Source organism: Lepus europaeus, chromosome 19, assembly GCF_033115175.1.
Source record: "Lepus europaeus isolate LE1 chromosome 19, mLepTim1.pri, whole genome shotgun sequence".
Taxonomy (NCBI): Eukaryota; Metazoa; Chordata; class Mammalia; order Lagomorpha; family Leporidae; genus Lepus; species Lepus europaeus.
This window is the reverse complement of record NC_084845.1, coordinates 7,136,270-7,197,217: the sequence shown is the minus strand read 5'-3', so window position 1 is coordinate 7,197,217 and position 60,948 is coordinate 7,136,270. Positions and strand designations below refer to the sequence as shown.

At 64.1% G+C, this 60,948-nt stretch overlaps 5 protein-coding genes across 7 annotated transcripts in view; 4 read left to right on the top strand and 1 right to left on the bottom strand.

The window, feature by feature from the left end:
• Positions 1-504: 504 nt before the first annotated feature.
• On the top strand, positions 505-27,373 carry GRIN2D (glutamate ionotropic receptor NMDA type subunit 2D). The gene is made up of 12 exons (XM_062176717.1): positions 505-969; positions 3,485-4,104; positions 8,667-8,781; positions 8,924-9,135; positions 9,283-9,451; positions 9,993-10,146; positions 12,301-12,426; positions 12,625-12,854; positions 14,246-14,406; positions 25,376-25,563; positions 25,690-25,922; positions 26,048-27,373. The coding sequence occupies exons 1-12, from the start codon at positions 505-507 to the stop codon at positions 27,371-27,373; spliced, it is 3,999 nt and encodes a 1,332-aa protein (XP_062032701.1).
• A 1,426-nt stretch (positions 27,374-28,799) lies between these two features.
• On the top strand, positions 28,800-33,228 carry GRWD1 (glutamate rich WD repeat containing 1). Its single transcript, XM_062176750.1, has 7 exons — positions 28,800-29,202; positions 29,332-29,449; positions 29,596-29,758; positions 30,867-31,080; positions 31,172-31,314; positions 31,496-31,693; positions 32,497-33,228. Exons 1-7 carry the CDS (start codon positions 29,016-29,018, stop codon positions 32,812-32,814), a joined length of 1,341 nt encoding a protein of 446 aa, XP_062032734.1. The 5' UTR covers positions 28,800-29,015; the 3' UTR covers positions 32,815-33,228.
• A 95-nt stretch (positions 33,229-33,323) lies between these two features.
• On the top strand, positions 33,324-43,019 carry KCNJ14 (potassium inwardly rectifying channel subfamily J member 14). Of its 2 annotated transcripts, XM_062176752.1 has the most exons (4): positions 33,324-35,746; positions 39,121-39,139; positions 39,274-39,909; positions 41,179-43,019. In XM_062176752.1, the coding sequence occupies exons 1-4, from the start codon at positions 35,721-35,723 to the stop codon at positions 41,773-41,775; spliced, it is 1,278 nt and encodes a 425-aa protein (XP_062032736.1). In that variant the 5' UTR covers positions 33,324-35,720; the 3' UTR covers positions 41,776-43,019. The 2 variants fall into 2 exon arrangements, with proteins under 2 accessions (XP_062032736.1, XP_062032735.1); XM_062176751.1 differs by lacking the exons at positions 33,324-35,746; positions 39,121-39,139 and having other exon boundaries at positions 39,202-39,909.
• A 2,288-nt stretch (positions 43,020-45,307) lies between these two features.
• Positions 45,308-52,486, top strand: CYTH2 (cytohesin 2). 2 transcript variants are annotated; one of them, XM_062176653.1, is made up of 12 exons: positions 45,308-45,502; positions 46,231-46,378; positions 46,481-46,547; positions 47,438-47,556; positions 48,100-48,180; positions 48,796-48,908; positions 48,993-49,141; positions 49,558-49,669; positions 51,536-51,612; positions 51,800-51,871; positions 51,960-52,114; positions 52,201-52,486. In XM_062176653.1, the coding sequence occupies exons 1-12, from the start codon at positions 45,484-45,486 to the stop codon at positions 52,286-52,288; spliced, it is 1,200 nt and encodes a 399-aa protein (XP_062032637.1). In that variant the 5' UTR covers positions 45,308-45,483; the 3' UTR covers positions 52,289-52,486. The 2 variants fall into 2 exon arrangements, with proteins under 2 accessions (XP_062032637.1, XP_062032636.1); XM_062176652.1 differs by lacking the exon at positions 45,308-45,502 and adding an exon at positions 45,878-45,981.
• A 2,943-nt stretch (positions 52,487-55,429) lies between these two features.
• Positions 55,430-60,948, bottom strand: part of LMTK3 (lemur tyrosine kinase 3) — a 14,026-nt gene continuing 8,507 nt past the window's right edge. The window contains exons 11-15 of the mRNA XM_062176457.1: positions 60,499-60,948; positions 58,223-58,617; positions 57,739-57,874; positions 57,460-57,597; positions 55,430-55,593 (exon numbers count right to left, since the gene is read on the bottom strand). The exon at positions 60,499-60,948 is cut by the window's right edge and continues 2,054 nt beyond it. Of these exons, the coding sequence (XP_062032441.1) occupies positions 55,577-55,593; positions 57,460-57,597; positions 57,739-57,874; positions 58,223-58,617; positions 60,499-60,948 (1,136 nt within the window). The 3' untranslated portion in view covers positions 55,430-55,576. The remainder of the gene's footprint in view (positions 55,594-57,459; positions 57,598-57,738; positions 57,875-58,222; positions 58,618-60,498) is intronic.

The following is a 60,948-nucleotide window of genomic DNA, read 5'->3' as shown; positions in this document are numbered from 1 at the left end:
CCTGACCCCTTTTCCCTCTCTCATTTTTGTCCCTCACTTTTCCTCCCTTTTATTTTGTGCTGCCTTTCATGTCTGTGCCGCGCACCGCGCTGGCGGGGGTCTCGGGCTCCGGTTCGCCTCTATTTCTGTCTCCTGTCTTTCCTGGTCTGCCCGCACCTCGATTCCGTCTGTGCGCGGGTCTCGCGGCCGCGGCGGCTGCGGGGGTCTCTCTCTTCTTCTCTGCCCAACTTTCTGCGGGTTTCCTGCGCCTGTCTCGCCCCCCACGCCCCCACCCCGAGCCTCCCCTATCCCTGTCGCCCCTTTCCCTCCTTGCCTGCCACCCCAACACCCACCCTGCGCGCCTTTGTGGCTCCCCCCTTTCTCACACCCCAATTCCTCTGTGCTCCATCGCCCCCCCCCGCCACGGGGGTCTCTCCGTGTCCCCCTGACCCCGTCTCTCGCCCTCCTCCGTCCATCCCACCCCCGCCTCGTGTCTCAGAGGCCGCCCGGAGGGGCCCGCAGGCGATGCGCGGCGCCGGTGGCCCCCGCGGCCCTCGGGGCCCCGCTAGGATGTTGCTGCTGCTGGCGCTAGCCTGCGCCAGCCCGTTCCCGGAGGAGGCCCCGGGGCCGGGCGGCGCCGGCGGGCTCGGCGTGGGCCTCGGCGGGGCGCGGCCGCTCAACGTGGCGCTCGTGTTCTCCGGGCCGGCGTACGCGGCCGAGGCGGCGCGCCTGGGGCCGGCCGTGGCGGCGGCCGTGCGCAGCCCGGGCCTGGACGTGCGGCCCGTGGCGCTGGTGCTCAACGGCTCGGACCCGCGCAGCCTGGTGCTGCAGCTCTGCGACCTGCTGTCGGGGCTCCGCGTGCACGGCGTCGTCTTCGAGGACGACTCGCGCGCGCCCGCCGTGGCGCCCATCCTCGACTTCCTGTCGGCCCAGACCTCGCTGCCCATCGTGGCCGTGCACGGCGGCGCTGCGCTCGTGCTCACGCCCAAGGTGCGCGCGGCGCGGCGGGGCTCCGGGGTGGGGGTGGGGGTCTGAGTCACTGGGGGCAGTGTCCGAGAAGCAGGGTCAGAGGCCATGGAGGGTGTGGGGGGTGACCTGGGCCCGGTCCTGCAGGTGAGTGACCGCGAGAAAGGCGAGTAGGGGCGGGGTCTGGGATCAGTGAGGGTAGGGGTCTGCTGGAAAGGGGATGGGGTGCAGACAGGGCGGAGTGTACGGAGGAGGAGGCGAGGACTGGGATGGGGAGGAGAGGGGGCCGAGAGGGAGGTGGGGGACCTGCCGGGGAGGAGAGGGGGTGTCCAGCTATGGAAAGCGGATATAAAGACCTGCGGTAGAGGCGGCTCAGCCAGGGAGCGGGCCGCGGAGGGTAGAGGCCATAGCCGGCCGTGGCTGGGAGTGAGGCCTCAGGGGCCGTCCAGGTAGCCAGGAGAAGCCTGGACCGAGCCAGGCCTGCAGACTGACAAGGAGGCGGGGCCTGAGACGGGGGTGTGGCCTGTTCCGGGGCGGGGCCAGCGGAAGAGGGAGGTGGGGCTCCCTGCGGGACCGCCTGAGTGGGTGGAGCCTAAGTGGGCCGGTCCCCTGCTGTGAGGGCCCGTGGCTTTGTGACTGGGTCATCGTTGCATGCTGGGACTTGTAGTTCAGCCCAGAGCATTCTGGAAGGACCTCCGTCCCACTTGGCTGTTCTCCTTGGCATGGCATTGTCCAGAGATCTGTAAGCAGACTTGGAAGGTGAACTTGTTCTTTCCTGGATGTCAGCTCCGTGGTGGCTAAGGTGACCCAGCCCGTTGCATTGTGTATTGGGCGCTGTGGTCCGCCCAGTGTCCGCACTTTGCTTTCTGGGAAACGTAGTCTCTGGAAGTGTAGTCTGGCTGGAAGAACAAGTGGTCCTCAGGGCGCCATCTGTGTCCCGCGGAATGCTGGAACAGGGGCCCCCAGCCCACTTGCACCCACTCGCTCCACCCGCCACGGGCTCGCTGTTCTCATTGCAGCACAGGAGGGTTTATGGAGCCCTGATTCTGTGCCAGGTTCTGGGGAATACGGTGCGTGTGTGTGGAGGGAGCCGAGGCCTCTGCCTCATGGAGCCTGCATTCTAATGAGGCGACAGACGAGACCGGGAAGGGTAAAATGTGTCCTGGAGGACACGGGCAGGATGCTGGGATGACTGCGGCGGATCGTGGGCAGCGGAGGCCTCCCTGCTACACCTGAGGAGTGAGCCAAGGCGGGAGGCACCGGGGCGGTGACCCCAGGAGGGGCCAGCTGAGGGCAAAGCTTGAGACGTAAGGGCGAGGAGGGAGCATGGCTGGAGCCGGTGAGGGGCCTGGTGCAACCAGCGCTTTAACTTGATTCTGAAGTCACCGACTCACTGGAGGATGTTTTCCAACCAAGAGGGGATGAGATGCAATCGATATTTGCAAGCGGTCATGGTGGCCAGTGATCGGGAGCAGAATGAGAGCTGCAGGAGTGGAAGCGGAGGCGGGGCGGGGAAGTGGTGACCGCGAGGACTGGACAGCCGGGGAGATTTAGGACCTGAGACGGCCAGGGTGTGGGTGAGAGGCACAAGGACGGCATGGTCGAGGTTTGGGGAGGAACCAAGGAGAGAGGACGGGAAGCTGGTCTGAGGTGAGGGAAAGAGCTGGAAGTTTGCTTTTTTATAGATGTTTTACTTGAAAGGCAGTTACAGAGAGAGAGAGAGAGAGAGAGAGAGAGAGAGAGAGAGAGAGAGAGAGAATTTTCCACCCACTGGTTCACTCCCATAATGGCTGCAAAGGCCGTAACTGGACCAGGCTGAAACCAGGAGCCAAGAGCTCCGTCTGGGTCTCCCCCAGGGGTGCCAGGGGCCTAGGTTATGTGGCTCATCCTCCGCTGCCTTCCCAAACACCTTAACAGGGAGCTGGGTCGGAAATGGAGCAGCCGGGACTCGAACCGGCGCTCACATGGGACGCTGGTGTCCCAGGCAGCAGTTTAGTCTGCTCGGCCTCGACAGTTTAACCCCAGGCCCGACTGACATCGCCGGGGAGGGAGGAGAGAGAGCACTGAGGGGCACCCCTCATTTAAGGTTCGGGCTGAGGAAGAGTGGCGGGAAAGGACACGGGGAGTCCGAAGGAAAACCAGAGACAAGAAAGTGGGCGCCGCGGCGCCCTCGCGGCATGCTGGGAGATGTAGTCTCCCGAGTGCACGCCGGGAACTGGTGCATGCTGGGAGCTGTAGTTCCGCCGCTGGCTGCAGGTGTGCTCTGGACAGTGATGTTTGCTGTTGTAACAAAGGAGCCCCCAGACCGGCGCAGAAACAACCCAACAGCCGGGTTGTCCCTCATGCCCGTGTCCTCCTGCTCCGCGTGGGGACTCAGGCCTTGTGGCTCTGCAGCGGCCCTGAACAGGCCCGAGAAGAAGGGGAACAGGAGGGTGTGGGGTGAGCCGCAGTCAGCGAGCTGGGAGGCGAGGGCCCCCTAGCAGCGGCCAGGAGGGCCAGTGCTCGCGGGCGAGGCCTGACGTCCGGTCCCTCCCGACAGGAGAAGGGCTCCACCTTCCTGCAGCTGGGCTCCTCCACGGAGCAGCAGCTGCAGGTCATCTTCGAGGTGCTGGAGGAGTACGACTGGACGTCCTTTGTAGCGGTGACCACGCGTGCCCCCGGCCACCGGGCCTTCCTGTCCTACATCGAGGTGCTGACCGACGGCAGCCTGGTGGGCTGGGAGCACCGCGGGGCGCTCACGCTGGACCCCGGGGCCGGCGAGGCCGTGCTGGGCGCCCAGCTCCGCAGCGTCAGCGCCCAGATCCGCCTGCTCTTCTGTGCCCGCGAGGAGGCCGAGCCCGTGTTCCGGGCAGCCGAGGAGGCCGGCCTCACGGGGCCTGGCTACGTGTGGTTCATGGTGGGGCCGCAGCTGGCCGGAGGTGGGGGCTCGGGGGCCCCCGGGGAGCCCCCGCTTCTGCCCGGCGGCGTCCCGCTGCCCGCGGGGCTGTTTGCGGTGCGCTCTGCCGGCTGGCGGGATGACCTGGCCCGCCGCGTGGCAGCCGGCGTGGCCGTGGTGGCCAGAGGCGCCCAGGCTCTGCTGCGTGACTACGGCTTCCTGCCGGAGCTTGGCCACGACTGCCGGGCCCAGAACCGCACCCACCGCGGCGAGAGTCTGCACAGGTGAGTGGGGCCGGCGGGAGGGGCCTGAGCACCTGCGGCTCTCATGAGCAGGGTGGGCTCCGGTGCCAAACAGCCCTCGCTCAGCTTCCTTCCTGGCCCCCCTTAAATATTTATTTGAAAGGCAGAGTTACAGAGAGAATTTTCCATCTGCTGGTTCAACTCCCCAAATGGCCACAACAACCTGGGTTGGTCCAGGCCACAGGCTGGAACAGCATCTGGGTCTCCATCTGGGTGGCAGGGACCAAAGTACTCGGTCCATCTTCCGCTGTGTTCCCATGCACATTAGCAGGGAGCTAGAGCACCTGGGACTTGAACCGGTGCCCATACAGGGTGCAGGCGGCCCCTTTACTGGCTACGCTGACCCTGCCTTCTTCCTTCTTGGTGGTGCATAAATACGTATTTGATCAACAACCCTCATAGGATGTGAGCAGAACCTGATTAACAAACAGAGCTCACAGGGGCTGGCGCTGTGGCACAGCAGGTTAACGCCCTGGCCTGAAGCGCCAGCATCCCATATGGGCACTGGTTCAAGACCCAGCTGCTCCACTTCTGATCCAGCTCTCTGCTATGACCTCGGAAAGCAGTGGAAGATGGCCCAAGTCCTTGGGCCCCTGCACCCATGGAAGAAGCTCCTGGCTCCTGGCTTCGGATTGGCACAGCTCTGGCCATTGTGGCCAATTGGGGAGTGAACCATCAGATGGAAGACCCCCCCCTCCCCCGTAACGCTTTCAAATAAATTAATTAATTAAAAAAAAAAAAGAGCTCACAGTCCGGGGGCTCAAATGTGGGAGAAGTTTGTCTCTCCCCCCCCCCAACATGAGCAATCCACGCTCCGCCTGGTCACTCAGGGACCTGGGGTCCCCCCACCCCCCTGCTGGCTGCTCTGGTACCTGCACAGTTGAAGCTGGGCATGACGGAGTGGGCCTAGCTCAAGAGAAGGGGGAAGATGAATGGGAGAGAAAGCAATTCTGTTTGGAGTAAATGAGCTGGAAGAGACCGGTCTCCCATGCTCTCCGGGAGAACACACCAGGAGAACACAGGCAGGGGCCAGGGCTGACTTACTGGTTATTCACAACAACGTCCGCCCTGGCCGACCCAGCCCCTGGGCTGTGCTGATTACCAAGCTGTACTTTTTATTTTTATTTTTTTAAGATTTATTTTATTTATTTGAAAGACAGAGTAACAGAGAGGTAGAGTGAGAGAGAGAGAGAGAGGTCTTCCATCCACTGGTTCACTCCCCAAATGACCACAATGGCCAAAGCTGAGCCGATCTGAAGCCAGGAGCCAGGAGCTTCTTCTGGGTCTCCCACGTGGGTACAGGGGCCCAAGGACTTGGGCCATCTTCTACTGCTTTCCCAGACCATAGCAGAGAGCTGGATGGGAAGTGGAGCAGCCGGGTCTTGAACCAGTGCCCACATGGGATGTCAGAGCTGCAGGCTGGGGCTTTAATCTGCTTCTCCACAGCGCCAGCCCCCAAGCTGTACTTTTTAAATGTTTGTTTATTTTCATCTACTTGAAAGGCAAAATGACAGAGAGAGAGAGAGAGGTCTTTCCACCACCAATTCAGTCCCTAACTGGCCACAACAGCCGTTGCTGGGCCAGGCCGAAGCCGGGAGCCCAGAGCTCCACCTGGGTCTCCTACGTGGGTGCAGGAGCCCAAGCAGTTGAGCCCTATGTGCTGCCACCCAAGATGCAGTAGCAGGGAGCTGCATTGGAAATAAAGTAGCCTGGACTTGAACCAGCACCGATATGGGATGTGGCCGTCCCAACCTGCTGCGTCACCACGCCCACCCTGCTGGTCAGATGTTTTGAGTACCACCGGTGCAGTGCAGGTGGCCTGAGCTAGCTGCAGGCGAGGCTGGGGGCCTGGATCCTGGCTGATGGCACACGCTGTCACCTTAGAACAGAGCTGGACAGGAAACAGCATCTCCATCATCGGAAGATCTGGGAGTGGGCGGCTGGGGGGGTGGGGTGGGGCAGAATGGAGGATGGACAGACCTTCAATCTGGGAATGAAGAAACGGGTTGAGTTTGGGGCGAGGTGACAGGGATGGAGGAGAGGACCCAAGGGAGAACGGAGAACTGCCGAGTTGGGAGTCAGGATCCCGGGACAGGAGGCTGAGAAAAGCAGCCCTCGCTCCTGGGCACATGTTGAGCGCCTGCAGGGCCCAGGGCTCTCGCTGGACACTGAGCACACAGAGCTGTGTGCTCTGTGGGCCCCTCCTTCCAAGAGCGCAGGGCACTGTGGGGGTGGCAGGCAGCGCTGGGACAGTGGCTGCACGGAGCGATGGCGGCAGCTCGGGCGTCCCCGGAGCACCTGGGAGGGGGACTAGGAGGTGGCAGGAGACACCGGCTCTCGCTCAAGTTTCCTCGGGGGAAAAGGGCGATTACTGGAAAGATAAACAGGCACAGAAGAGCAGACGTCAGGAATTGAGGCCAAGCCCGGGGCCGGCTCCCCTTTCATGTCTGATCTTCTTAGTCACTCCCCGTCTCCCTGCCTCTCTCTCCCCCGTCCTGCCAGGCTTACCTCTCTGCACCCACAGTTCCCCATCCCTGGCAACTCCAGCCCTTCCCAGCCACCACACAGCTCTCTGGATATTTTTAAAACCTTAGTTAATTGACTTTGAGAGGTGGAGGGCCCTCCCGAGCCTTGGTTCACTTCCCAAATCTATCCCTCCCTCCTCTCTTCCCCCACTGAGAAGTCCTCCGGTGGGTCTGCTCTGTGACAGGCACTGCTCCGGGACAGGTCCCTGTTCTCGCAGTCCTGCAGCCTCGCGGTGAGCAAGCAAGGAAGCAGAGAGCAGGGCGAGCATCTCGCCCAGCAGTTACCCGCATCCAGGGTTCAATTCCCGCCTCCGGGTCCTGCTCATGCAGCCCCTGGAGGCAGCAGCGATGGCCCGGGAAGTTGGGTTCCTGCCACCCTGTGGGAGACCTGGATTCATCCCAGGCTCTCCCTGCTTCAGCCCAGCCCAGCCCCAGGCTCTGGGCCTTTGGGAAGTGAACCAGTGGATGGAAGTGTGCCTGCTCTGTCTCTCTCAAATAAATACATGATTTTTTCTTTTCTGAAAAGATGAGAACAAAGTGGTGAATGTGTCGGGAAGCTCTGGGGGAGGGGTGTGGGCTAGGTGGGATTGGTCAAGACAGGCCTTTTGGAGTAGGAGGAACTTGGGAATTTAAAATAAATGGACAGAGAGGAGGCACGCCTTGGAAGAGCAGAGTGAAGGGCAAAGGAGAACAGTGGCAAAAGTCCTGGCGTAGGGCTGTCTACCAGCAGGCCTGCAGTATGGCCAGCGGGGCCGGGACACAGCAAGCGGGAGGCAGAAAGGGCTAAGCAGGGGGCGGGGACACACAGGGCCAGGCCAGATGGGGCCCTGAGCCAGGCGCTGGGTCTGGACTGGATCGAAAGAGCAGTGGGGAGTTTGCCGGGGATGGAGTAGTCCAGGCAGGGGAAACAGCAGGTGCAAAGGCCCAGGGGAGACGAGCTGGGCAGGTTGGTGCAACCACAGGAGCTCTTGCAGGTGGAGGCGTTGGGAGGTGGATGGTGAAGGTCCTTGCCTGAAGCGCCAGCCCATGGGCGGGGCTGTGAGCAGGGGAGGGGTGGAGTCAGCTTGGGGGTACAGAGGACCTCTGAGAGGCCCTGAGGGTCCAGGCCCGCTGTGGAGATAGGAGGGAGGGGCTGGGGGCGGTGTCTGGGACACCTCCGTCCCATGGCTTCTTCCCAGAGAAGAGGACTGAGCTGAGTCTTTGTTTTAAAGATTTATTGTTTTGAAAGGCAGAGTGGGCCAGTGCCGTGGCTTAACAGGCTAATCCTCTGCCTTGCGGCGCCGGCACACCGGGTTCTAGTCCCGGTTGGGGCGCCGGATTCTGTCCCGGTTGCTCCTCTTCCAGGCCAGCTCTCTGCTATGGCCCGGGAAGGCAGTGGAGGATGGCTCAAGTCCTTGGGCCCTGCACCCGCATGGGAGACCAGGAGAAGCACCTGGCTCCTGGCTTCGGATCAGCGAGATGTGCCGGCCGCAGCGGCCATGGAGGGTGAACCAACGGCAAAAAGGAAGACCTTTCTCTCTGTCTCTCTCACTATCCACTCTGCCTGTAAAAAAAAAAAGAAAAGAAAAGCAGAGTGACAGAGATCTTCCATCTGCTGGTTCATTCCCCAGATGGCCACCAAGGCCCCGGGGCTGGACCGGGCTGCAGCCAGGAGCCAGGGACTGCGCCTGCCTCTCCCCCGTGGGTGGCAGGGCCCCTGAGCTGTCTTAGGACACACAGGAGCTGGTGAGGATGGGAGGGGGTGGGGTGCAGATTCCCCAGGGAGAGGACAGCGGCTGGAGAGGCCTGGAGATGGGACACCCCACAGTGGGCGTTGATCGCCGTGGGGAGGCTGTCACAGCGGGCAGAGACCCCAGCATTGCCCTGGGTCCCCCATCAGGGGAGGGTGAGACCCCGGAGGTGAAGGAGGTGACAGCCCAGCCAGAGCCCAGGGCAGATCTGTGCCGGGGGCTCTGTCCCCCTTCTGCTGCCTGGGTCTAGCCTGGGTCCCCACCTGCCCCCTCCCTTGCTCCTGGGCAGGTACTTCATGAACATTACCTGGGATAACCGGGATTACTCTTTCAATGAGGATGGCTTCCTGGTGAACCCCTCCCTGGTGGTCATCTCCCTCACCAGGGACCGGACGTGGGAGGTGGTGAGTCACAGCCCAGACCTCAGCCAGGCCGGGGCCGGGGCCGGGGGTGGGGTGGGGCCTGGACCCTGGCGGGGGGTCTGAGGGCGGTCAGGACACCCTGGGAAGCCCCCGCAGCGAGCCCGACTCCCGGTTCTTGGCCAAGGTGGGCAGCTGGGAGCAGCAGACCCTCCGCCTCAAGTACCCGCTGTGGTCCCGCTACGGCCGCTTCCTGCAGCCGGTGGACGACACGCAGCACTTGACGGTGGCCACGCTCGAGGAGAGGCCCTTCGTCATCGTGGAGCCCGCGGACCCCACCAGCGGCACCTGCATCCGCGACTCGGTGCCCTGCCGGAGCCAGCTCAACAGAACGCACAGGTGCCCACCCCTCACCCCCCAGGCCCCCAGGCCCCACGTGGACCCGAGCAAGGCGCTGAACTCCAACCCCTCGGGCCTCCGGCGGGCGGGGGGCGTGCGGTGCGAGGGAGGGTCCCCGACCTCCCCGAGCCCGGTCGCTCCCCGCAGCCCCCCGCCGGACGCCCCCCGCCCGGAAAAGCGGTGCTGCAAGGGCTTCTGCATCGACATCCTGAAGCGGCTGGCGCACACCATCGGCTTCAGCTACGACCTCTACCTGGTCACCAACGGCAAGCACGGCAAGAAGATCGACGGCGTGTGGAACGGCATGATCGGCGAGGTGAGGGGGCGGCGCCGTCGGGCGAGGGGCGGGGCCTGGGCGGGGCACGCCAGGGGCGGGGCCGGCGGGGTCGGGGCGGGGCACGCCAGGGGCGGGGCCGGCGGGTTTGGGGCGGGGCCACTCCAGGGACGGTGCCAGCGGGCTCGGGGGCGGGTTTGGGGCGGGGCCACGCCAGCCGTGTGCCTGGGGCGAGGGGCGGGGCCACGCCAGCAGCGTGCCTGGGGTGAGGGGGCGGGGACGGGACGTCTGGGGGCGTGGCCAGTTGAGGGGCCGGAAAAGGGATTGGGGAGAACGACAGGAGGTGGGGCTTGGAGGGCGGGACTCTTAGAAGGGGCGGGGCCTGGAGTGGAACCTCAGCTCTTAAGCAAGCTTGATGGAGCGTCGGAATGGGCTCACCTCCGCCTTTCCCTAGCCCACTCTGCGTCCCGCTGCCCTCCTGGCCGTCCCTCCCGGTGTCCTCCTGGGGTGGGGCTTGGCCCACCGTGGGTGTCCACTTTCGCAGGCAGAGCTCCCATGCCCGCTCCCCGCCCCACCCCCCCAGGTGTTCTACCAGCGGGCGGACATGGCCATCGGCTCCCTCACCATCAACGAAGAGCGGTCGGAGATAGTGGACTTCTCTGTCCCCTTCGTGGAGACCGGCATCAGCGTGATGGTGGCACGCAGCAATGGCACCGTGTCCCCCTCGGCCTTCCTCGGTGAGCCGGGGGCCCTGGGACCAGGAGCCAGACCTAGGCCAGCAGCTAGCTGGCCGCCACCACACATGGTTCCCACGCAGCACGGTGGGGACCGAGGTGGACACTCAGCCCTGCCCTCGGGCCCCCAGCCTCGCAGGGGCCGCAGCAAATAAACTCTAAAGGGGGCACGGGCAGGATGGTTTCCGATGGCCATAAAGCCCGTGAGAAATCAGGCCAGCGTGACGCGATGGGTGGGTGGATGGAAGCGGCCCCTTTGGGGGGGGGGACCCCGGCCTGCAGGGGCCTGGGGACCCCAGCCTGCAGGGGCCTGGCTGGAAAGGGGTGGGCAGTGCCTGGAGGGTCTCTGTGACTCTGGGGCCTTGGACAAGATGGGAGGCAGCGTTGTAAACATGAGCGGTGGAGTGGGGACAGGTGATCGGATTTGGGCTTTTCCCAGATCCCACTGTTGGCTCCGTGGGACCAAGAGGCCGGTGAAGGGGCAGTGGCCAGGGCCCCAATGGCTCCCTCTGGGAGAGACAGCCTCCAGGGACCATTAGGGGAGCATCCCACGAAGGGGAGCCAGCGACATGGACAGGAAGGGGTGGGTCAGGTCAAGTTGCCCTGTGCCAGGATGGCGGTGCAGGGAGACCAGGAGACGGATGCGGGCTGAGGCTTCCAGGCAGACTGGGAGGAGGGCCCCTCTCCTGCGCTGGAGCAGTGGACATGCGGCCGGCGGCGACGGTTCATGTCAGGTCTCGCAGGCCCCTTGATGTCTGAGCCAGGACGCTGGGAGAGCAGGGAGCTGGGAGCAGACGCGTCCCTTCCTTTGTGTTTTGTTTTCTGTCTGTTTCCCCCCAACAATGTCTCGGGCACTGAGGTCTCTGCGGGCGCACAGCTCAGTAGCACCGCATGAGGCCCTGGCTGCAAGCAGCGCATAGCAGGGAGTGACAAGGTCCTGTTTGTGCCCCCACGAAGCTGCCCGGCGGAGGCGACGGGCTCGCCCCCAGATGCCGCGGCAGCCGTGCAGGCCGGTGACCCTGCTGGTCGGGGGCGGATCCTGCAGCTAGTGCTGACCACTAATCCCAAGGAAGTGGTGACTTGGGTTTATTGTCGCTGCGGGTGACGCGCAGATGGAAGGCTGTGTGATGGACAGGCCGGGCTGGCTAAGGCCCTAGAGGAGAACAAGAGGAAGCTGTCCTGGGGGTAATGGGGAGCCACAGGAGGGCTGTGACCCCGGGGGTGGGCGTGGTGGAGGGCTGTGACCCCGGGGGTGGGTGTGGTGGGGAGGCAGGGGTGGGCCAGGATTGTGTCTGGGCCGAATGGAGAATGGGCTAGAGGAGGGAAACTGGAGCCTGGGAGGCTGAGAGGGAGGGGCGGGGGCGGGGCCTGAGCCTGGGAAGCTGAGGAGAGGGCTGGCGGGGGCGGGGCCTGAGCCTGGGAAGCTGAGGAGAGGGCGGGGTGGAGGTGGGGTGGGGGCGGGGCCTGAGCCTGGGAAGATGAGGAGAGGGCTGGCAGGGGCGGGGCCTGAGCCTGGGAAGCTGAGGAGAGGGTGGGGTGGGGGTGGGGCCTGAGCCTGGGAAGCTGAGGGGGCGGGGCTGGGGCGGGGCCTGAGCCTGGGAAGCTGAGGAGAGGGTGGGGTGGAGGTGGGGTGGGGGTGGGGCCTGAGCCTGGGAAGCTGAGGAGAGGGCTGGCGGGGGCGGGGCCTGAGCCTGGGACGCAGAGAGGGCGGGGCGGGGGCGGGGCCTGAGCCCGCCTGAGCCCTGCCAACCATGAGATGAGAGAAGAGGCCCACGTAGCATGGGTTAGGGCGCAGGCGCAGGGGCACTGGGACAGAGGCTGCATGGGGTGAGGAAGAGGGAGGGCGATGGATGGCAAACAGGGGTCTTCCCTGGATCTGGGGAAGCTGGGTTAGGCTCAGTGCGGGACACAATGCGTGGCTGGAGGAGATGGGCTCTGGAAACACTTAGGGGACAGTTGATGCTGTGTGAAGCCACCGGGCCCCAATGGCTCCCTCTGGGAGAGACAGCCTCCAGGGACCATTAGGGGAGCATCCCACGAAGGGGAGCCAGCGACATGGACAGGGAGGGGTGGGTCAGGTCAAGTTGCCCTGTGCCACGTGTCTCCCCAGTCTTTGCTTGGCTGAGCCGTGACCACACATTCCACGCTTGTCCCCAGAACCCTACAGCCCGGCCGTGTGGGTGATGATGTTCGTCATGTGCCTCACTGTGGTCGCCGTCACCGTTTTCATCTTCGAGTACCTCAGTCCCGTGGGCTACAACCGCAGCCTGGCCACGGGCAAGCGTGAGTGGCCTCCCCCAACCACCTACCTCGGAGCGCCCCGACCGCAGACAGAACTACATTTCCCAGCAGCCCTTAGGGGAGAGCAGTAGCCTCTTGAGGCACCAGAGGCCTCGGGGGCTACTGGGAATTGTAGTTCTTCCTGCCCCCGCATCGAGCAGCAGGAATCTGGGATCACGTCTCCATCCTGGCCCCCTACAGGCCCTGGCGGCTCAACCTTCACCATTGGGAAATCCATCTGGCTGCTCTGGGCCCTGGTGTTCAATAACTCGGTGCCCGTGGAGAACCCCCGGGGGACCACCAGCAAAATCATGGTGCTGGTGTGGGCCTTCTTCGCCGTCATCTTCCTCGCCAGCTACACAGCCAACCTGGCTGCCTTCATGATCCAGGAGGAGTACGTGGACACCGTGTCTGGGCTCAGTGACCGCAAGGTGCGTGCGGGTGACAGGGGCGAGGAGGGGCAGTGGCTGGGGTTGGAAGCAGTCAGCTTGGAAAGAGGAGGATTCTGGGGGGTCCTTTCCCCCAGAATTCGATTCTGGGAGGAGGCAGGATGTGTTACATACTCCTGGGGAGGAGCATGTCTGTGCCCCAGTGTCCTACAGGCAGCAGTGCCAGAGGGAACGTTCCAGACCAGTGCTGCTCCCAAGCTGTGAGGCCTAGTTTCTGAACCCTCTGATTGACTGGAGGCCCAGTGCTTTTCATAAGATACGACAGAATCCAGTGAGCAGAACAGCAAAATAAAATTTAAAACCGAGACCCATGAAAGCCAGTCCTCCGGGTTTTTTGTGTTAGATTCTGCAGACACAGAATCACCCATCCAGCTGCTCCTGGTGCTCGCTCTAGTGATTGCCGTGCAGGGTCACGGTCTGTGGCGACCTGGCACACTCTGAGCAAGAAGGGGTTAGTTAACCAGGCGTGCTGGCCTGTGAGGGACCCACGCAGTGGGTTGCAAAAAGCATTTCTGTCAAAGGAATGGAGATAGAAAACGTGCCGACTGCATCGGTGGTTTTATGAGACTTGTTTAGTCGGATATGAGGGACGTCAAAAAGTATGTGGAAAACGGAATGGAAAGATAAGCTGGGTACCAAAACAACTGAAATCCATGCACAGGTGTTTGCTAATATGCACTTTTCTATGAGCTCCTTTGAAGACCCCTGGCACACGTCTGACACTGAGCCAGCAGGCACCTGACTACATCTGTTGTTGTTGTTTTTTTTTTTTTTTTTTTTAAGATTTGTTTTATTTATTTGAAAGAGTTACAGAGAGAGGTAGAGACAGAGAGGTCTTCCATCCAGTGGTTCACTCCCCAAATGGCCACAATGGCCAGAGCTGAGCCAATCTGAAGCCAGGAGCTAGGAGCTTCTTCCAGGTCTCCCATATGGGTGCAGGGGCCCAAGGACTTGGGCCATCTTCTACTGCTTTCTGGGCTATCTTCCACTGCTTTCTGGGCCATCTTCCACTGCTTTCCCAGGCCACAGCAGGGAGCTGGATGGGAAGTGGAGTAGCCGGGACTCGAACCAGTGCCCATATGGGATGTCAGCTCTGCAGGCTGGGGCTTTAACCCGCTGTGCCACAGCGCTGGCCCCTACATCTGTTGTGAAAACAAGTGTTTCTGAATGGATTGGGCAGAGACCTCTCTGAGCGCCTGGCACCCCAGCCTGTGCTGCCCGACTTCCTATCTGCAGCTGTGTGGGGGAGGGGCGTGGGCGTAGAGCACCTGCGGGGCCTGCTGGTTGGGAGGAGGGTCCCTTCCGGGAGCACTGGGGTCGGGGATATCCTCGGGTCGCACCCTAACAGTCCCCCCTCCGCCCCCTCTGCCCAGTTCCAGCGGCCGCAGGAGCAGTACCCGCCCCTGAAGTTCGGGACGGTGCCCAACGGGTCCACCGAGAAGAACATCCGCAGCAACTACCCCGACATGCACAGCTACATGGTGCGCTACAACCAGCCGCGCGTGGAGGAGGCGCTCACGCAGCTCAAGGCAGGGTCAGCGCAGGCCGGGGCGGGCGGGGGCGGCGGCCCGGCGGGAGGGAGAGGCCGCCTCTTTAGGACACGTAACCTCCGCGTGTGAGGTTTCCGGGGGTCCACCAGTGATAGGCTCAGGGGCCCGAATCCTTGCTCTGTGTGTGACCTCGGGCAAGTTACCCAGCCTCTCTGAACCACTGCTGCCGCCTCTGTGAAATGGGGCTCCCAGCGTCCTCCGTTAGTAGGTTCATCCTCGGGTTAGACACTTAGGATGGAGTTTGCCCAACTCACTGGAATCAGGACTCGGATCGCGGTTTTCACTTTCTTAACATCAGGTTCCCGAGCCCTGAGGATCAGGCTCGTGTCCAGCCCAGGCCCCAGCAAATCTGGCGTGATCTCATCCTCTCATCTGTGCCAGACGGTGGACACACAGAACACAGCCCTTGCCCTCGGTGGGCACAGCACGTGCAGGCGGGACATGAACGATATATGCGCACACAGACATGTTAGCCAGGCCATTCCGGAAAGGGACAGCGAGACAGAGGGTGGCGTTCCAGTGGCAGCTCGTTCCGTTGATCAGTTCACAGCCACGTGACTCTAGCTGGCTGGGGACCTGGGAGGCGAGGGCACCAGTCTGGACTCACCGGCAGAGGGGACAGGGTGTGCACAGGGCATGAGATGGGTGTGGTCTCAGTCTACTGGAGACACTGCAAGGCCAGTGTGGCTGAGGGGCAGAGAGTGTAACTGAGAGGGCAGATCCGGGGAGGACACCGGGATGACCCCTGAGGCCAAGGTCAGGGCTGGACTCGATTCCAAGGGCAGTGGGACGCCATGGGGAGAGGAGATCTGACTTCTGTTTTTGTTTTTGAATATTTATTTGAGGAGGGGAAAAAGCTCTTCTATCTGCTGGTTCACTCCCCAAATGCCTGCAACAGTCAGGGCTGAGCCAGGCTGAAGCCACCAGCCAGCAGCTCTGTGTGGGGTTCCCATGTGGGTGCAGGGGCCCCAGGACTTGGGCCATCATCTGTTGTCTCCTAGGATGCCCATTAGCAGGGAGCTGGTGCCCTGTCCTGTTTCTGGGGGTCACACGGCCCCTGGTCTCCCTGTAGGAGGCTGCGAAGCTCAGCACCTCCTTACCAGTCGCCTCTTTGGCTCACCCCGTGACCCCCGTGCTACCTGCCTCCCCCTGCCCTTCCAGCACCCCTACCAGGAGGGGTTTGGGGGGTTGGTTTGGGCTGAGGCTTTGCAGCGCCTGCCCGGGGAGCGCACCCTCCCACAGCATGACCCCCAAGCGAGCTGCCAGCCCAGGCTTCCTCTCCCTGCGTGGGGAGAGCTCCGGGAAAGCGGGGCCCAGAGCGGCACCCCCTTGCCCAGGTCTAAGGCTGGCCAATCAGAGGCGTTGGCTCACAGCGCGCCGCTGGAAAAAGACATCATTTTCTTGCCATTGTGCATTCATCCGTCCACTCATTCTCTCAGCGAGATGGAGCGAGTGCCTTTGATGTGCTAGGCTCCGTGCCAGGTGCCCGAGTCCTGGTTTACTCGAAGCTTCCATTCCAGTGGAGGGAGGCGGGGAACACAGACGGTACCCGGATCTTACGGGACCCGTCTTGCCACCTTCTCCCCGGCTCCACTCGCTTCCACGTGTGCCCCATCCGCTTGCCCTCTCCCTGGAGAAAGGTTTTTTTTTTCCCCCTCACATCTTCCGCCAGAGCTTCCAATGGCCGCTACCGCCTGGGAGTTCCTGAGAGTATCCTGGGACGCGTAGCAGCAGTGGTCTGAACACCACGCATTCCTAGCTAGAATGGGGGCTACCCCTGGCTTGCTGGGGTCCCGGGGTTACGTCGATGCCGCTCCTGAGCCTTCGTCTTAACCTCTAAAATAATGGGGCCCACACTTCCGGTTTTTACCACGCAGCTCTGGGAAGTAGCGCCACCAGGACGAAGCTGATTGGCCCCAGCTAGGGTCAGGTGTCCGGGTGCGGGCCAATCAGCGGCGGCCAGGGCGCGGCTGTCCGTCCCAGTCTCTGTGCCGGCACCTGCAGGTGGGCGAAGCCTCGAAGGTTCCGGGACAGGCTTCCCACACCGGAGCTCTCTGCAGCCTGGGTGCGCCCCCCAGCACCCTTGTAGAGCTCCCCCAGACACCTGTACCCTGCCTAAAGTCTTGCTTCCCCTCTCACTGAAAGATCTGTCCCCCTAATGCTTGCTTACTGCTAAAGTGAAGACCTCCGTCTCCCCCTTCTGAATGTCAGTTTTTTTAGTTTAAGATTTATTTGAAAAAGCTCAGTAACAGAAAGAGGGAGAGACACACAGAGAGATCTTCCATCCGGTGCTTCACTCCCCAAATGTTCACAGTGGCCAGGACTGGATCAGGCCAAAGCCAGGAGCCAGGAACTCCATCCTGATCTCTCAGGCGGCTAGCAGGGGCCCAGCCACTTGGCCATCGTCTGCTGCCTCCCCAGGCGCGTTGGCAGGGAGCTGGATCGGAAGCGGAGCAGCCGGGACTCGAACAGGCGCTCTGCATGCCTGGGATGCTGGCGACCCAGGTAGTGGCTTGACTGCTGTGCCCAGATGCCAGCCCCAGACTCACGGATGTCAGGGGCTCAGCAGCTCCGTCTGGCTGGTTCGTGTTGGGCAGCTCCGTGTAGCACTGTCTTTAGCTCTGCTCATCTTTCTCCCTCTCTTCGCCGTCTTGTTCTCTTCCTTCTCTTACCAGTATCCCCCCCCCCCCTTTGTCGTCTCTTTCTTTGCTTCCCCTCACCCCCAGATGTCATCCAGGGTCCCCCTGCCCCTTAGGGTCGAATTCTTGAGTATTCAGCAAGTTCCTGGCTTTCCCAGGCTCACCCTGGCTTCCAGCTCCTCTTTGCTGCTACGGTCACTTTCTGGCCCTTGTCGCCAGATCCCCTGTGTATTCCCAGCTCTGGAGCCAACTGACCAGCAGCAGAACCCACTTCCCCCTTAGTCCCCACCAGAGCCCCCACTGGGGACCGGGAGTGCGAAAGGCAATCCTGTCCGGGCCGTCCCCAGAAGAGTCCTCGGTGGCCACGTTCAGACCCAGGAAGCAGCAGGTGAAATCAGTCTTACCCCAGTGTGTGTTCAAACCATGATTTCCATGCAGAATCCAAACGCGCATGGTCGAGACCCATTCTACAATCGTCTCCCGCAGAGTCTGGGGTGCTCCCTGGACAGCACGGGTCTACGTCACCCAGAGTGCTCATCACTCACAGCAGACATGGAAGGGCTCTGGTCACCCCCACAACCCTGGGACTTTTCCTCTCCCCACTCACCCTGGAGGAGTCGCCCCAGCTCCCAGCCGGCCGACTCATTCCCCGCTTCTTCTTCCTTTCCATTTTTTTCCTCCCCAGCCCCTCCCTCCAGAAAGGCCTCTAGGAATTCCAGATCTCCCCCTGCCTTGGGGAAAGCAGGGCCATTTTCCCCAGCCCCTACCTCACTCACACCTTCTAGGCAGGGAGGGGGCAGCGCTGGATGCAAAGGGAATGGTCCTCCTCCACGGCAGGCCCGCCTCTCTCTCCCTGTCTGCTCGGTTCTTGCACTCGGAGACTGGGGGTGGGTGGGGGTACTCCCGCTGTCAATCAACAAGCAGTGAGGACGGAACCAGCCACCGAGACGGCCCCTCTCTCAAAACCAGGGCAAATCCATCCTCCCCGGAGCTGACAAAACAAAGAGAGCTGCCATGCTTCACACAGAAGTCAGGCACGTCCCCAGCCTCTGATGAGTTACAAAATCTTGAGGCCACATGTCATGGTCTTTTATGTATTTTGTCATTTTTTATTTTTAAGATTTATTTGAAAGTCAGAGTTACAGGGGGAAAGAGAGAGAGAGACCCTCCATCTGCTGGTTCACTGCCCAGATGGCCACAACGGCTAGGGTTGGGCCAGGCCAGAGCCGGGAGCCAGGAGCTTCCTCTGGGTCTCCCAAGCAGGTGCAGGGGCCCAAACACATGGGCCATCTTCCACTGCTTTCCCAGGCCCATAGCAGAGAGCTGGGTGGGAAGAGGAGCAGCCAGGTCTCCAACTGGCGCCCATATGGGATGCGGGCACTGCAGGCTGGGGCTTTACCCACTATGCCCCTTGTTCTGTTTTACCGAGATATAACACATGCAGTGAGATACAAGTAACGGTGCCACTCACTGTCTCTGAGTGCGTAGACAGGCAGGGACTCATGCCTGGCGGAGGCGTAAAACTTCTCCCACCTCCCTGCTCCCCAGCCCTTGCAGCCACCAGAGCAGAGCACGGTGAATCACTTTCGCCTGCTTTGTGACCATCATCTGAGCAAAATCGAACTGCAGACACTGTGTCTTGCATGTCCGGCTTCCTTTGCTCCGTGCTCCGACCAGATTGCCCGCTCACCACTGTCTCCCACGGAATATCCTTCCTTGTGCTCCTGGGGCCGGGGGCTGTGGCCCGGGTCTGGCCGGGAGGGACACCCCACCACCAACATTCTCGCTCCAGTCCTCTGGGGTGGAAGTGCTGAGTCCCAGGGAGAGGCGGGCTGAGCCGTGACGGGCACCAAGGCGGGTGCGCCAATTTCTACTCCCAGCAGCGGTGCCAAGGGGCTACCCTTGTTTTTGCCATCCCTGCCGGAGGCCGGAGGCCTGGTCCATCCCCACGTCCTGCTGGTCCCGCTCATTGCCAGGGCTCCTGTTTTGTCTTCCAGTTCCAGGGGCCAGAAGTTCTGGTCCCCTCAGAGGGCTGCGAGGGAAGGGTCTGTCCAAAGCCCGCTCTCTGTGGCCGCCGCCGCCTCCACCCGCGTCCCTGCAACCAGCCTTCCCCCCGGGCACGGGGCCCAATCCCGTGAGATCCGGGGTCACCCCATGACCTCCGAGAGGCCGGATCTGGGGTCTAGGACTTTGACCTGGGAGTAATCTGGGGAGGGGACACAACCCCACCCACCCGGAGCACTTGCTAGGAACCTTGGGTTCAGGTCACCAGCAGTGAGCAGAGCGAGACGGGAGGTGGAGCTGGGACCTGCAGTGCTGGCTCAGGCCTGCAGTGAGGAGGCCTCCATCACTCCCCAGGGGCCTGGGTACGCCCCGGGCCGCCCAGTGTGGCTCCCCAGCGCCTGCTGCTCCAGCTTCCTGCTGCTGCTGCTGAATTCTTTTTCCCCCAAATCCCTTTGTATATCTTCCCCCTGATTTTTAGATCTATTTTTATCAGATTTATCTGCATACTTTGGAGAGTCAAACAAGTTTTTTTTTTTTTTTTTTTTAAATGAAAAACAATGGGGGCCGGCGCCGTGGCTCAACAGGCCTTGCAGCGCCGGCACACCAGGTTCTAGTCCAGGTCGGGGCGCTGGATTCTGTCCCAGTTGCCCCTCTTCCAGGCCAGCTCTCTGCTGTGGCCCGGGGAAGGCAGTGGAGGATGGCCCAAGTGCTTGGGCCCTGCACCTGCATGGGAGACCAGGAGGAAGCACACGCAGGTTGTAGCAGCCATTTGGGGGGTGAACCAATGGAAAAAGGAAGACCTTTCTGTCTCTCTCTCTTACTAACTCTGCCTGTCAAAAAAAAAAAAAAAGAAAAAGAAAAAGAAAAAGAAAAAGAAAAACAATGGTCCACCATCATCAGCTTACCCAGTTTTCCTCCTCAGAAAATCTGTGTTCATCTCATCTTTTTTTTTTTTTTTAAGATTTATTTATTTATGAGAAAGGCAGATAATTACAGAGGGAGAGACAGAGAGAGAAAGATTTTTCCATTTGCTGGCTCACTCCCCAAATGGTCACAGAGCTAGGGCTGAATGACGCTGAAGCCAGGAGCACCTGGGCCGTCCTCCGTCCTCCGCTGATTTCCCCAGGTGCATTGGCAGGGAGCTGGATGGGAAGTGGATCAGCCTAGACAAGAACCAGCGCCCATATGGGATGCTGGTGCCACAGGAGACAGCTCCACCCCCCTTGCCACAACGCTGGCCCACCTCATTTATTTTTTATCTTTTAAATTATTCAAGAGAAAGACAAGAGAGACCTCCCATCCGCTGGTTCACTCCCTAAATGCTTGCAGTGGCCAGATGGGGCTGAGTTGAAGTCAGGAAGCAGGAATTCCATCCAGGTCTCCCAGGTGGGTGAAGGGGCCCAAGGGCCAGAGCCATCACCTGCCCCCTGGCAGGGTGCACGTTAGCAGGAAGCGGAGCTGCAAGCCGGAGCCGGGAAGGGGGCCAGACACCCAGATGCAGGCCACGGTCACCCCAGACGCCAGGCACCTGCTCCTCAGCACACAGACGGAGCCACTTTGCTATTTTTTCTCCCCGTCTCTAAATACCATGTTTGTAGGGCTACCTATTGATTTTCCAATTTTAGGCATTTCCACTTCTCCCCAAGGAAGGCACACACTCATATTCTTATTTAAATCAACCCAGCCTCCCACATTGTGAGTCTGGCTGGATGAATATTCAGTGTTTACGCGGTGTGGCTGTGGAGCCGCTCTCCCAGCTGCCGCAGTACTACACCAGGATTACCTTCCTCTCCCACACAAGTCTGTGTTTCCTGGAGTTAATGATTGTCTTTTTTTGTCCTTCAGTGGCTTACTGGCTGTTTTCTTTGGGCTTAACTAATTCTTAAAAAAAAAGAAAGACTTTACTTGGAAGGCAGAATGACAGAGTGGGAAAGACAGAGGTCTTCCATCCGCTGGTTCACTCCCCAAGTGGCCGCAACAGTCTGGACTGGGCTGAGCCAAAGCCACGGACTTTATCCGGGTCTCCCGCGAGGGTGCGGGGACCCAGGGACTTGGGCCGTCTGCCGCTGCTTTCCCAGGCGCATTAGCAGGGAGCTGGACCGGAAGCTGAGCAGCCGGGACTCAAACTGTTGCTCTGATATGGGATCAGCCCAGGCAGTGGCTTAGCTCGCTGTGCCACAGTGCCGGCCCCGTGTACTTAACTAATCCACACCCAGTTTCTCTCTTCACTACTTGAGTGTCCAGAGCACCGGAAACTCTGCCCATTGCATCTTACTGAAGACGTCCCGCGTGGCCTTGTGGCCCGCTCTGGGCTGGCTCCCCGGCGCCGTTGTGGGACCACTCCTCACCTCTCCGGGTCTGCATCCCGTTGGGGTCCAAATTCTTCCTCCTTCGGGGTTTCCCACCTTGCTCTCCCGAACCTTGGGCAAACCCGCAAAGTCCTGGCTCATGCAGCCGGCAGGGTGCACAGCTCTGGATCGGAGGCCACTTTCCTTCCAAAATCGGAGGCGTCACTCCGTGGTTTTCCAATGCCCAGGGTCAAGGTGACAAGCCCGGGGTCACATGGCCTTTCCTTCTGCTTGTCCCCAGTGCCGGGCCGGTCAGCACCTGCCCTCGGTCCCCTTGTCTTGCCGGGCTGTCAATCACATCCTCCTGCCGGTTGTTCTGAGAATGTTTCTGGAATTTTCTTGAATTCCTCCTTGTACAGGTCCCCGCTCTTTCATTTCTGTATTTGTTCTTTCTGGAACTCATAAGGTGATTCTGGGCCTCCTGGACTGTTTCTTTTGTTTTCTCTTATTTTTTCCATCTCTTCATCTTTCTGCTCCACTTCCTGAGAGATTTTATTTTCCTTTCTGTCAAGCTTTTTTTTTTTTTTTTTTAGGATTTATTTATTTAGCCGGCGCCGTGGCTCAAGAGGCTAATCCTCCGCCTAGCGGCACCGACATACCAAGTTCTAGTCCTGGTCAGGGCGCCGGATTCTGTCCCGGTTGCTCCTCTTCCTGTCTAGCTCTCTGCTGTGGCCCGGGAAGGCAGTGAAGGATGGCCCAAGTGCTTGGGCCCTGCACCCCATGGGAGACCAGGAGAAGCACCTGGCTCCTGGCTTCGGATCGGCGCAATATGCTGGCCGCAGTGCGCTGGCCACGGTGGCCATTGGAGGGTGAACCAACGGCAAAGGAAGACCTTTCTCTCTGTCTCTCTCTCTCACTGTCTACTCTGCCTGTCAAAAAAAAAAAAAAAAAAGATTTATTTATTTATTTTAAAGGCAGAGTTAGAGAGAGAGAGGTCTTCCATCCGCTGGTTCACTCCCCAGATAGCTGTGAAGGCGGGAGCTGGGCCGATCAGGACTCAGGAGCTTCTTCCGGTCTCCCATGTGGGTGCAGGGGCCCAAGGACTTGGGTCATCCTCCACTGCTTTCCCAGGCACATTAGCAGGGAGCTGGATTGGAAGTAGAACAGCCAGGATTCGAACTGGCACCCACATGGGATGTCAGTGCTGCAGGAGCGGCTTTACCCCTTGAGCAAACACTTGAAGGAGGTGAGGGAGTGAATCGGTGTTGAGCTGGGAGAGGACTGTTCCAGCAGCGGGAACAGCCAGTGCAAAGGCCCTGAGGCAGGAGCAGGCCGGAGCGTTTCTGGCACAGCTCCACGGCCAGTGTGGCTGGAGCAGAGTGAGCGAGGTAGGAGGTGAGGGCAGAGGGGTAAGGACAGTGCAGGGGCTCAGGTGGCAAAGGGCCGGGAGGCTGGAGGTCAGTCTGGTTGCCAGAGGTGCAGCAGGGAGCTGAGGGAGGGCAGGCACTGGCACCATGGCGACACAGTGGGGAAAGCAAGGCTTGAAGGCAAGGGAGTTTGTGTTTTTCCCAAACCCACACCCAGACAAAGGCCGTGGCAAGTGGGTGCATCTCAGTAGAGGCTTAGGGGCGGTGGGGGAGAGGCACAGCATCCCACCCTCTCTCCCCACCCCAGGAGCCTCCCCCAGGGACCCCTGAGAGCCCCCTCCACCCCACCTCCTCAGCCTCCTGCACCTTCCCCAACATAGAAACCTGGACAGAAACTGCAGTTTGCCTATGGAGCACCCAGGGCGGCTGCAGCTGTGGGGTTTCTTGGGCGCCCCCCTCCCCCTCCCTCTCCCCCTCCCTCTCTCTGTTTCCAGGTGTCAGCTGGGCCCGCCCTGCCTGCCAGGGGCTCTGTGGCATTAATTCAAATCCCGATCTCCAGCAGTGAATGCCATGCCTGTCCCAGGCACCTCTCAGTCCCCACCCCACCCCACCCTGAAGTCTTTGCCCCATCCAGCTCCCCCATCCGGTGTGGGGGACCTGCCCCTGGCTGTCTCCTTGCTCACCTCTGGGCTTTTCCCAGAGAATCCCGTGCACAGCACCCTCACCTTCCCTGCAGCTCTGCGCCCAGCCGCATCGTTATCTGTCTGTCATACTACTTCCGTTTAAACTAATTAAAATGCAGTGCAATGTTAAGTAACACCCCTACGGTTGCACCAGTCACGATTCAAGTGCTCAGGGGCCACGTGTGGCTGGTGGCTGCTGCAGGGACCACCAGGATGACCACGGATTTCGCTGTCAGAGAATGTTCTCCTGGGCTAGACTGTAGCAGGTGCCTCCCTCCTAGAACTAGACAGTGGGCAAAATTTTGCCCCACTCAAATACCATTTTATTTTTATTAATTTATTTGAAAGGCGGAGTTACAGAAAGAGGTCGGTCTTCCATCCACCTGCTCACTCCCCAAGAAGCCGCAAGGGCCAGGGAGCCACGAGCCAGGAGCTTCTTCCGGGTCTCCCACCTGCTTCCTGCTGATCCAGCTCCCTGCTCTGGTGGGAAAGCAGCTGAAGATGGCCCAAGAGCTTGGGCCCCTGCACCCACCTGGGAGACCCGGAAGGAGTTCCTGGCTCCTGGCTTCACCTGGCCCAGCCTAGCCATTGTGGCCATTTGGGGAGTGAACCAGCAGATAGAAGATTGATCTGTCCCTCCCCCTCTCTCTGTAATGCTCTCTTTCTTTCTTTTTCTTTTTTTAAAGATTTATTTATTTACTTTGAAAGTCAGAGAGAGGGAGGGAGCGAGGGAGGGAGGGGATGAGGGAGGGAGAGGTCTTCCATCCACTGGTTCACTCCCCAATTAGCCACAACAGCCAGAGCTGTGCCAATCTGAAGCCAGGAGCCAGGGGCTTCTTCCAGGTCTCCCATGTGGGTACAAGGGCCCAAGGACTTGGGCCATTTTCCACGGGTTTCCCAGGCCATAGCAGAGAGCTGGATTGGAAGTGGAGCAGCTGGGTCTCAAATCAGCACCCATATGCGATGCTGGCGCTGCAGGCGGCGGCTTTATTCACTACACCACAGCCCCGGCCCCTGTAATGCTTTTAAGTACATAAATAAGTAAATCTTTAAAAAAAAAAAAAAAGTAAAGTAAAAATGGCAGCCGTGGTGACGGGACGGGAGGCGTGTGCTTCGACGGCTCCAGCCGTGGGAACTCCTCCCCCTCCCTGGCTCCTCTTCCCTCCAAGTTCAAGAAATCAGGGCCTCAGTGGCGGACCCGAGCAAGTTCCGGTTTGTGCGGGCCTCTGTCTCCCCATCTGAACGATGCAGAGGACAGCTGCTGTCTCGGGACGTTGTGAGGATTCAGTTACGAGGGCTGGTGTTGTGCAGCGCCGGCATCCCCACGGGCGCAGGTTCTAGTTCTGGCCGCCCCATTTCTCTCCAGCTCCCTGCTACTGCACCTGGGAAATCAGCGGAGATGACCAAGTCCTTGGGCCCCTGCGCCCACGTGGGAGACCCTGTTGGAGTTCTAGACTCCTGGCTTCGAGCACCAGCGGTTGTGGCCATTTGGAGAGTGACCAAGGGGGTGGACGATCTCTCCCTCTCCCTCTCGTAACTCTGCCTTTCAAATAAATAAATACGTCTTTAAAGACAAGTTCCTAGACTAGGTGCAGAGTCTTCAAATAAGCCCCTGGGAAAGGCACGTTATGAAAAATGCTGCATGGATTCCGTCTTGTTTTGCACCACGATGAACTCATCTCTTTACGCAGACTGATTTATGACTGCCCCTTCCTAAGCCTCAGTGAGTGAGGGGGAGACTAAAGCAGTGACTGTTTCCAGAACAGCCCCCGACACTGCCCAGCAACTCGGCTCCCGGGCACTGCTGGGCCCATTTCACAGATGCTGCAGCCGAGGCACAGAGGGCCCTCAGAACCCCTTAGGTTGCAGCCTGCGCGGCAGGTGAGGGTTGGGATCCTGCGGGGGGAGGGGCTCCGGATGGCACTGACCCTGCCCTCCGTGCCCCCCCCCCCCGCGCCCCCACGGCCCGCAGGAAGCTGGACGCCTTCATCTACGACGCGGCCGTGCTCAACTACATGGCCCGCAAGGACGAGGGCTGCAAGCTGGTCACCATCGGCTCCGGCAAGGTCTTCGCCACCACGGGCTACGGCATCGCCCTGCACAAGGGCTCCCGCTGGAAGCGGCCCATCGACCTGGCGCTGCTGCAGTTCCTCGGCGACGGTGCGGCCTGGGGTCCCGGGGTGGGGGTGGGGGCCGGGACAGCAGGGTGTGGGGGGAGGGGCTGGACTCCCGCGTTGTTGGGCTGGGCGCTCAAGGCAGGTGAATTCTCACCCCACCCCACCCCAGATGAGATCGAGATGCTGGAGCGGCTGTGGCTCTCCGGGATCTGCCACAACGACAAGATCGAGGTGATGAGCAGCAAGCTGGACATCGACAACATGGCGGGGGTCTTCTACATGCTGCTGGTGGCCATGGGGCTGTCCCTGCTGGTCTTCGCCTGGGAGCACCTGGTGTACTGGCGCCTGCGCCACTGCCTGGGGCCCACCCACCGCATGGACTTCCTGCTGGCCTTCTCCAGGGTACGCGGGACGGGGGCGGAGGGCGCAGCGGACAGGGCCCCGGGGCAGGACGCAGACCTCTGGGTGGGGGGCGAGGGAGGCACGCGTCCCGGGACCCCCCCGCGCTGACCCGCGCTCTCCCGCAGGGCATGTACAGCTGCTGCAGCGCCGAGGCCGCCCCGCCGCCCGCCAAGCCCCCACCGCCGCCGCAGCCCCTGCCCAGCCCCGCGTACCCCACGGCGCGCCCTGCGCCGGGCCCCGCACCCTTCGTGCCCCGCGAGCGCGCCGCAGTGGACCGCTGGCGCCGGGCCAAGGGCGCGGGGCCGCCGGGGGCCGCGGGCCTGGCCGACGGCTTCCACCGCTACTACGGCCCCATCGAGCCGCAGGGGCTGGGCCTGGGAGAGGCGCGCGCGGCACCCCGGGGCGCGGCGGCGCGCCCACTGTCCCCGCCGGCCACGCAGCCCCCGCAGAAGCCGCCGCCCTCCTACTTCGCCATCGTGCGCGACAAGGAGCCGGCCGAGCCCCCCGCCGGCGCCTTCCCCGGCTTCCCCTCGCCGCCCGCGCCCCCTGCCGCCGCGGCCGCGGCCGTCGGGCCGCCGCTCTGCCGCCTGGCCTTCGAGGACGAGAGTCCGCCGGCGCCCGCGCGCTGGCCGCGCTCCGACCCGGAGAGCCAGCCGCTGCTGGGGCCCGGCGCCGGGGGCGCGGGCGGCGCGGGGGGCGCGGGCGGCGGAGCCCCAGCCGCGCCGCCCCCGTGCCGCGCCGCGCCGCCCCCCTGCCCTTACCTGGACCTCGAGCCGTCGCCGTCGGAGTCGGAGGACTCGGAGAGCCTGGGCGGCGCCTCGCTGGGCGGCCTGGAGCCCTGGTGGTTCGCCGACTTCCCGTACCCGTACGCCGAGCGCCTCGGGCCGCCGCCCGGCCGCTACTGGTCGGTCGACAAGCTCGGGGGCTGGCGCGCCGGCAGCTGGGACTACCTGCCCCCGCGCAGCGGCCCGGCCGCCTGGCACTGCCGCCACTGCGCCAGCCTGGAGCTGCTGCCGCCGCCGCGCCACCTCAGCTGCTCCCACGACGGCCTGGACGGCGGCTGGTGGGCGCCGCCGCCCCCGCCCTGGGCCGCCGGGCCCCCGCCCCGGCGCCGGGCCCGCTGCGGCTGCCCGCGGCCGCACCCTCACCGCCCGCGGGCCTCGCACCGCGCGCCCGCCGCGCCGCACCACCACCGGCACCGGCGCGCCGCGGGCGGCTGGGACCTCCCGCCGCCCGCGCCCACCTCGCGCTCGCTCGAGGACCTCAGCTCGTGCCCCCGCGCCGCCCCCGCCCGCAGGCTCACCGGGCCCTCGCGCCACGCGCGCAGGTGCCCGCACGCCGCGCACTGGGGGCCGCCGCTGCCCGCCGCGCCGCACCGGAGACACCGGGGCGGGGACCTGGGCACCCGCAGGGGCTCGGCGCACTTCTCCAGCCTCGAGTCCGAGGTATGACGCGGCCCAGGGGTGGCCGCACCGCCCGCCCCCTCGGTCAGCGCAGGCCACGGCCCGAGGGGGCGCGCGCAATGGCAGGACCCGCGTGGGCTGGGAAGGAAACATTGGCTCGCTCCGCGCCCTGCGCCCCCTCGCATCCCGGGAACCGCGAGCCAGAGGGGATGGGTCGCCCGAGTGTCACCCAGCCTCTGAGCGAGGGGGGCGGGGGTCTCGGAGCCCACCGGACTTTTTTTTTTTTTTTTTAACCCGACAAGGGCTTTTTAACGTCACCAGAAGGGGCGGGAGGTGGAGGTGGGGGTCTCGCCCTGCCCGCGCCCCACCCCCACGCCCGGGGCCGTGGCCCCCGCATCACTGTGCAGCTCCCCGGCCCCAGCCACGCCTCCGGGGAGGCCGTTTTTAACCTTTCATCCGTCGGGACTCAAAACTGTGAGACGGCGTTCGCCAAACTGTGACCCCAGACCTCGGCCCCGCCACACAGGACCCCCTGACCCCAGACTGTGACGTCATCCGACCCAGACTGTGACCCTGGGTGTCAAACCGCGACGCCCCCTCCTCCTCCTCGCCCACCCTCGGTGGCTTTTGTCCTACTCGGACCCAGGACGCGTCCCCAGCAGAAGCCCCAGCCCCGCCGGGACCCCAGCCTCCCGCCCTGCCGCACCTCCCGTGCAGCCCAGGTGCCGCCGACCGCGTCCCCTCCAAGTCCGGCCCTTCCTAGTGGCCCCTCAAAGTTGCCCCCAGCGGACCCCCGAGAGCCTCCCCTCCCCAGAGCGCCAGCCGGGTCTGGGGCTGGGTTGCGGAGGGAGGGTCTGGGGCTGCACCGCTCCCCCCACTCTCCTCGTCCACATTGCAGTGTTTGGAATAAACCATGTTTTTATGGCTCCTCAGTCCGGGCCTGAGCTCCGTGTCTGTCTCCCGGCCCCCCACCCCGCGCCCCCAGCTTCTCGGCCGGGAATAAACAGGGAAGCCTCACAGGGGAGGACGAGAGAGAACCGGGGTGGGGGGGGCGCAGCCGGAGACCGCGAGAGAGCGGTGGGAGCGATCCGGGCGGAGGCGACCCTCAGCGTCCACTGCCAGCAAGCCTTCCGAGGGTCTCAGTATCCCCTCCTGCGAGCGACGGCCCGGCCGCCTCGCCGAGCCGCAGCGGGCGCGCCGGGCCGGGCCACTGGCCGCCCCTCCAGCTAACTCGAAATAGAAGTAAACCAAAGCCATCCGAACAGGGAGGGCAGGAGAAACCCGCTTTATATGGGGTCCTCAGGGAGCCGAAACCCGGGTCTCCTTGCACTAAGTGCTCAAGTTTGCATATATGAATAATTAATTTCGTGGCAAGCACTGGGAATCAAAGGCGCTCGGGAATCCTCCTACAGGACTACAACTCCCAGAATCCTTTGCCACTACCAGGCGGAAGAGCTCCCTGAGGTCACCGGGAACGAACGGCCTCTCCGTATCTGCGGGTCGCTCTCTCAGGACCAGGACGCCGTTACTTGAGTTCTCCTTCTCCGTGCCCCGACCCGCGGTCCCTCTTCGATCGCTGCAGCGGCAGGTTTCCAAGGCAACAGTGCTGTGGGGGCGGATCTTTAGAAGGCGAAGGGCGTGACCCGGAAGTGACGCTCTCACCTCGCGCCGGCCGTGAGAGGGTTCGAAGATGGCGGCGCGCAAGGGTCGGCGACGCACGTGTGATACCGAGGCACCCATGGAGACCGAGTCGGGCGACACAGGTTCCGAGGGCCGGACCCAGGTGTACCTGCCTGGGCGGGGGCCGCCGCTGCGCGAAGGGGAGGAGCTGGTCATGGACGAGGAGGCCTATGTGCTGTACCACCGGGCTCAGACAGGTAGGGCCGAAGGCCGGGGCTTTTGGGATCCTGGGAAGTTAAGAGACATCCCTGAGAGCTGCGGTCCAGAGGGAGCTGGCGGCTGAGACCCTTGCGTCGGGGCGTCCTAACTCTTCCGTCCGTCCCCAGGCGCCCCGTGTCTCAGCTTCGACATAGTCCGAGACCACCTGGGAGACAACCGCACCGAGCTTCCTCTTACGCTGTACCTGTGCGCTGGGACCCAGGCAGAGAGCGCCCAGAGCAACAGGTGCGTGAGGCAGCCAGGAGTTAGGGCCTCCAGCTTCCGTCCCAGGCCGCACCCCCGCCCCCCAAGACCCAGGAGCCCGGGTTTCCACCGTCCCTGCCCCCTAAGGATTCCACCGCCCGGTGCCTGACTCCCCACACTGTCCGCAGACTGATGATGCTCCGGATGCACAATCTGCACGGGACCAAGGCCCCGCCCTCAGAGGGCAGTGACGACGAGGAGGAGGAAGACGACGATGAAGATGAAGAGGAGCGCAAGCCTCAGCTGGAGCTGGCCATGGTTCCCCACTATGGCGGCATCAACCGAGTTCGGGTAGAGTCCTGGGAGCACTCCCCAGCTGCCCGCTACGCCAGCCCCTCTCACGACAGCCGGGCCTGTCTGTTACTTTCATGTCAGGGCGCTTGTCTGATGGGGTGGGCGTGCACAGCACCTGGGTGTTTGCGACGTGTGTGTGTGTGTGTGTGTGTGTCATTGGCTAGGATCCAGGAGCTGCTGGGGCTGTGGGTTGTGGGGTTTTGGTCTGCTTGGGAGCTGGAGCACCTCCTGACCTGTCGCTGGCGTGTGGAGGGCGGTGCTGTGTCTCCGTCATCCTGTCCCAGCCCCGCCCCTTCTGCAGCTTAGACGTGCTAGGGAACAAGCAGGCACGGAGAGTGCAGGAAGACGGCCAAAAGCTGCCAGGGGCGTGGAGACCAAGTGAAGCGGCTATAGGACCCGGGGTGTTCTGGGGTGCAGTTGCCATGGCAGGCAGTGGGGTTAAGGGGGTTCACGCGCAGGAAGTGAGGGTGTGAGCCAAGGCTGTCCACGAAAGATCTGCAGGCGAGGGAGACACGCGTGCGGAGGCGCTGGGTTGACCATGATGTGTGTGCGGCATCCCGGGGAGCTGCAGAGACCGAGTGGATGAGGGGGTGACAAGACCTGCGGGGTGGGCCCCCGGGGCCGTGGTTAGCGTGCGGGCTTTGGGGAGAGACGGGGTGGCGGGCACTGATGGGTGTGGAGCCTGGCTTCTGTTGCAAAAGGACCGTGGTGGCTGCCACGTGAGTCGGTGCGGGGGCCGCGGGCAGGGGGGGAAGAGCGGGGAGCCCTGGCCGAGTGAGCTTCTATGAGGGAAAGGGCACGAGTCTTGAGGCTGTGAGCTTCCCGTGGGAGCCTGGGGCGGAGTCGTTCCACTCCATGACGAGGAGAGGCCCGGGCTGGTGGGGGCGAGGGCTGAGCCCTGAGGCCCCCGGCACTGGGAGTCCTCCCAGCATGCTCCTGGGGTGACGGGGGTGACAGCCCCAGTTCTCACCCTCAGCCCACGCCGCCACTTCAGGGTGGGGAGCTGACCACTCCCCGAGCTGCAGCCCCGGCCCAGGGGAATCTGTGGGCTGGTTCTCAGGGATGCTGGGGCCTTGTGGTGACCCAGACCTCTGCTCCCCTGTAGGTGTCATGGCTGGGCGAGGAGCCTGTGGCCGGGGTGTGGTCAGAGAAGGGCCAGGTGGAGGTGTTTGCACTGCGGCGGCTTCTGCAGGTGGTGGACGACCCCCAGGCCCTGGCGGTCTTCCTCCGGGACGAGCAGGCCCGAGTGAAGCCCATCTTCACCTTCTCTGGCCACATGGGTGAGGGCTTCGCCCTGGACTGGTCACCCCGGGTGCCTGGTGAGTCCTGGTGCGTGCCCGCGGATGGGCGGGGTGAGGGGCAGTGAGCTGTGGCCAGGTGGGCAGGCTCACATCCTGACTGCTTCCCCAGGTCGCCTGCTGACGGGTGACTGTCAGAAGAACATCCACCTCTGGACACCCACGGACGGTGGCTCCTGGCACGTGGACCAGCGGCCATTCGTGGGCCACACGCGTTCCGTGGAGGACCTGCAGTGGTCACCGACCGAGGACACGGTGAGGAAGGGCTGGGGGCCTGGACCCTGGGCCCGACAGGGACCTGGAATCCTGGGTGCTGAGGCAGGAGCAGGTGCAGGCCTGGCCTGGTGTGAGGTCACAGAGAGAGGCCAGCCCCTCACTCACTCCTGGTCTTCAGGGTGGGGGGACATCTGGGTCACCGAGACTCTGCCTCGCCCAGGTTTTCGCGTCCTGCTCAGTGGACGCCTCCATTCGTATCTGGGACATCCGGGCAGCCCCCGGCAAGGCCTGTATGCTCACCACAGCCACCGCCCACGACGGGGATGTGAACGTCATCAGCTGGAGCCGCCGGGAGCCCTTCCTGCTCAGCGGCGGGGACGACGGGGCGCTCAAGGTCTGGGACCTGCGGCAGTTCAAGGTACCTTCGGAGGAGCCACTGGATCTGCGGGTTTCCCCCTTCTGTGCTTGTACGGCCGGCGTGGGGCCAGCCCCTCCTGGGGTGGGTGGGGAAGCTGACGCATGGACAGAGGAAGGGTCCTGGCGGGTGTGAGGTCTCTGACAAGGGATGAGAGACCACAGAGACTGCAGCTCCCATCTGCCCGTGGGGCAGAGGCGCAGCTGCTGTGTGGCCCACGACTCAGGGCCTCTGGGAACTCTAGGTTGGTCCTGTGGTGGACTGTGCAGCATCAGCTGAGAGTGGGAACCCAGTGCACTCGCTGCAGGGGAGGAGGCGAGGCACAGCGAGGACAGGAGCCGGTGTGACGTGACAGCCCGGCAAAGCGCTGACCTGTAGAGCAGAAAGGTGCTCTGGCAGGAGCAGCTGCAGCCTGTGGGGTCCCTGTGCACGGAGCCATAGCTTCCCGGAGCCCCGAGCTTTCCGGGGCCGCCGCGTCATCTGTTTCCCCCTGCAGCTTAGCCGCTTCCGTGGACTCAGCCCTGGGCTGGCTCCTGGAGGTAATGACAGTGGCCCTCTGCAGCCAGTCCTCCTTCAGGTCTGAGCAGCACCTGGGACCCTGTCCTCCGGTTGGCTGCCTCTGGAGCTCCCAAAGTGGGGCCTTCACAGAGTCAGGGGAGAGCCCTGGGAGAACACTGTCCAGGCGAGGGAGCCGGCACGCACCCAGGGAGGAGGGGGGAGGGGCTTCCCCAGGGTGGTGAGGGGTGGGGCCCCGCTGAACCCCGAGGCTGAGCCGTCTGAGCCCCTGACTCCGTCCTTGCCCGCAGTCTGGCTCTCCGGTGGCCACCTTCAAGCAGCACGTGGCCCCTGTGACCTCTGTCGAGTGGCACCCCCAGGACAGCGGGGTCTTTGCTGCCTCTGGCGCCGACAACCAGATCACACAGTGGGACCTGGCCGTGGAGCGGGACCCCGAGGCCGGGGAGGCAGAGGCCGAGCCTGGGCTGGCGGACCTCCCCCAGCAGCTGCTGTTCGTGCACCAGGGCGAGACCGACCTGAAGGAGCTGCACTGGCACCCGCAGTGCCCCGGGGTCGTGGTCAGCACCGCCCTGTCCGGCTTCACCATCTTCCGCACCATCAGCGTCTGAGGCGGGCCGCGGCCTCTGCCGTGCCCTGCTTAGGAGCCGCACGTGCCGCCTGTTGGCTGCCCCTCCGAAAGAAGGGCTGAGATGGATGCTGGCCCTCGGGCGCCGCGCTGGGCCGGTGCCCGTGCTCACCAGAGGACTGGCTTGGCCCACACCTGCACCTGTCAGGGCCTGGCGGGCCCGGCGTGGCCTGTGAGCCCTGGATTTTGGTACCTGGTCTTCCCCAGGGACCTCAGGGGCCTGACAAAGGCTGGACCAGACCCGAGGTGTGGGTTCCTCCAGCGGACTCTGGTCCCACCCTTGTCTTCCGGCCCGCTGGGCTTGGCCAGGATTTCCCAGCAGGGGGCTGTGTGGGGCCCTCCCCTCCCTGAGCTGCAGGGCAGGGGCTCCCGAGATGCAGTAAAGGACCAGACAGGCCCGGAGTGGTGTGAGGCTCTGACGACGCCTGGCCCGTCCCTGTGAGGAAGCTCTGGAGGGCGAGGCAGGAAGTCGGTCCCCAGCTGTCCCCAGGGGGTCCCCGTTGTGTGTGCTCCAGCCCCCACCCGTCAGGGGCCACGTTCTGTCGTGTTCCATCTGGGACTCAGCAGTGAGAGGGCCGCGTCCCGTGCCCCCACTTACTAAGGCTTCATTCCAGGGGACCCCCTCAGCGATCTCCCCAGATCATCTCTTCCTGATCAGCGTCCTTGGCCTTCCATGCCTCCCTGCCCCCCACCTGTGCCTCTCCAGCCTGCCTGGGCTGCCGCCCAGCTGCCTGCCTGGCCGTCCTCCCTGGCTCCCCCTCTGCGGCGCTGCTGGCCACACCCCCTGCCCCCTCCATCCAGGCCTCTGATCCGCCTGTGGACTCAGAGGTCGCGGGTGCCCGGCACAGGCCCCTGGGCTGAGGACGGACCGCAGCCCCCGGGCCCCAGAGGCCTCCCCCAGCCTGAGCAGCGGAGCCCCCCCAGGGCATGGGGGTGGGCAGCCCCCCCAGGTACGTGCCCACTCCCTCCTGCTGCCGCCCCCACCCTCCCCCCTCGGCCCAGCACCTGTCTCCCCAACGCTGTCCTCACTGTGGCCCCCTCGGGGAGCCGCTGAGCCCCAGGTTTGCTCCCTGTAGCTCTGCCCACCCATGCTGGGGACCCTGCCTGTGCTCACTGCACCCGACCCCTCTGGCTTCTGCTCCTCGCCCCATGGCTTCCACCTCCTGAGGCGAGGTCTCCACTTCCCGCCCTCGGCCCCCTTTGGTCTCTGCTCCCCAATTCAGGTCCTCCCCCTCCCCCCGCCCCTGCCCTGCTCTTCCTGCCAGTTTCTCTTCCTCAGGCTCCCTCCCAACGCCCGCCTCTCCCTGCCCGACTCTGGGCCTGCTCTGTCTGCAGCCTCTGCCCCACCCCTCCTCCCCACTCTGCTCCCACTCGCTGTGGGGACCCCAGTTGTGGGGGAGGGGAGTGGGGGATGCCCCCGCCTCAGAGAAGAGCATGGAGCCTCTGCGGGGGGAGGGGCGGGGCCTCTTGGCTGCAGATTAGACAGTGACTTTGACACGGAGTTGAAGCACCTTAAGCCCTGTGTCTCCTTTATATGGAAACCTTAAGCTGCTCTCGCAGGTCAGCTGCAGGGGGTGGGGCCCTCGAGCTTGGGATCCCGCTGGCTCCCGTCCTACCTTGTTCCGAATCTGGGAGCCGGGCCGCGTTGGGCACCCAGAGGCCCCCGCAGGTGCAGCGTCCGGTGGCTTTGTGAGGTGAACACAGGTCGGCCTCACGGGCTGAGGAGGGCCAGGCCTGGCCACAGACCCCTCCAAGCCTGCGCCTGGCCTGTGAGATGGGGTGAGGACCTTGACCTCCTGAGCAGTCGAGGTGAGCCTAGGGGTCTGGTGGACCCAGTGGGGGGCTGCGAACACTCCCTGAGCCCTTTGGGGGGCCTGTGTGTAGTAGGTACTCGGCACCCGGGCCCTGAGGCAGCCTCACCTCAGAACCTCCATTTGCTTTTCTGTGCACAGCAAGGGTTGCAGCTAGCTGTTAGCAGTGGGGAGTGGGTGGGAGGCTGGCCTGGGGCAGGGTGGGGCCTGTCAGCGCCCTAGCGTGTTGGCTCATGAGGGGGGCACTTCCCAGGAGGCAAGGGGTTGCATGCTGACCCCACCGTTGCCCCTCCCTAAGAACACGCTCTGGCATCCCGAGCTGTGGGAGGTGGAGAGGTCGCAGCTGGGTATAAGGTAGGCGCTGGCACAGCCCAGCCCGGGGCGCTCTGACCTGAGCCTCCATTTCACCCCCATCAGGTGGGCCTAAGCCCCCACTCGGTGGCTGTGGAGACCAGACCCAGAGGTGCACAGCTCCTTCCGGGCACCCCGTGGGTGCTGACCTCAATGTCGGTCAGCGGTCCTCAGGTGGAGGGCCCAGGCGGATCCCCGACCCTGGTACAGCAGGCACAGTCCAAGCACACAGGGGCTGGGCCAACGCCGATGGAGTCGGCAGTTCACCAGATTCCTCTGGCCTTAGCCCAGCCAGCCCTGAAAGGTGCCTCCCACCATGGCGCCGGGTGTCACCCCTGCAGCAGCTGAGGGGTGGCGAGGCCTGCGGGTCCACGCCCGTCGGGCTGCTGGGGTTGGTTCCGCTTCCCAGATGAGAGAACTGAGGCTCGGAGAGGGCTGTGAGCTGCTCGGAGGAGGCCGCCCTGGAATCGCCTGCAGCCCATTCCCTTCCTTCCAGATCTCTCTTTTCGATTGGAAAGTTATATCCCCATTCCACAGATCAGTAAACCAAGGCTCTGGACGAGGATGCTGGGGATCCCAGGGCACGTGGTGTCAGCAACTGAGCTAGGTTCCGTGAAACAGGCTCAGGAGCTGTCTGAGGTAGAGGGTCAGGGCTGAACCTTGTTAAGAGTGAGAGAAGAGGCAGAGGCAGACAGAGAGGTCTCCCATCCGCTGGTTCACGCCCCAAATGACCGCGACGGCCAGGGCTGGGCCAGACTGAAGCCAGGAGCTTCATCCAGGTCTCCCACTGGGTGAGGGGCCCAAGCACTGGGCCCGTCTTCCACTGTTTTCCCAGGCCACAGCAGAGAGCTGGATGGGAAGTGGAGCAGCCGGGACTCAGACCGGTGCCATAAGGGATGCTGGTGCTGCAGGCGGTGGCTTAACCACTCAGCCTCGGTGCTGGCAACATTTGTTTGTTTCAGAGCAGACCTTCCATCGCTTGGGTCACTCCCGAAATGGCCACACTGGCTGGGGCTGGGCCAGATGGAAGCCAAGAGCCTGGAACTCCACCCGGGTCTCCCACGTGGGTGCAGGGGCCCAACTACTCGGTCCATCGTCAGCTACCTTCCCAAACCCATTCCCAGGGAGCTGGGTCGGAAGCAGAGCAGCTGGAACTGCCACTGACATGGGATGCCGGTGTCGCAGTACTGGTCTAACCTGCTGCGCCATGGCCCAGCCCCTGGGAGCCTGACTTATTCTGGCAGCTTCGTGGGGACATCACCACATGCTGTACTGTTCACCTGTTAGATGCGGCTAGCACACTCATGGTTGTACAGCTGACCTCATCACCCACAGAGAAGCCTCGGTCCTGGGCCACCACAATTCAGACTGGCCGGTCCTCGCACCTCACCGAGGGGGAGGGGGGTGCCCGTTCAGCACGTGGGCTGGGGATTGGCTGACTTACTGGGCTCGGTCCTCTCCGCGCTTGCCTGCTTTGTACTGTGGGAGAAGCCCCATTGCACCAACTCGGCGCTGGTAGACACTTGGGTTGTCTTCACCTTTCGGCTCTTAGGAGCGGCCGTGTGCGAGGCTTTGTGTGGCCGCCCGTCTGTCTCGGGTGGGCACTGTGGGGTGGAATGGCGGACTGACACGGTGACTCCGCCAAGCCACCTACGGAACTCCCAGCCTGGTTTCCACAGCAGCTGCGTGACTCCACTGCCAATAGCAGCGCAGAGGGACGCCGGTTCTGCAAGGTCTTGCTGTCCTCGGTTCAGTGCCTACGTGGCTGCTCAGTGGGGCTGCTGTGGCTGGTGCACAGTTCTCTCATGGCCAGTAGCAATCAGCATCTTTATTTATTTGAAAGGCAGAGTTGCACAGAAGCAGAGAGAGAGAGGTCTTCCATCTGCTGGTTCACTCCCCAAATGACCACAACGGCCAGAACTGGACCAATCTGAGCCAGGAGCTCCTTCCAGGTCTCCCATGTGGTTACAGGCTCCCAAGCACTTGGACCATCTTCTGCTGCTTTCCCGGGCCATAGCAAAGAGCTGGATCAGAAGTAGAGCAGCTGGGACTCGAACCGGCCCATATGGGATGCCAGCACTGCAGGCAGCAGCTTTACCCACTATGCCACAGCACCAGCCCCCCAAGCATCTTTTTGCGCCCTGCTTGGACACATATCTTTGGGAAAATGTCTGCACAGACCTTTGCCCACCTGTAAGTGGGGTGGCAAGGGCTCTCCGTGTATTTTAGACACAAGTTCTGCATCCCACATTTGACTTGTAGCTGTTCTCTCCAGCCGCGAGGTTGTCCTCACCTCTCTGAGTGTCTTTCGGTGCACATAAGTTTTTTATGTGGGCGCAGGCATTTAGCTCAGCAGCTGGGATGCCAGCTAGGACTCCCACGCAGGCCCACAGCAGAGTGCCTGGGTTCCGGTGCTGACTCCAGCTCCACTCAGCTTCCTGCCAGTGCAGTTTGCAGCAGGGATGGCTCAAGAATTGAGTTCCCGGGGCTGGCGCTGTGGCGCAGCGGGTCAAAGCCCTGGCCTGCAGTGCCGGCATCCCATGTGGGCACCGGTTCTAGTCCCAGATGCTCCTCTTCTGATCCAGCTCTCTGCTATAGCCTGGGATAGCAGCAGAAGATGGCCCAGGTCCTTGGGCCCCTGCACCTGCTGAGAGACCTGGAAGAAGCCCCTGGCTCCTGGCTTCAGATCAGCACAGCTCTGGCCATTGCAGAGTGAACAAGCAGATGGAAGACCTCTCTCTCTCTCTCTCCTCTCTCTGTAACTCTGTCTTTCAAGTAAATAAAATAAATCTTAAAAAAAAAAATACTTGAGTTCCCACTACCCACCTAGGAGACCCAGGATTGAGTTCCTGGCTCCTGGTTTTCACCCCAGCCTGGCCCTGGCCATTGATGGGCTTGGGGCAATGAAGCAGAATGAGTGGGACCTCTGTCTCTCTCAAATGAAAAAAAAAAAAAAAAAATGATGTCATGTATTTGAAAGGCAGAGAGAGAACGACAAAGAGGGACTTCCCACCCACACCCTAAATGTCCACAGTGGCCAGAGCCAGGAGCCAGAAACTCGGGTGTCCCGTGTGGGTGCAGGGACCCAAGGGCTCGAGCCACCACCTGGCGCCTCCCAGGGCACAGGTTAGCAGGAAGCCTGGCGCTCTGGTGTGGGATGGGGCGCCCCACGTGGTGCCTTAACTGCTGGCACAAAACACCCTCTCGCAGATAGATATAAACTCTTTTAAAATGTTGAAATTTGGCCAGCACCGCAGCTCACTAGGCTAATCCTCCGCCTTGCGGCGCCGGCACACCGGGTTCTAGTCCCGGTTGGGGCGCTGGATTTCTGTCCTGGTTGCCCCTCTTCCAGGCCAGCTCTCTGCTGTGGCCCGGGAAGGCAGTGGAGGATGGCCCAAGTGCTTGGGCCCTGCACCCCATGGGAGACCAGGAGAAGCACCTGGCTCCTGCCTTCGGATCAGCGCAGTGCGCTGGCTGCAGCACGGTGGCCATTGGAGGGTGACCCAACGGCAAAAGAAAGACCTTTCTCTCTGTCTCTCTCTCTCTCACTGTCCACTCTGCCTGTCAAAAAAAAAAAAAAAAAAAGTTGACGAAATTCAACGTCTTCAAGGAAATTGTCTCTTATGTTGCTTGTGCTTTTGGAGCGTGTCTTTGCGCCACACCCAACCTCAGCCTGCTGGGGTCTCCGCGCTGACCCCGTGCTGAGCGGCAGCTACAACCTGGCCTGTGGCTGGCACTGAGTCCAGCGCATTCAGCTGTGGCCTCGGGCGAGTTGTTCCACGCCCCAGCTCGGCATCTGGGTAACAGTATCAGCCCCGTGAGGCACAGCTGAATACGCTACCCGAGACCACAGCAGTGGACCAACGGTCTACTTAGTCATCCTTCATATCACGGAAACCACAGATTTAAGGCAGAAAGTTGGCACTGTGGAAGGTCTGCTGCAACCGTGCCACATGTCCAAGGCTGCTGTCAGGGCTACAGCTGCCCAGGTGTCCCTGACAGCGCGGCCACCGGGGCTGAGCTTGGAAGGTGAGTTCTGTCCCACCCAGAGCCTGCCGGCGGTGGCCACCGAGGCCCCCCCAAGGGAGCACCCTGGCCTACGACCTTATGGGCTCCGGGCACCCCTGATATTCTGTCCTATCCCTTGTCCCCGCAGGTTCGGGGCGCCCGCCCCCCACTAGGCCAAGTGGAGGGGGCCCCCGCGCCCAATGGGCCTGGCCAGGGCCCTGCGCCGCCTGAGCGGCGCCCTGGAGTCGGGGGACAGCCGGGCGGGCGATGAGGAGGAGGCCGGGCCGGGGCTGTGCCGCAACGGCTGGGCGCCGGCGCAGTCGCCGGTGGGCCGGCGGCGCGGGCGCTTCGTCAAGAAAGACGGGCACTGCAACGTGCGCTTCGTGAACCTGGGCGGCCAGGGCGCGCGCTACCTGAGCGACCTGTTCACCACGTGCGTGGACGTGCGCTGGCGCTGGATGTGCCTGCTCTTCTCCTGCTCCTTCCTCGCCTCCTGGCTGCTCTTCGGCCTGGCCTTCTGGCTCATCGCCTCGCTGCACGGCGACCTGGCCGCGCCGCCGCCGCCCGCGCCCTGCTTCTCGCAGGTGGCCAGCTTCCTGGCCGCCTTCCTCTTCGCGCTGGAGACTCAGACGTCCATCGGCTACGGCGTGCGCAGCGTCACCGAGGAGTGCCCGGCCGCCGTGGCCGCCGTGGTGCTGCAGTGCATCGCCGGCTGCGTGCTCGACGCCTTCGTCGTGGGCGCCGTCATGGCCAAGATGGCCAAGCCCAAGAAGCGCAACGAGACGCTCGTCTTCAGCGAGAACGCCGTCGTGGCGCTGCGCGACCGCCGCCTCTGCCTCATGTGGCGCGTCGGCAACCTGCGCCGCAGCCACCTGGTCGAGGCCCACGTGCGGGCCCAGCTGCTGCAGGTGCGGCGCTTCGCGGGGTCGGAAGGCGCGCCCCGGGGCATTGTGGGAGATGTAGGCGCAAGGGCGACAGCGGGTGGGCCTGGAGGGTGCGTGGACTACAGTTCCCAGCAGCCTCTCGGGGTCGTAGGAGACGGGAACCGGGAGAAGGGTCTGCGGCCGGCCGCTCTTTATGGAGGCCTGGGCTGGATCCCTGAAGAACTGCTTGTGGCCTGAGCATGGCCTGGCCATGGGATTGTGGGAAATCCAGGCCTAGGCGGTCCACTCCTGGCTGGGAAGGTCTCTGGTCTGCCATTCCCAGAAGCCTCTGGGGCGTCACAGGGAAAGAGCCCGCCTGAGGTGGTCTGAGGAGACCGTGTTCTGTGGGTGGTGGGGTTCGAGGACCCTTGCACGGCTCAGGTTTACAATTCTCATCCTACTTGAGGCTGAGCCCTTACGGCTCCGTGGGAAAGGTGGGGTGCAGCCCGACCCTGCGGAGCTGAGCAACGCCACTTGTGGGAGGCTTCCTCCCCCACCTCGGTGGCCCCAGCAGCCTCCTGGGAGAACTGTGGCTTCTGTCGCTTCCCGGACCCGTGGGCAACCCAGAAGAAGGGCCCTTCGTGTTCCTGGCATTGTGGTCAAATGGCTCCAATGCCCCTAGGGGAGCAGCTTCCCCGGGCCCAGTGAAGACCCTGGGCACTGTGGGCTGCACGTGGTGAGGGGAGGGTGCAAGAGCAGAGGTGCCCCCCCACCTCGGAATCTTCCAGAAGGCTGTGGGGCAGTGGCATGGCACGGGAGGTTGGGGGGTGGGGCAGACGAGTGGAGCTAGACCATGTGCTGGACTTGAGGGGCTGGAGGGTGGGTTGGCCTGGGGACAGCCAGGGCAGAGCCAGGGCAGTGCCGGAGTCCTGGGTGTCAGGCCTCCATCTTTGTATCATCATGGTGTGTCTTTGGCCACGCATTGAAAACCATTTTTCTATCTCTCTTCTCTGTGTCCTGGCTGAATGTCATCTTTGTATTGTCTCTGTGTCCTCTTTGTGGTCTGTGTCAATTTCATTCTGTCTCTGTCTTCCTCCATCTCTATCCCTGTCTCTCCCTCTCTTCACCTCTGTGTCTTGACCTCCCCCCTCCCCTCCCTGGGTCTCCATCCCCCTCTGTCCGATGTCCCTGTCCCCTCCCTCTGGGACCGTGTTGTCACCCTACCCATCCCCGCTTGTGATCTTTGCTCTTCCCTGTATCCCTGTACGTCTCTCTGCTTCCTGCTGCCTTCGGCTCCCCCTCTTTCCCCTGCAGCCCCGCGTGACCCCGGAGGGGGAGTACATCCCGCTCGACCACCAGGACGTGGACGTGGGCTTTGACGGAGGCACCGACCGCATCTTCCTGGTGTCTCCCATCACCATCGTGCACGAGATCGACTCCGCCAGCCCGCTGTACGAGCTGGGACGCGCCGAGCTGGCCCGGGCCGACTTTGAGCTCGTGGTCATCCTCGAGGGCATGGTGGAGGCCACGGCCATGACCACGCAGTGTCGCTCGTCGTACCTCCCTGGCGAGCTGCTCTGGGGCCACCGTTTTGAGCCGGTCCTCTTCCAGCGTGGCTCCCAGTACGAAGTCGACTATCGCCACTTCCACCGCACCTACGAGGTCCCGGGGACGCCTGTGTGCAGCGCCAAGGAGCTGGACGAGCGGGCGGAGCAGGCTTCCCACAGCCCCAAGTCCAGCTTCCCCGGCTCCCTGGCTGCGTTCTGTTACGAGAATGAACTTGCTCTGAGCTGCTGCCAGGAAGAAGAGGAGGAAGAGGAGCCCAAGGAAGGGAGTGAGGCAGAGCAAGAAGAAGGGGCTGCCAGCCCCCGGGTTCTCACTCCGACCCTGGCGCTGACCCTGCCCCCGTGACGCAAGCCAACATCCCCTTTCCACTGGTGCCCCCTTTCCGTGGGGGAGCAAGATGGAGAGCTCAGCCTGCATCGGGGGTGGGGCAGCCGTTTCCCGAGGCCCACAGGCCTGCTGGGTAAACCGTTAGCTTGTGAGCGTCTGCCATGGCCGGTGGACCGGACCCACCACACACTGTCTGGACCTTAGCTCCTCTGCTTCTGCGCTCCTCCCTGAACCCCCTTAAGAGCCCGATTCCTGAGTCTCACCAGAGCTGCGGCTCCAGAGTTCTGGAGCGCCCAAGAGCCAAGGAGATGGTGGTTCTAGATGGATCTGCCTGGCTGGGTCTGGGCTGTTGAGCAGAGCTAGGGGTCGGTGGTGTAGGGCAGGCTGCGTGTGGAGAAGGAAGTTGGCAGTTCCGAGCAGCAGCGGGTCACGGGTTGCTAGGTGTGGCTTTGACCTGAGCTGCAAGGGGCTGTTGGCTTCCGACTCAGCCAACTGAGCAGCGGATCACTTGTTCTAGACCTCCGAAGGGGAGAAGGTTGTGGAATGCTGCACGGCTGAGACGGACGCAGAACCAAGAGTGGCGACGGAGCCAAGAAAGGAAGGAAAAACCAAACTGTGGTTTCAGAGCGCCCAAGAGTTGATTCCTTGAGTCTAGGTTGGCTACCAAGGCAGGCACTGGCTTGGCCTAGAGGACCGAACTCCAGACACTTAGCTTTCTAGGATGCACAGCACAAGGACGAGTCTGTGGGTCTAGAGGGACGAAGTGACCGACGCCCAGGGGACGAGCGATGCTTCCAGGGAACCCGCAGGGTGGTTTTTATTTTTTAAAGTGCCATTCTAGAACGTCCAAAGGAACTTGGATTCTGCAGCTCTGGACTGATCACGGCGGGGGGGTGGGGGGACAGTTCCCGGTTTCCGTGACTTGCCGGTCACCGGCTTCCCAGTGGAACTGCGACTCTCGAGGGTTCTAGGTGACTTCCTGTGGTTCTGTCATGCCAAAAGGAATGAGGCTCCAGAGATCCAGGGATGGCCACCCCCGAGGCCTGGACGCGCTCCCCGCCTCCACGTGGGCTGCTCGGCCGCTCCGGGAGGGGGACTCGGGCTTGCTGAGCACGGCTTCTGAGCGGACCTAGCAGGTGAGGGCTCAGGTGAGACCCTGTCGGTCACAGGGCTCCTTAGTGGGCAAGGGAGGGGGAAGGGCTGAGACTGGTGAGTCTAGAATGCTCTGGAATCCTACACCTAGTGATGCGTGTCTATTTCTCAAAGATGGTATACATATGTATATTATATACATAATATAAATACAGATATCTATTTTCTCCCTGGTTCCTACAGTGGGGTTAGAAATCAGGCTGGAGCCAACTGAACGCAGTCCAAGAAGTTTCCCGCTAAAGCTCAGCCCTGCGCCATCTTACTGTGTGGCGCGGGGCACACGACTCTCACTCCCTCCCTCGGCTCCACCATCTGTTAAATGCGGCGTTGGAACTTAACGATTCCTCACCTCACTGAGGGCGGGGTGGGGGTGTGGATCCCGGTACTGGAGCACCTGGCCTTCCAGGGGTGGCTGGGATGGGAGGTGCTCTTGGAAGCTGTCTCTGAACTCGGGCACCTACATCACTGGGCCAAGGGCCAACGTTGTGGTACGGTGTGTGGAGCTGCCACTTGTGACAATGGCAATGGAGTGCCAGTTCGAGTCCCGGTCCCTCTGCTTTCAATCCAGCTCCCTGCTAATGCACCAGGGAAAGCAGCAGAAGATGGCCCAAGTGCTCGGGCCCCTGCTACCTGTGTGGGAGACCAGGGTGGAGTTCTTGGCTCCTGGGCTGTTGCAGCCATCTGGGGAGTGAACCAGCAAGTGGAAGATAGCTCTGTCTCTCACTGTCACCCTGCCTTTCAAATACATAAGTAAAAAGGACATTACAGGGCCAGCAAGGGGCGGTGGAACCATGGCTAGTGGCCAAAGCCAGCTCGTCCCTGGCCTAGCTCTGGAATCTGGGCAGGGAGGAAGTAGCTCTGAACACCGGGAAGTGGGTATTGTGCTGGGAGATTGTCCCCCAGACTAAGGAACTGGGCACGCTGGTGGGCGGGTGTCTACAAGTGTTTCTGGGGAGGTCTTCAGGCCCGCCCCCATGCTGCCATGTGGCTCATTATCCGGCAGGCTGGGAGCCAGCCGCAGAGGGAGCCAGTGCCAGGGCAGGGAGGAGGCGTCCCCACTCCCGTGCTGCAGGCGGAGGCCAGGCCCTGTCACTGCGCAAGTTCTGCATCAGCCGGCTGTCCCCTTCGGGCTTCCCCGACCCCTGTTATCCTTCAGAATCCCCGTGTAATGACCGGATGGGATTAATTACTGGCCGCTCTCACAGCTCGCGGTGTCTGGGGAAGGGGCAGGGGACAATGGAGTCTCAAGGGGTGGGGGAGGATGTTAAGTTGGGGTGCAGTGACGAGGAGGGGTTCGGTTTGGAAGGACAGAATGGGGGCAAAGCCGACACACGCCGTTCTCTGGCCGGGCAGGACAGGACCCGGGCCGCTCAAAAAGGTCAGTGAGGGGATTAAAAGGCTCCATGTCTAATCCAACGGCTTAACCAGGTCCTGGCCCCGAATCCGTCCCCGCCCGCCCAGCCCAGGGACGGCAAATGAGGACGAGGCCCAGACACTTCAGTCCCCGTGCTCTGACCACTCGCAGGGGCTCTCCGGTTTCTGTCCAGGCGGGACCTGTGCACCTGCTACCCCCGGCCGGGGCTGTGGAAGGGGAGGGCCTGGGTGCGGGGGGATTCTGAGAGGGTCAGGGTGGGGGAGGCCTGAAGAGAGCAGAGCCGGAGTCGGGGGAGAGAAAGCAGAGAGGCGGCAGAGAAAAGAGAAAGAGGTAGAGACCCAGGGGGAGGATGTCACGCTAAGGGGAGGGGCTTAGGGAAGAGAGGGCGGAGCCTGTCCCATTCTGCGTGACCGGTACCCGGGAGCGTAGCATTTGACATAACTCCATTTTACTACGTCCTGACCCTGAAGGGGCTGGAGTGGTCACGGGGGCCGTTAAGGGGAGGGTCTGCAACGTAGCAAGGGAGACGCGAGGCAAAAGGCCGGCGGAAGCCGCTCGTGGTTGCGCGGCAACCGCGGCGGTCCAAAGCCAGCGTGGCCGGCCGGGAGGTGTGGCTCACGGCCTAGGCCCCGCCCCCTAGCAACAGGACTAACAAAGTAACGCCCCCTGGCAACGTGCTGAGAGGCGGGGCTCGACTGACCCAGACTCCGCGCGCCCAGAGTCTTTGCGCAGGCTCAGTGTTCTCTGCTCGCGCACAGCCCCACCTCCTCACAGTGCCTTTGCGAAGCTTCTCATTGGTGGGCAGGCTTGCCAAGGGCATTCTTTTGTTTCAGGGGCGGGGCCTGGCGCCCTGCCCGCACCCCGATTGGGCCCCCTGGCTGTCTACCTCCGGCCGGACATGCCTAACACCTGTTTCTTGTGTGCCTATTGGCCTGGGAGGACCGTCCTTTGGCGTCGGGGGGCGGTGCAGCCCGGAGGGGTCGCCGCGGATTGGGCGGTGTCAAGACGAGGGGCGGTCCCTACCGGCCGGGCGGTTGGGCGACGAAGGGCGAGTCTTTTCAGCGCTGAGGACTGGCGCTGAGGAGGCGGCGGTGGCTCCCGGGGCGTTTGAGCGGGCTCACCCGAGCCCGCGGGCCAGCGCGGATCCAGGCCCGACTGGCGGGACCGCCCCGGACTCCCCGCGGGCCTTCCTCGCCGCCATGGAGGACGGCGTCTACGGTAGGCCGGAGGGGCGGGGCCGTGGCCGCGGACGGAGCGCTCCCCGTCCCGCCCGGCGCTCGCCGCCCGGGGCCCTCGGCGCCGCCGTGGCCGCCGCGCTGGCCGGGGCGCCGGGCGGGCTTCCGGCGGGGTCCGCGCGCGCGGGGCGTTCCGGGCCATTGTTTGGGCCGAGCCTGTTTCCGGTGTCGGCGGGAGGGGGCGGGATGGAGCGGCGGAGGCGCGGCCGGGGCGGAACCATTCCCGCCGGAGGGGCCGGGCGAGCCCAGCGGCCGCGGCGGGCGGGGGGGCGAGGCCGTGGGGGCCGCCGGGGGCCGCCGAGGCCCGGCCACGCCGTCCCAACTCCGCGAGCTGCCGTCGGCTTCTCCTGCCGCGGGCACTTGCCTTGGACCCAGGGGTTCCGAAAACCCAGGCCCACCTTTCCCGGGCCCCCCCGGCCGCCGCGCCAGTAATGGAATCAGAACACCACGGCCGCTTTCCAAGTAATGGGCCCAGAGGCCGAGGCTCCCACTCGTGTCCCCCTGCAGACTCTGGGGGCCGGGCCCTAAGACACCCCCCCCCCCCCGGGACTCCCGGCCTCAGCCCTGGCCTGAGCGGTCCAGGCCGCTAGTGCCCCCTTCATCCGATGCAGGCCCCTCACCTGCGTCCTGCCCCGGCCCCGTCTCGCCCCACGTTGCAAGCATGCAGGCTCCCGGGCCCCAGGTCTGACCCTCGGCACCCCGACCCCGCAGAACCCCCAGACCTGACGCCGGAGGAGCGGATGGAGCTGGAGAACATCCGACGGCGGAAGCAGGAGCTGCTGGTGGAGATCCAGCGCCTGCGGGAGGAGCTCAGCGAGGCCATGAGCGAGGTGGAGGGGCTGGAGGCCAACGAGGGCAGGTGAGGGCCGGGCCCGGGGCGGGGGTCCCGAGCCAGGCCGGCCCAGGACGCCAGGCCTGACCCTGGGCCGCCGCCCCCCACCCTGCTTCGTGTCCCCTGCAGTAAGACCTTGCAGCGGAACCGGAAGATGGCGATGGGCAGGAAGAAGTTCAACATGGACCCCAAGAAGGTACCGGGGGCCAAGGTGGGGGGGGGTTGTGGCCCCTCCAGGGTCCACAGCGGGAGGGTTGTAGCAGATTTGTCCCCAGTCCCTGGACTCAGCTACTGGCTGTCCGCTTGCTCTGTGAGCCCCGAGCGGTCCAACCTCTGGGGAGGCGCCAGACACTGGGGCTGTGGACAGCCAAGCAGGGAGCCTGGGGGGCTGCCCCGAGGAGGAGACCAGGTTAGGTTTGGAGGATGGTGAGGCGTTCACCAGTTGGAGGAAAGACTTTTTTTTTTTTTTTAAGGCATTTATTTAAAAAGGAGAGAGAAAGAGAGAGGGAGAGAGGTCCCAACAGCCAGGGCTGGGCCAGGTCAAAGCCAGGAGCTTCTTCCGGGTCTCACGCACAGGTGCAGGGGCCCAAGGACTTGGGCCATCATCTGCTGCCTTCCCAGGCACGTTAGCAGGTGGGTGGCTTGGAAGTGGAGCAGCCGGGACGCGAACGCTGGCCCAGCATTGCTCACCCAGTCGTTCATTTAACACCCATTTTCCAGTGCCTCCCAAGGGCCCGACCCTGTGCCAGGTGCTGCTGGGGACCCAGGGAGGAGAGGCCCTGGACACAGACCCCACCGCCCAGATCGAGCTGTAGCTGCAGCGTAGGGGCCGCACGGCCAAGAGGGCGCTGAGGAGCCTCCAGGCCGCCTGGGGTTTGGTGTCCACAGCCCTTGGTAGAGCACCTTTGCCCACTGACACTGTCACTCAACAAGCAGGTGTTCAGCGATGGGGCCCTGGTGGTGTGGACGTAGCCAGGCAGGGACAGGGAGGCTCTGAGGCAGCAGGCACCTGTGACGGCCTGGCCCCCCTCTGCTGAGAGGCGTGGCTCTGGCCCTGGGCACTGAGAGCCCGCTCTCACCCGCCAGGGGATCCAGTTCTTGGTGGAGAATGAACTTCTGCAGAACACCCCCGAGGAGATCGCCCGCTTCCTGTACAAGGGTGAGGGGCTGAACAAGACAGCCATCGGGGACTACCTGGGGGAGAGGTGAGAGCCCCTTCACGCCTGCCGGCCTCGCTCCCTGGGCAGGGCCCCGCACGCTGGCCCTCGGACCGGACTGCTGCGGAGTGTGTGTGTCTGTGGGTGTGGGCGGCCTGCCAGTGCCCAAGACGGGCGTCCCCTTATAGAGAGCATCCAGGAGCATCATGGGAGTGGGAGCACCAGGCATGGGCTGCAGGTGTGCATGGGAGCTGTCTGGCCAGCCCGGGAGTGTGGGGACGCGTGGCAGGCCCCTAGGGAGCACAGACCCCGTGGACATCTAGGCCGTGTGCAGCTGGGTGGTGGCTGGGGAGCATGTGGCTGGCGGGGGGCATCGGTAGGCCTTCATGGCCACCTGGGGTGCACGTCTAGGGGCCTGGGGTCGTCTGAGAGGGCAGGAGGTGGCGTGGGTGATGGGTGCAGCTAAACTCGAGCAGCCCTGCCGCGGGGCCAGGCGGGAAGTCTGAGGGCCAGCTGCCCCGGCGCCTCCTGTGCGTGCCGTCTGCCCTCCCCAGAGCGCTTCCTGCGTGTGTGACTGTCCTGTGCTCCCAGGGAGGAGCTGAACCTGGCCGTGCTCCATGCTTTTGTGGATCTGCATGAGTTCACCGACCTCAACCTGGTGCAGGCCCTCAGGTGAGGGGAGGGGTGGGGGTGGGGGGGCACAGTCACTTTTCTTAGTCGCGAGTGGCGAGCCCCACTCCACACAAAACTGGGGAGTTTATTGCTTCTTGTAATGCCAAAGTCCACGAGTAAGCCTCCTCCAGGCACGGCCGTATCCAGGCGCCCTCTTCGCTCATCGTGCTGGCATTGAGCTGCTTGACCTTCCTACATGGCACCAGAAGCCCGTGGCAACCACGGGCTGTTTAGAAACCTCAGCAGAAGAAGTATTTTTAATTTTCATTTTATTCGAAAGGCAGAGAGAGACCTAGATCTAACAGCCAGGGCTGGGCCACACTGAAGCCAGGAGCCCAGAACGCCATGTGGGTCTCCATGTGGGTGGCGGGGGTCCGAGGACTTGAGCCACCACCTGCTCCCTCCCAGGGTGCGCGTTGGCAGGAAGCCGCACCGGAAGCCGGGGAGCAGGGACTAGAACAGGATGCGGTGTCCAGGCAGCGCCCCCAGGGGCAGCGCTCCTGGTCAGACCGGGTCCCGGGCCCCTCCCTGGACACAGGCCGGTCCCTTCCACGGGCTCCGGGGGGAGGGGCTCCTGCTCATCCTGGCGCCCACACCCGCCCCCCCTCCCCCCAGGCAGTTTCTGTGGAGCTTTCGCCTCCCTGGGGAGGCCCAGAAGATTGACCGAATGATGGAGGCCTTTGCCCAGCGCTACTGCCTGTGCAATCCTGGCGTCTTCCAGTCCACAGGTGAGGATGCAGACCCCTGGGGCGGCGGGGGCTGGGGCCGGGGCCGGGGCCGGGGGTCACCGCCTCCCCTGGCCCCCGCCGCAGACACCTGCTACGTGCTGTCCTTTGCGGTGATCATGCTGAACACCAGCCTGCACAACCCCAACGTCCGCGACAAGCCGGGCCTCGAGCGCTTCGTGGCCATGAACCGCGGCATCAACGAGGGCGGGGACCTGCCCGAGGAGCTGCTGAGGGTCAGGCCCCCTCTTCCCTGTCCCTGTCACGGACGCCTCCCAGCTGCCGCTGTCCCGGGGCTGCCTGAGCACTGTCCCTCCCCCTCCCACACATGGCCCCATCCTGCCGCCTGGCGCAATTCTGCTTTTTTTTTTTTTTTTTTTTTTTTTTTTCAATTTTTTTTTCTTCTCTGTGGTCTCTGTCTCCGTCTCTGTCAGCAGCCCTGAGCTCCTGGCCGGTGTCTCTCTGTCCCTGTCCTGGGCCCCATCTGCTGTCGCTCTTTCTGTCGCTCTTTCTGTCTGTCTTTCTGTCTCCCTGTTCCCCGGGCTTCCTGCCTCTGCTTCCGCCTCTCCCCTTCCCCCTGGGGGGCCCCGCCCCCGGCAAGCCCTGGGAGGGCGCGGGAGCCCCGAGTGGCTGACATGGCCTCCACCTCCAGAGCCTCTACGACAGCATTCGCAACGAGCCCTTTAAGATCCCCGAGGACGACGGCAACGACCTGACCCACACCTTCTTCAACCCGGACCGCGAGGGCTGGCTCCTGAAGCTGGGTACGGCCCCTGGTGCGGGGGGAGCTCGGGGGGCCTGGGTCCTGAAGCTGGGTACGGCCCCGGCCTGGGGGAGCTCAGCTCCACACACACCTGCTGTGTGACCTGAGGTGGGGTGCACTCAGGGTCAGGCCTGAGGGCTGGGGCCCGGCCCTAATCTGGGTGCTGCAGTGACAGCCAGTGACAGGGGCCGCAGGCAGCAGGCCTGGCCCGAGGGGACCCCGACCTGGGGCCAGCCTCCCTCAGCGGGACGCCCTCTGCAGGGTTCTGCTTCTGTCCCCGTTTCAAGGCCAGTGTCACGGTGGCCATCATGGGTATCGGCCCTCACTAGCACATCACCACAGGCAGAAAAGGGCACAGGCGAGGACACCTGTCCCAGAATCCCCCAGGGGACTCCTCGCCTGCTCAGATTAGCTCCCAGCTTGGGAGGGGACAGCCTGGACCAGCTGGGCTGACTCGGATCCTGGCTAGGCAGGGCGCCGGCCCTCCTGTAGGCCCGTGAGCGGGGTCGCTGTTCCGAGATCTCCACCCTGGCTGCACGTGACAGTCCTGGGGCCCTGGCCCAGCCCTGAGGTCCAGGCCGTTAGCCATTTTTAAAGCTCCCCAGGTACCTGTGGTGCGGGCAAGGATGAGACCTCTGGCTTGGAGCCTCGGATAGGCATTGTGGTAGGGAGAAGCAGGGTGTGGCTCCCAGGAGGCAGAGGCTGGGGCAGGGCAGGGGAGGCCAGGGGAGGCCAGCTCAGACATGGCTCCGCCTCCCTCTGGACAGGCCCTTCTGCAGGTGGGACTGAAACCCCATAGCATTCCTCAGCGGCTAGAGGCCCTCCTGGTAAGCACGGGCCAGGGCAGCCGAGGCAGTTGGTGCCCCGGCGGGGAAGGGCAGCCGCTCCTCACCCCCTGAGCAGGGACTCTTCCCATCTCCCAGCTGCAGCTGTCAGCCCAGGCACGGGACAGGCAGCCTTGGGCCCGGACCTGTGACCCAGGTGTGTCTGTTCCCTTTGTCACCAAGAATGAGGCACCCTGTCTTCTAACACTCAGCTACAGGAGAGGGGACTGGGTGGCCTGGCCACAGGGGGTCTGGCCACAGGGGCGTGGGCCCGAGTGGTCTCCGGGCTGGAGTCCTGATAGGGCTAGCGAGCGCGTCCAAAGGTCACACAGCAAGTCTGTGCCGGAGCTGAGATGAGCCCCAGGCGCCCCCTCGGCCAGGGCCAGGGTTTGTCCTGCCCTTGTGGTGACTTGCGCAGGCACCCCTGTGGCTCTTCTGGCCCGAGATGGGTCCCGCGGCGGGTCTGTGGCTGCCACAGTGGGCTCGGGGCCTTGGCTCCCCGGGGGAGAGGCTGTGGCCATCCTCCCTCATGTGGATGTAACTGGTTTTCTCCTCTCTCCCCTCCCTCCCTCTCTGCCGTGTTTCTTGCTGATGTCTCTGTGTCTCTGCCTGGCCCTGCACATCCCCTCCCCCCACCATTCTGTCGCCTGCGGCTCTCGGGGGCACCCCGTCCTCCTGCCTTCCCCTCTCCTGCACCTGGCCCTGCCTGCTTTCTCGCTGTCTGCCCCAGGAGGTAGGTACACAGCTCTGCCCGTCCCCAGCACTAGACAGGGGAGGGGGCTGCCCTGGCCTCGGGCCCCTGGGGAGGAGGGCCTGCAGGCCGAGACTCGGCCTGGGCTGACACACTGGCTTAGCGGTGTTGGGGGCTGCCGGTGCCTGGGGCCCGGGCGCACCTGTGTCTGCTTGTCTGTCTCTTCCCACACTGGCTTTGTCCTAGGCCGAGAGCCCTGCCCTTCCTGCTCTGCCTCTCCCTCCCCTCCCTTCCCAGAGGCCCCGTCCCCCCCTCGTTGAGCCCAGGCCCCCTCCCACCCCTTCCCTTTCAGGGGGCCGGGTGAAGACGTGGAAACGGCGCTGGTTCATCCTCACAGACAACTGCCTCTACTACTTCGAGTACACAACGGTGAGCGGGGGGGGGGGGGGGGGGGGGCTGGCCGCCTGGGCTGGGGGAGGGGGCTGTGCTGGGGGGGCTGGCCTCCTGGGCTGGGGGGGAGGGGGCTGTGCTGGGGGGGCCTGGCCTCCTGGGCTGGGGCAGGGGCGCTGGGGCGGAGGGCGGAGGTGTACAAGGTGGAGATGTGCGTTGCCCTCAGGACAAGGAGCCCCGCGGAATCATCCCGCTGGAGAACCTGAGCATCCGTGAGGTGGACGACCCCCGGAAGCCGGTCAGAGCCTCTCTGTCCCCCGTCCTGCTGGGGGGGGGGTCTCCTCGGCCCCAGGGCTGGCACTTAGGTCCGCTTGCCCCGCCCCCAGAACTGCTTCGAGCTCTACATCCCCAACAACAAGGGGCAGCTCATCAAAGCGTGCAAGACGGAGGCGGACGGGCGCGTGGTGGAGGGCAACCACATGGTGTACCGGATCTCGGCGCCCACCCAGGAGGAGAAGGACGAGTGGATCAAGTCCATCCAGTGAGCCCCGGGCGGGGGGGGGGGACGGGGGGGGAGCTCGGCCTCGCTCCCGCGGCTCATCCTGGCCGGCCCCGCCCCCTCTGCAGGGCGGCGGTGAGCGTGGACCCCTTCTACGAGATGCTGGCGGCGAGGAAGAAGCGGATATCCGTCAAGAAGAAGCAGGAGCAGCCTTGACCCCCTGCCCCCAACTCCGTTATTTATTTTGGAGCTGCCCCGCCTGGGTGGCCGGACCCCCGGGCCCTGGGGCTGCGGATCCCGGTTCCCTGTCTGGAAAGTTCACCTCTAGCTCCTCTGTCCGCATTTGTAATTAACACACTGTTGGTAATCTTATTAATTATCTACCCGCTCGTGCCTGCAGACCCCCTCATTTCTTGGGCTTGGCAGAACCGAGTGCTTCGGTGCAGGAGGGAAGGCGGCTGGGGCGCTGAGGGATGGGGTGCAGGTGCACCCCGAGTCCTGGGAGTGGCAGAGGGTGGAGGGAGGAGCTCCACGGGTCAGGAGCTGCTGTCAGACTTGGCTGACTCGGGGCCAGACTTCCTTCTGTGAGCTGTGCTGCGCTGGGGGCAGGCTGAACTGGAGAGCTCCAGAGGGGTCCGGGGCAGGACGCGTGGGGAGGAGGCAGACCGCTGGGTGCAGCGGGCAGGGCCGGGCTGTGAGGCTTGCCGCCCCGCCCCGCCCCGCCCCAGGCTCCTGTGTCAAGGCGGTGCGTCTGCCACGCCTCCCCGCGAGGGGTCTGAGCCCTCCGTCGGGGGCGCTCCTGAAGGGAGAGCCCCGGTCCCCTTTAGCCTATAGGTGGGGTATGCGTGGTTCCTCCACAGTACGCGTGCTCCTGGCTCCCCAGAAGCGTGGGTTGGTTGTTCTGAGACCACCACCCGTGGCCGCGGGGGAGGCCCTCAGGAGGGGAAAAGGCTGTGCCCGCGCGGGCTGCTGGGAGTTGTAGTTCCTCCGCACGGCACGGCATGGCCTTGTCGCCCCAAGGTGTTGAATGCTTGGGGTGGGTTGGGGAGCGGCCCAAGTACGGTCACGAGGTTGGCCGCAGGCACCGGCTGGCACGAAGGGGCCCTTAGTGCAGGAAGAGCACTGCCCCCTCCCCGGGCCCTCGGACCACTGTTCTGGGCCGGCTGGGCTGTGTGGCGCCCCCTCCCCCCAGGCACCCTGGGGGCTGAGGTTGCTCCAGGCTCCACGCTGTTGGAGCGCTGCTCTGGGCCCCGCCATAGTGGAGGCTGAGAAAGGCCGAGGCGGACCGCTGGGGGTATCGGGGAGGGGGATTCCCAGCTTCTCAGCGGCTCCGGGGAAGTGGGGGCAGCAGTCCCTGGATAATCGGAGGGTCCCATGACTGCCCGCGCAGTGCCTGCCCGCGGGGGCCGAGCCCAGGTAGAGAAGTAGAGCAGCTTCTGTCCGGGGGCAGCAGGGGTAAGGCAGGACGGGGTCTGGTGTGGGGGAACGGGTGGCCTGGAGCAGCAGCCCCAGGGAGGCCTGGTCAGCTGCCGGTGCTGGCCGGTTCCTCGCGTGTGCCGCTGGCGGGATGGGAAGCGGCCTCGGGCAGGGAGGTGCTGGCAGCAGGGGCTTCGCCTGCTGTGGGGAGAGCAGTGTGGAGGTGAACGGAGGGCCTGTGGACGAGCAGAGACCTGCCCAGACCTGCCGAGGGCTGGATGGAGTGATGGGTGGCAATGCCATTGACCCAGATTGGGCGTGGGGGCCTACAGATTCAGCGGCTCTGTTTTGACCAAATCAAGCTGGAGATGGCCAGCCGCCCGACTCCAGCCAGACTGCGGTCACCTCAGAGTTGCCCTTGGGTTTTGCCCACGCTCAGCTCTCTCTCCCTCCTTACGCAGGGCCCCCGACTCCCACCCTCTTCCTAGGGGTTGAAATGCCCCCCCGTTCATATCTTGAAGGCCCACCCCTAGCATCTGTGAATGTGATCTTGTTTGGAAATGGGGTTACTGCAGGTATAATTAGCCAGGCCCTAATGCAACGTGACCAGTGTCCTTATGAAAAGGGGACATTTGGACACAGGCAGGCATGCGGGCAGCAGGTGGCCAGAGGCAGAGCTGGGGCGATGCTCCTACAAGCCAGGGACCACCCGGGAGGCCCTGGAGCAGCCAAGGGGCCTCCACCTGGGAGATGGCCAGCCCCCGGGACACGGACTCGGGTCTCCAGGTCTCCGACTTCCTGCCTCTGAAAGGGAGGCAGATAAAGGAAAGGCGTGGGCTGGGCGCCCACCCTGAGGTGCTGTTATCTCAGACCCAGGAGCCCAGCCCCTCCTCCCTCAGTCCTGCCTCCTTGAAGCCCCCTCCTTACGGCCACTCAACACCACTAGGAAACCTTCATCCCTGCCTGGAACCTACGTGTGACCATGATGTCCCCATCACCCTGATCCCAAGCCAGAGGCCACAGTACTCCAGCTGGGAACTCACCCTTGGTCCATCCCTGCTTCCTCCCTCAAATCTGCCAGTGCCAACGTCACAGGGGGGCTGATCGGGGACCCAGTCAGAGGGAGGAGGCCGGAGGAGCCAGGAGAAGCCGAGGACAAGAACAAACACGGGGCAGAAAGGCACAACAAGCCACAGGAAGACCGGCCCGGAGCGGAGACAGGGCGAGGGCAGACAGAAATAGAATCAGACAGCAAGGAAGAGGACCCGGGTGGAGCCGGGAATAGTCGGGTGGACCCCAGAATGAGCCCGGGAGCTAAAGAAAAAAGACACCTGTCAGCATGAAGGCGAGGCTCGAGCATGCCAGGGGGAAACTGAGGCAGAGCCACCCCGGGCAGGTGGACCCTGAGCGTCGAGGGGCGTGGCCGCCCCAGCGTAGGCGGCAGCACTCATTCCCGAGTCACGCCCCCAAGCTCTGGCCACGTCCCCAACTTGGCCCGCGCTGCAGGCACTGAGCACCGGGCACCAGGCACCGCACGCGGGGCTGGGGTCTCCCCACGGCGTAGCCGCTCCTCCTGAAACACACACACAGGTTCCACGTTCCTCCAAAAAGTCGTTTTTGTCTTTTTTAAATAATGTGAAAATGCCACGCGAAGGTTTGGACCGGAGGCCCCTCCAGGGGCCGGGCTGGGGAGGGGACGAGAGGCGCGAGATGGGTGGCGGGGTCCAGATCCCCGAAGCCTGAGGTCCCCGTGTGGGGCCAGGGGCGGGAGAGGAGGGGCCTCCGCTGTGCCTGGGGCTCCAGGCCCCAAAGAGTTCAGTTCAGTTCCGAGAGGCGGCTCTCCGGGGGGGCGGGGCGTCTTGCCTCATTTGGCACCGAGGGGGTCGGGGGCGTCAGAGGAGCCATCCGGGGGGCTGGGGGGTGGGGGGCCAGGGCCTCCCGTTTGGCACATGGTGGGGGAGGGGGAGGGCCCAGCCTCAGGGGCCTCCCCGGAGGCGGTGTCTGCGGTGGCAGTGGCTCCGTCGTCCACAGAGGATTCTACCCTGAACCCCTCTTCTGGGGCTGCAGGGGGGTCGGGTCTTCGGGGAGTCAGTTCTCCACGGGGCCTGAGGATGGCAAGCGGGGAGAGAAGTGGGATTTCAGGGAGGGGGTAGAGGGAGCAGGCGCGTGGCTGCCGACACAGAAGGAAAGCAAAGCCCCCAACTTGGGCCCTGGCCATGGGCGGTCTGTTCTGGCCTCCCTGTCCCTGCAGCTCCAAGCAGAGCCCTGCCCCAGGGCCTTCGCATCCGCTCCTCCCACACACCTCAGTGACCCGCTGTGGGGGGGCCCTCCTCAGAGCCCCTCCCCAGCCGCTCTGAGAGCCAGTCTATCTCATTTCCTTCTGACTGTCCCCCTTCCCCCGGCGCTTGCTCATCCGAATGCCATGGCGGCGGTATATCCTGTGTTACGAAGCTCCCTAGGCCCTGGGGGCCCCCGCCCAGCACGGGCCTACAAGGTTTCCTCTGCCCCACCCATCTCACAGACTCAGAGAAGCACTGCCTGTGGGGGAAGGGTCCTCACCACTCCCCACTTCTGGGGGCCTGCACCAAGACCACGCCACTCGCATCACCCAGTGACCATGCGCTAGACCGCGGCCGGAGGAATATTTGTCTGCTGAGCCAAGGACCTGGGGTTCCGCACGACTGGGCCCCGGTCCCGGTTCCTGGTGACTAAAGGTGAGGTCATCCGCCCTCGCCAGCCCGGCCGGCCCCTGTCCTGACTCACGACGTGGCTGGTGTCCCCCCGCCCCTGCCTCTCCCCAGCCCTGAGCCCCTGAGCCCCGGCTCACTCTCCCTTGCCCCTTGGCCCTCACCCTCCACCCCCAGGCTAAGGACAGGGTGGCCCTTGGTGGCTAAATGACACCAGGACAGGGAGGCAGGGCCTCCTGCTGGCATCAGCTCTCCTGGTGGCCTGGGTGCAGGGGCGCTCCTGTGTGGGGCACTCTGTGGTCAGCATTGGGGGGGGGGCAGGGTGCGCGGGTCTTGGTCGCCACTGCACGGCCCTGGTGACCCACCAGCGTCTGCTCACGGTGGGCGTCTGACACACAGAGACCCCCGCTGCACGGTCAGGCTCCGTGCTGCACACTTAGTCCCTTCAACCACCTTGGGAGCTGCATCCTGCTCTGATTCCCGTTGTGCAGAGGACAACACAGAAGCGCAGAGGGGCCAAGCGGCCTGCCCCAGGTCACACAGCGGGGACACCGCGGAGCACGCATCCGGACCCCTTCCCGACAGGCCCCAGCTGTGCCTTCTACCTGCTCAGCTCTGCTCTCCGGGAACAAACACCTGCACCTGCCCGGCGCCGCGCACACCGTGCACGGGCAGCAGGGGGCAGCAGAGAGCCCCGCCCGAGCCGCAGGCACAGGCAGGAGCCCAGAGAGCCGGGACCCTCCCCAGGGTGCAGCAGGCAGGGACCCTGAGGAGGGCTGACTCTCGCCGAGGGCAGGGACCCGGCTCCGGCTCCTCGCTCCCCTCTGGCCTCGGGGCTCCCTTGTGTAAAACGAAGCCAAGACCAGAATCCACCGCCACGGGCTCCAGTGCAGCAGGCACACTGCAGAGTCCGCGTGCCAGCCGGCCACCCTGCCGCGGGGCTGCAGCCCCACTGGGGGCACGGCCGAGGGACGGCCTGGCTCCCAGCATCCAGCCTCGAGCGCGCCAGCTTCCCGGGCCCCGGGTGCCTGCGGCAGGTGCATGAGCGGAAGTGGGCTCAAGTAGCGCGCGGCCGCCTGAGCCCACGGATAGGAGTGTGTATGGGGGGGACCCTCACAGAAGGGGAAGCTGAGGCTTGGCGAGGGGCGTGGCTGCCCAGACTGATGGCTACTGTCTGGTCTGAGCCGGGCGTGGGGGGGGGGGTCGATGGCGACTGAAAATTCAGAGATGAGGACAAGGCGGGCAGACAGGGAGGAGAGATGCGCAGAGGAGGTAGCTGGGTACCTGCGGGCCGGGCGTCGGGGGCCCGGGCGGGGGGTCCCGGGGTCTCCAGCGCAGGCGAGACGGAGAAGCGGGAGAAGCACAGGGGGGGGCCTGGCGGGGGGAGGAGGGGGAAATCCTCCGCCCACTCGAAACTGCCTCCTAGTGGGCACAGGAGAGGACGGTCAGACCCGGCGCGGCTTCGGCCCCGCCCCGACGGACCCGCCCCCAGCAGGCCCCGCCCCTCCAGGCGGACCCCCCCCACCCCTGATCAGGGCCCGCCCCCACCCACGCTCCCCTCACCAAAGCCGCTGTCGTTGCTGGGAAACCCATCTCCGGGGGTGGCGGGGTGGGGAGGCGTCGGGGGCGCTGGGGGAGTTGACGGGTCCGTGTCCCCCTCGGAGGGGCCCTGGACGCTCAGCTCGTTGGTGGGCGTCTCCTGCGAGGGCAGGTGAGGGGAAGCGAGAGGGCCCTCCCCGAGCTAACCCTGCAGACCACGCCCTGATCCTGTCCAGGCTTTCTCCCCGGCCTCTTATCACCGAGTCAGTGCACCCCCTTCCAGATCCACCTTCAGCCTACAGACCTTCACCCCGTCCCACACCCGCACTAGGCTCCGCCCATCCCGCAGGCCCCGCCCCTCTGGGCGTGAATCCATCTCCGACCTCGCCCCTTCTGGGCGTGGATCCACACCTGTCCCTCCCGGCCCCGCCCCTTCTGGGCGTGGATCATCCCTGCCCCGCCCCCTGGGCGTGTCTCCGCAGGCCCCGCCCTCTTCCGGGTTCCCCACCTGGTCGAAGAGGTAGACGGTCACGTCCCCGTGGAAGGAGACCATCTTGCGCTTCCTCTCCAGCTCGCTGTCCTCGGGCTCGTCGGCCGCGCGCGGAGACTTGAGCAGCCCCCGCAGCGGGCGGGCCGCGTCCGCGTCGGCGCTGCTCACCACGACGGGCACCGGGGCTGCCCGCGCCCTCCCGGGGCCCCGCGGCCCCGCCGCCGCCGCGTCCTCCTCGTCCTCGTCCTCGTCCTCCCCGTCCTCCTCCGCTGGCCCCGACGATCCCGCCCCGCCGGCCTCCCCGCCAGCCGCCCCGGCGTCCGCGCCCTCCCACGGGGGCCGCCGCGGGCCCGGCCCCGGGTACGGCGTGAGCGTGAGCGGCGGCAGTGCCAGCGAGAGCCGCGAGAGCTTGGCTGCGAGGGGAGAGACAGAGTGAGGCTGAGGCCGGCCCCCAGGCCTGGCTGCGCTCAGGTAAGCCCCCAGCCCCTGGGCACCCCTGCAGCCTCTGTGCCCAGTGCTTCCTGGCTGGACCTCCATCCGGCCACAGGCGCCATCCCCCCTTCCCTCCCACCTCTGAACCCGTGCACCTGCCAGGACCCCGCTTTCCTAAGCCAAGCCCTGCTCCTCCGCCAGCTGGGGGCTGAAGGAGCCCCCAGACCCTCTCACTGCGGCAGGGACACAGAGATGGGGCCGAGCTCCTGGGAGGGCTCAGTGGGTGCCTGTGAGGTTAATGGGCGAATGGTGCCCACAGTGTGACCCTGGCTCTCAGACGCCAACGCTGGGCTGTCCGACCGCTCCAGGCCCCTCCCCTGCCCTAGCAGGGTCTCGTCCCCAGAGGAGGAAACCCGGCTCCGAATCCCAAGCCTGTCCTGCTCACTCGCCGAGCGTCCCTGGCCAAGCAGAAGCACCCGTGTCCTCCCTGCCGGTGAGCAGGGCTACTCAGCCCTGCATCAGCGCATAAGTGAGCTGCGGGCCCAGCCCTGTGGGGCGGGGTGGGGACGAGGTGAGGTCCCGGGTCCGGCAGGCGGAAGCGCGGATGCCAACCGGGTCACCGTCCCCTCACTCCTGACCGGACATGTCCTGCTGGTGCCCAATTCAGCACCCTCCCCTGGGCGTCTGTGTGGCTTCCTCCCCCCGTCCACCTTTCCTGATGACCACCTCAGGGCGATGGGGTCCCCGGGGGTGCTGCATAGGAGGAGCAACAGGGGCTTGGGGGACCCCAGAGAAAAGTCGGGGTGACGGCCGTTAGAAATCAGGAGGGCCTCCCAGGGAAGGGAACTGTGGGTAAGGTTTCGGAGGATGCGTAGGAGTTCCCTGAGTAGGAAAAAGCAGGCCAGCGCCAGCCTCCGCCCAGCCAGGTCTGCAGCTGCTCCAGCTCTTTGCCGACACAGCTGGCCCCACGCTGCCCACCGCGGCGTGGCGGAGGTGCTGAGGAGACAGAGGCCTGTGCCCAGCCCCTCCCTGGCCTTCGCCCCCCTCGCCACAGGCTCACCCGGAGAGGAGAGCCCAGGAGTCCCAGGACAGATGGGAGCCGTCTCCGCCTCCCAGGATTCTGGGGGCCACACCCCATCATGTCCACCTCTAGACGGCGGGGGGCCTCTGTCTTCTCTGACATGGCCCCCCAGGGGGGAAACGTTCCCGTGTCCTTAGCTCACTGCCTCTCCAGGGAAGGCACTGCTGTGCCTCCAGCTCACCAGGGCTGACGCGGGTGGGCAGGGGGCTGAGGTGCCCCGAGGCCCAGCGTCGGGCAGCTCGGGGCCTGGCACACTCCCCATGCCACCCTGAGGCTGGCACAGTGGGCGGACACCTCAGCCCCCTACAGTTTCCCCCAGAGGCCCACACAGCCCGGGACGCGCTGCCTCTGAGTTGGTTGCAGCCATGGGGGGAAAGAAAAAAACAGTGCTCTGACTTAAAAGAGGGGGGAGAGCGGAGGTGGGCTTCCCGAGAAGGAGCTGCCCCTAGGGACCGGGCGGTTTCTCTGGAGCTGAGCCGGCCCCGTCCTCGTCCCTACGATGCCTGGCCCCTGTGGGCAGCCGAGCGGCGGCCCCTGGGCTGGGGGGGTGGCAGGGGCTGAAGCATGCCGCTAGGCTGTGGGCTTTGCACGCTCTGGCCCACCTCACTCCTTTAACCATGGCCACCTGTTCTGGCAGATGGAGAAACTGAGGCACGCAACAGGGACAGGGGCCCCAGGCGGCAGAGCTAGGGCGGGGCTGAGCCAGGGTGGTTGTGGCTTTGGGGTCTGCCCTGCCCGGCCTGCTCTGCTCCCCCCACCGCCCCACCACGGCCCCCCTCACCTTTGATCTGCTCGCTGTTCCCCTGTGGGGGTCCCAAGTCCAAGAAGAGCCGTGGCATCTCGGGGCCCTTCCTCTCGGGCTTGGGGGGGTCCCCGTCTCCGCTGGGTGCCGTGTCGCCGCCGGCTTTGCTGTCTGGGACCCCGGGCTCTCCCTCGGACGCCACCTCCGGCCTGGCTCTCGGGGGCGCTGGTTCCGGCCTCCTCGGCTGTGGTTCCGGGGGTGGCGGCGGCGGCGGCGGCTGCGGCCTCGTGCTGTCTACCCATCCGACCTTTGCGTCCACGCCGCTTCCGGGGCCGCCGCCGGGGGCCGTCCCCGTGCCCACTGGGGCTCGGCCCCCACTCCCGAGGTCCAGCCTCCCAGCCCCGGGGGCTCTCGGCGCCCCCCCAGTCTCGTGGGCTCTCCTCTCGGTCCCGGCTTCCAGCGTCCCGCTCCTGGGGGCTGGGCCAAGGG

Excerpts from the sequence above, each read along its gene's own strand:
- GRIN2D (XM_062176717.1), top strand. The coding sequence starts at position 505 with ATGCGCGGCGCCGGTGGCCCCCGCGGCCCTCGGGGCCCCGCTAGGATG. Across the intron at positions 4,105-8,666 it reads CGCGGCGAGAGTCTGCACAG|GTACTTCATGAACATTACCT; the intron begins GTGAGTGGGGCC and ends GCTCCTGGGCAG. Across the intron at positions 25,564-25,689 it reads GCTGCAGTTCCTCGGCGACG|ATGAGATCGAGATGCTGGAG; the intron begins GTGCGGCCTGGG and ends ACCCCACCCCAG.
- GRWD1 (XM_062176750.1), top strand. The coding sequence starts at position 29,016 with ATGGCGGCGCGCAAGGGTCGGCGACGCACGTGTGATACCGAGGCACCC. Across the intron at positions 29,450-29,595 it reads GAGAGCGCCCAGAGCAACAG|ACTGATGATGCTCCGGATGC; the intron begins GTGCGTGAGGCA and ends CACTGTCCGCAG. Across the intron at positions 31,081-31,171 it reads CTGGTCACCCCGGGTGCCTG|GTCGCCTGCTGACGGGTGAC; the intron begins GTGAGTCCTGGT and ends CTGCTTCCCCAG.
- KCNJ14 (XM_062176751.1), top strand. The coding sequence starts at position 39,202 with ATGGGCCTGGCCAGGGCCCTGCGCCGCCTGAGCGGCGCCCTGGAGTCG. Across the intron at positions 39,910-41,178 it reads TGCGGGCCCAGCTGCTGCAG|CCCCGCGTGACCCCGGAGGG; the intron begins GTGCGGCGCTTC and ends TTTCCCCTGCAG.
- CYTH2 (XM_062176652.1), top strand. The coding sequence starts at position 45,951 with ATGGAATCAGAACACCACGGCCGCTTTCCAA. Across the intron at positions 45,982-46,230 it reads ACACCACGGCCGCTTTCCAA|AACCCCCAGACCTGACGCCG; the intron begins GTAATGGGCCCA and ends CCGACCCCGCAG. Across the intron at positions 51,872-51,959 it reads TGGACGACCCCCGGAAGCCG|AACTGCTTCGAGCTCTACAT; the intron begins GTCAGAGCCTCT and ends CCCCGCCCCCAG.